At 41.5% G+C, this 72,089-nt stretch overlaps 1 protein-coding gene across 1 annotated transcript; it reads left to right on the top strand.

Annotated features, from left to right (window-relative positions):
- The first annotated feature begins 54,307 nt into the window (after window positions 1-54,307).
- LOC147613511 (oxygen-evolving enhancer protein 1, chloroplastic-like) lies at window positions 54,308-55,632 on the top strand. Its single transcript, XM_086781480.1, has 2 exons — window positions 54,308-54,618; window positions 54,723-55,632. Exons 1-2 carry the CDS (start codon window positions 54,379-54,381, stop codon window positions 55,476-55,478), a joined length of 996 nt encoding a protein of 331 aa, XP_086637606.1. The 5' UTR covers window positions 54,308-54,378; the 3' UTR covers window positions 55,479-55,632.
- The last annotated feature ends 16,457 nt before the right edge of the window (window positions 55,633-72,089 follow it).

Genomic DNA, 72,089 nt, shown 5'->3' on the forward strand with positions numbered 1-72,089 from the left:
AGTTCTGCAAAGCTTGCTTGTGGGCTGCGATTTGTGCCTGACGTTCCGTCGAAGAAGCTTCGACAGCTACTTTGAACTCTTGGAAATCTGATCTTGACACAAAATCGTCAAAAAGATCGGCATCGGTACCTTTCGTAGCCAGCAAGCCTTCGCGTTCCTCAAGGGGCTCCAACTTTGATTCTTGGGTTGACATCGTGAAGAGGGTACGTGGAGAGAAAATTCGATCTTTGCACAATGAAAGTGCGAGCGAACTTGAGAGCTTGAGAGCTTGAAAACTTGAGAGAGGTGTGGCAAGAAGCCCGCTTGAGGGGGTTTATAAAGGTTTCCCAAAAAAAACGAAAAGCCCCCAAAAGCTATGCTTGGCTTTTTCATTGCTTTTGTGTTTTTTTTCTTGAATAAATAAATAAATATATATGGATATATATATTCTAAGTTCTTAAAAAAAACACTTTTAAACCTTAGAGAAGTTTTTAAACCTTTAAAAAAATTTGAAACTGAAAAAAAACGAAAGCTTAAAAAAAACGTTAGCTTTCCTCGTTTTTTTTTCTCCTCCTGGATTAGCCTGTCGGTGAGCTGCCGGTTGTTGACGTCGACCATGCTGTCATCGCCTTCACAAGCAGGTTTACGCTTGCGCCAACCTGTATGCTACACGTGTACCCGCTTGCGTATCCTGTTGCGTTTCGGCCAGTGCTTGTGCGCACACGTAGGCTGCGCTTGCGCGCCTGGCCACAGGGCCACGTGGCCTGGGCGCCTGCCGTGCCTAGCCTGGGTGCCTACATGGCTTGGCTGCTTGGCCGCCTGGCTTGGCAGGCCTAAGTTGCCTTCAGCCGACTGTAGCCCAACGCGCTAGCAACACCCGTCGGCTCACTAACACGCTAGCCTTCAGCGCCTCTTCTCACAACCGCTCTCTCTCTCTTGCGTTCAACGAAAAGCAAACCTGCTTTTTTTTTTCTGTTTCTCTCCCTGCAGTTTGTGACTGCACAACAAAACATGCCTCTTCTTTGCAAAGTAATCAACCCTTCCTAACTACCATCTCCCATCAACATGGGTCTCTTTGATGAAGAAAAACACATACTATTCTGAAAACTGCAATATGCACAGAAAAGACAGCAAGCTTTTTAACACATACCTTTCTTCGACCTCTTGTTCTCTACCTACCGACTTGCTCGTTCACGAGGTATGCTCTGATACCACTGTCAAATCCCCACGGATCCCCTCGTGATCGATCTTGGTTCGAAACTCGAATCCTGCAAACAAACGAACAAACAAACAAGCAAGGGGGTGCAGGCTTGACTCACCTCCCAGCCATGACAGCCGTGGGTGAGCCCACAGTCTTGGTTGTCCCCACCGAGCCATGAGCTGAGCTAACTAGGTTGACGTACCGACCAATCTCCTCCTCGCGACGTCCCATACCGCCACGAAGCTGCCCTCGCGGGCCTCGAGATTGCTGTCGGCCTCGATTGCGTAAAGCAGGTGCACGTCTGCACTAGATCCAGGCTCCAAGACCATAGAGCTCTCACAAACTCGCGAGACTCTCTATAATACAATAACTAACCTTGGCCACCCTTTTATAGGCTCTTGGCCGATCATCGGGCGTCCACACTTGGGCACCCGTCTGTCCATACTTGGGTGCCCGCCCGTTAGTATTTCCCTAACTCAGCTCGTCAATCAGCTTCCCTAGTTCCAAGCTTCCCTAAGCCTCGAAACTAGTCTTGCATGCGTGTAGCACACGGTAGATACGCACTGTGCACATGACAATACTCCACTGTCTCCTGACCATATGTAAAGCTGGGTACTAACCTCCTAACCCACTGTGCTGTGGTGTTAAACACCATCACCTTGGTTTTACCAAGGTTAACAGACAATCCACTGTCCTGGGTAACGTGTGCAATGCATCCAAATGACGCTGCATCCCCTCTGGAGAATTTGAGATCAGCACAATATCATCAGCATACAATAACAGCGGAATCCATGTCCTTGCTAGTTGTGCTCCTCTGTCACCCTCCCGCTCTACATAGTCCGAAACCTCATCCACATACATCCCAAATAAGGTGGGAGAAAGGGGACAGCCCTATTTCACCCCAATAGTGGAGTGAACCATCTCAGATATACCCTGAGTAGTACGTACCTGCCCCACAACTGTCCTGTATAAAGCCATGATTCCCCAAATCAACTCTGTGGGCACTCCCATCTCCTGTAGTTTGCGAATTAGTCTGGCTCTCGATACTGAGTCAAAAGCTTTGCGGAAATCCACAAAGCAACAATAAATCCTCCTGTCATATAATCAGCCCTCCTCAATAATAGCTCTGAGTGTCAAGATATGGTGAAGAGTGGAGAAACCTCTCCTGAACCCTTCCGCCCTGATGCACGTATGCCCTCTCTCTCTGCCCATCTACTCAACTCTTGCTCAAGAATAGATGCATATAATCTAGCCAATGTGTGACCAATCATGATGGTACGATAATTCCCAGGAAGCATGGGATCCCCTGACTTGAAGATAGGCACAATCGTGGACATATTCCAAGTCTCAGGAAAACCCTCACACATGGCTCGGTTAAACATCATAGCAATACGCTCTGCAAGCATATCTCTCGCATGAATAAAGTGCTCTGCTACCAAGCCATCATGATCATATGCTCTGCCAGTCCTCATCTTGTCAATAGCTTTCCTTACCATCTCAGCACAGGAAAGAAAGCACATGTGGCTCCGATGGGTCTGGCAGGGGTGGCTGTCCTGGTGCCGTGTATAGGGATGCTGTATACTCACCCCAAATCTTTGTGGAGGTAATGGCTGGTGATGGTGAATGCTCATGGAATAGTCTCCATGCCTCGCCTGAGTCCCGACTCATAAATAACCAATACAAATCCCTCTCTAACTGAGCAAGATAAGCCCTCTTCTTCCGTGTCGCACTAGGCGCCGGAAGGTAATCCGTGACTGTCTGTGAGTGGTAACGCCCATGAGCACCTCTCTCTGTAATCTGATTCTCATCTCTCTGCACTCATCATACCAGTTGTTTTGGGGCATGTTCCCAGATCGTCTCCGTGTAGGCTGACTATGGGAATATGCCTCTGATGCTGCAGCATGAAGCGTGTCTAGCAATATCTGAGTGAGCTCATCTAATGGTGTCTCGGCTCCTCGGCACATAAGCGTCTCTATATCTCATCCGTGTACACGGTGTTAGTCTCCGTCGTAAAGGTATAACGAGTGTGTGTGGAGACCTGTCCCAATGGAGCGGTGCTGAACTAAAATGTGAGAGTGAAGGACAAGATAGCATGATCCACTGCTACTCCAACCGGCCTAGTGCCTACCATAAAATCCTGAAAAGAGGGAATGAGACTGGGTTGAGCCAACTATACTAGCACCATGCTGATGTGGAAAGCTAGTGAAATCGCCCGTTGTTGTCGGGAATCTCTGTAGGCCATTCAGGATGGCCAATCCATGTGCAGTCCCCATGTCTATTAGATACCGCCCATACACGGTATGTTCCTCATCCTGTGAGAGTCTAGATAGGCCCATATCCCTAACATCAAGCTCCCTCAACATCTCCTCTAAAATACTGTCTAGTTATGGGCGGTCCTGGCATTGAAGTCCCCCAAGAGAATGATGTCACCATCCTTGGATAACTCCCAAATGTCATCATTCAAAATAGAAAAGGGAGACTGCGCGCTAGGTGATTCATACACTGATGTACTAGGAGCAAAATAGCATATAGCAATGTAGAGATATGTGCCCGTCTATGCCCTCAGTCTAACCCACATGTACCTAGCCTGCTCATCTCTGCGGACTATATGTATCAGTGGCATGTTTCTCTTCTATGTATGTGTATTGGAGAGAGAGCAAAGGATTGCATTGGATTGTGGTGTGAGCGACTCCGTGGTGACAGCGTGGAGGTGGAGATTGGAGGAGTGTAGCTTCCAAAAGCGAGCTTAGAGCAGGGATGTGAGCTCGAAGCATTGGTAAGTATCCAACGATAGATGCAATCTATTGCTTCTCCTGATTGTGAATGGGTAGAGTTCTCTTGGAGGTGCGATGGCCAACAACATTTTTGGCGGCGTCGTCGGGGAAACACCATTGTTTCTTCCATTCTCTTAGAGCTTCAGCTCCCATTATGCAAGATTCACTATTGTCTGCATTTTGAAGGTGCATTGTGAAAAAACTGTGTAGATAAGGTTTGTGCAGAGGAGAGTAGTTGTAGAAAATCGTGTGTTTGGAAGTGTGGGTGAGTACTTGGTATTTCCTCGAGAAAAGCTACACTTGGCTTTTCTTTAAATTTTGCTGTTCTAGTCACCAATTTCACAAGCGTGAGCTAGTAGTTGGTGATACGTTTTGTTCTTCTTAAACAAAATTCGTCAAAATTATGAAAACAAAGTGCCATCCATTGTGTTGGTGACTTGCATTGCAGTCCAATTGCTTGGCACCACCTTTCTGGATCTTTGGATAGGGAAATCACACTCTAAACATCATTTTGTTGACGCGGTTATTAACACGTGAACTTGCAGGAAATAGTTCAGGACGTGAACTGTAGTTTGCTGATTCACGACGTGAAATGCTCTCCGTAATCAACGTCAAAATTTCGAGATTGCATTACTAAAGCTAGGGTGCATTATTCTGACACGTTTGACACAAAGAAAAGCCAAAAATCTTTTCTCGTGAAAGTGCAGCGAAACAGTTCACACGACGTGGAATATACTTTACTTCAGGACGTGAACTACACTAAGCTAGTTCACAGAGACCTACTACTTCACGGATTATCAATTTACGAAATAACATTTCACGGATTGGTAGTTCACGAAATCTTGCTAGTTCACGGATTAAGGATTGTCAGACCAACGATAAGATAAGTTCATAAGTACACCATAGGAGTCGCCTTGACTCGAATAACTGCAATTCTAAGCTGAATTTTCAAAGCATGAAACTCATGTGGTGCATGGCATGAAACACAGTTCACGGTGTGAACCAGAGTCTGCTACTTCACGACGTTAGTTGCACTATGTTGTTTCATGTAGAATTGCTGTAGTTTGTTGTTTGACGACAAGAAGAGTCAACCCGATACAAAACTAATCGTAGTGATTAGAGTAGTGGTTTAGCTTGTCACAATCTCATGCACTTGAGGTTAGGGAAACTCATTGGAAACGATCTTACTCTTGACGACAGTGCATCAAATCACCCAGGTTCTTTCTATTAAAGAAGTCTTACTTCAAGTCGCTCGGCGGGCACTCGGCGGGCACTCAATTGAGTGTTATAGCTTGGAGGAATTTGACCACCATAGAAACAAGTAGTAAAGAATCTATAGAAGGAAGAGCAAGATTCTATGGGTTTGGAGAGGAAGAAAAACCAGCTTCTCCTGCCAATGCAGAGCCAGGCAATGAGGAATTACCTAGACCCTACCCTAGACCCGAATTGAATAGGAGAACCAATGCGGGAAGATGACGAGATCTAGGTATGGGGGGTAGCTCGAAGGCCAATTGTGGATCCTCACACATATCTAAATGCGGTCACAAGGGCAAATCTGTTGAATATGGCTGTAGAAATAGGTAGAGGCATGGTTAGGGAACTAGGCACCCAGACCATCCCAAATGAAGCCACATATCATTTCGAAGCTGGTGCAAAAATTCTTAGGTGATGGGGACCTGATCCGAACACATAGAGGTCTTGAGTCAACTTGTGAAACATGTGGGCCATTGAGTGATGTAACCATGATACATACTTTTTCTCTAACCCTAGAAGGGAAAGCCCACCAATGGTATCGAACACTAAACCCCGAGGATAAAGTCAATTTCACTCGGCTTAAGAATGTGTTCTGCTCGAAGTGGTGATAAGTGGAGTCTTGAGTCCACGCGAGATTATCTTTCTCGGCTCGAACACTTGAACTCAAGTTGCAAATTAAGAGAAAGGCTAATTGATGATCAATTATTGCATTGTTTTCGGAGCGGCGTTCGAGATCATAAGATACATGATTATCTGGTGTTAGCTCGATCGACTGCTATAGATACGTGCTGTAAGTTGGCGATTGAATATGAGGATAACATACTTGAGTTGCCGTAACCAACAGACGTCAAGGTAGATTCGGAAGTGGCAGTATCATGAGTATCTAGTCACCAAGACACATGATCCAAGAACAAGCAAGTTGACAACATGACAGTCGAGGAACTTAGTAAATGCCATCTTGGAGAAGTGAAAGGTCAAGGATGGGAGAGAAGCATCAGGGAATGCCCATCTCTGCCCTCGGAGAGAGTTGATTTTGTGCTCTATTTGTAGATAAAATCACACGAGCACTGAATGCCCTCACCTGAGACCAAGACTAACTTTATTGTGCTCACTGTCAGAGATTAGGGAACCATGATACTGCCATGTGCAGATATCCTAGGATCCAACCTCTAGCACAATAACCAGCACCCAGGGGGATGTTTAGAATGCAGGACATGTGGCCATTGTCGCCACTTGATCTACCATCACAGCCTCCACAGGTCAAGATCAACCAGGTGTTGATTGAGGAGCCCTTGGAAGAGGGGGAATTCATGCGCAAGGTAGAAGTCAATAATGACTACTACGAGGAACCCATAGAAATCACAACCGAGTACTATGTCTTACAAAACAGCATGCCAGTATCTCTGTTTCAAACCACGGTACAGTGGGAAGGAAAAGACAAACTCAACTATGAGAAGGGGACCCATAGTGTTTCCATCGTAATGGACCTCATCGAGTAGCGGAGTGTACTCTAAAGAATGTGGCTAATGCTGGCCGAACCCAGCCAATCGCACTGCAGACCAATGTCATGCCAACACTTTCATGTGTCAGTGGCGCTACTTCGACTTCTAGTCTGTCCACCATCAGGACTATAAGTGTGCAGCTTGGAAACATCACCCCACTTAATGTCCTGACACGCGCACAAGCGAAACAAGTGGACAAAGGGAAAAACCTAAAAGGTGTTGCAATCTCGAATACTGGAAGAAAGAGGAGTGAAAAAGATAGGCAAGCGTGCTACCATGGTCATGATTCAAGATGAATCCGAGGAAGATACCATTGACACCGGGTCCACCCACTCAAGGGAAGGAGATGTCCAAGTACCAAAACTAGATGATCAGCCAGAAGAGAGCCCAGCAACTCCTAAGGGTGTTGGAGAATATCCGAATGCTGAAGAAGAAATAAGGAAGCTTGAGGACGTTAAGGCCCTTGTTGAGGAATGTCAATGCATGCATGAAGCCAAATTGAGGGCTAACAAGGCTAAGGATACAATGTATCCACGAAATGAGTTTAAAGAAAGAAAGTTGGATGTGCCTACTTCAATTGCAGAAGAGTCTGAGGAAGGTACCCATAGTGACCTCATGGCAAGAATGTTGGAGGAGGTAGATCAAGAATTTTTTTGTTCCACTCATTCCTTAGTGTTGAATATGCGTGAAAGGAGCCTCACTTGCCAGAGAACCTAGAGACATAGAGAGTCTCTCAACCATACTGTCCACAACTGTTAAAATGCTGCTGGGACGGATGAACCCAATGTTCAATACAGAGGAGAGCCAGTCACCTCTAGCTGAGAAAAACCTAGCACCTAGATACATCAAAATACTTGGCAACCAATCGAAATGGTATTATGAGAGTGATGATACCAATGCCACAATTCCAATCCACCATAATGGGTACCAAGCACTTGCTATTCTGGATGGAGGTGCGGGTGTGAGCATCATCACTAAGAGATGTTGGGAAAACTGTAGAAAACTAGCATTAGAAAGGGCAGATCTAATCGTCAAAATGGCGGATGGAACATCCTCAAGACCTATGGGGCTATTGAAAAACGTTCGGGTTAAGGTCTCTTCGTTCCGTTACCATCATACATTTGCTGTAATGGACACTAGCCAGATTCATATGACATTATCTTGGGCAAACCCTTCATGAGGGAAAAGCCACGGTGGTGCATGATGGGGCGTTAGACCAAGTGTATTCGAAAGGATTTGCAAATTTTAAAAAGTGATCTCCATACGTGGAAAACACACCCAATGGAAGGGAAATTGTTTGGAGATGATTCGATCACCACAGAACGAACCACATCTCTACAAGTCTGCTAACCAGTTAGAGAGAATTCATGAGAAATGGAAGAGGCCGAAATGTACGCGTTGCTTTCAACTCCGGACTTTAATGAAAACTGGATGCATGTACTTCTTACCATAGATGTGTTGCTTCCCAGAGGGACCAAATATGTTGAATCGAGAATCATTCCCACCACCTTAGTGCGCATGGCAAATATGGAACCAAGAGAAGAGGAAATTGAGGATGAAGCCTCCAGCACAAAAGGGTGAGGATTGCAAAGTCGCAACAACACCCAATGCCTCATGAAGTGGCGAAAACAAAAGTGGTATATCACTCGACGAAATGACGTGTTACGTAGTAAACCCACGGACGCCTAGTGGCTAAGTTATCTCGAAGTCACTAAGATGCACGAGGATTTCTCTAAGAAGTGGGGTGAGGAATTGAGTAAGATAACCTTGGCAGGAAAACAAGAGGAGAATGCCACGCCTCAAGAGCCTAATATGTCTAAACACTCACAAAGGCAGGAAGAAGAAAGCGAAACAAGGCTCTGGTTGAAGTTGAGTGAGAGGCAAAGAAGGCGATGGCTAGGACAAAAGATGATGAGGAGATAAGCCAGGCCTGCTCTTAGTGTCGGACCATTTCAAAACCTACACCATTGATGAACGAAAAGTGGTTCAATTGACGGCCAAAAGAGTGAAGGAAAATGTCCAATACACGTCTTACGACGGACCATTGGAAGTTAAGGAGGTAGACATTGCAGAGCCAGGGGAGGATACCAAACGTGTGTGCATTGCTAAAGACTTAACTGCTGCTGAAGAACTTATTGGTCTCCTCAAAGAGTTCAAGGTTTTTTTTTCTTGGAAATACATAGACGAAAATGAAGGGTGTACCACCTGAGGTAGTTCAACACACCATGTCGATGATGGAAGGATCGAGAGCATCCAGCCAATAACCATATCAGATGAATCTGAAATATGCGGCGACTGTAAAGGAGTAAATTGATAAACTCGTCGCGGCGGATTTCATCTATGAGATTGAGCACAGAGATTGGCTTTCATCAATCGTGATTGAGCCAAAGAAGAATGGAAAGCTAAGAGTCTGTGTTGATCTTAAAAAGATCAATGTAGCCACCAGAAAAGACTACTATCCATTGCCATATACGAAACATGTCTTAGAACAGGTAGCAGGTGAAGAAGCCTATAGCTTCTTAGATGGGTTTTCAGGATATAATTAGGTGTTCATAGCACCAGAAGACCAACACAAGATGGCCTTCAACACAATGTTGGGGACCTATGCTTACAAGGTTATGCCTTTTGGCCTCCCCAATGCCCCATCAACTTTACAACGATTGATGTGCATGGTCTTCAAGGAGTACTTGCAAAAGTGGTTAGAGGTATTCATTGACGATCTATGTGCACGCTCATGTTGGACTGACCATTGGGTTTGCTTAAGGAAGGTGTCTGAGAGATGTTGATTATATCATATATCCTTAAACCCTTTAAAGTATTAATTTTGGATCAAGCACGGAGTAATCTTAGGGCACATTGTGTCTAAGAATGGTATTTCTACTGACGAGAGCAAAGTGAATTTGATCTTGGAACTACTCCCACCAACAAATTACAATGGTGTACAACGGTTTATGGGACACGTTGGGTATTATCGACGATTCATCATATTCTATGTTGAAATTGTCAGGCCATCGTATAGACTACTCATCGTCTTTGAATGGACTGAGGAATATCAAAATGCATATGATAAGTTGAAGAAGGCACTGGCTAGTGCACCAATTTCGACCCCGCCCAACTTGGATCTTGTATTCCACGTATACATCGATGCATCGAATTTTGATATAGGATGCGTATTGGTGCAACCTGGGGAATTTAAATTGGATTACCCAGTTTGCTTTTTCAGTCGTCAACTGAATGATGCAGAGATAAACTACACCACCACTGCGCGTGAAGGGTTGGCCATGGTTTATGTTGTTACCAAATACCAACATTACTTATTGGCCAACAAGTTTGAATTCTTTGTTGATCACTAGGCCTTATTATATCTAGTGAATAAGTCTTGCACCACGAGGAGAATCACATGCTGGTTGCTTTTATTCATGGAATTCGACTTTACGATCATGGTGAGAAAAGAAACATAGCATGTTTTGACAGACGATATTTACAGAATTCCAAACAAAGAATATAAACTTGGGCAAAGACAATAGCCTCCAGAGATGTGTGTGAGAAGCTGAGTTCATCACGATTTTAGAAGTACACTCGGGAATAGCTAGATGACATTTTGCTAGAGAAGTTACAGCTCGCAAAGTGCTTCAAGTGGGACTATGATGGTCTATGTTGTTCGAAGACGTCATAGAATTTGTGAAGCGATGTGAGGAATGGCAATGATTTGCTATTCTACAACAAAAGGATAGGATGCCACGCACCCCTGTAATTGTGAGACAACCATTTGAGAAAATGGGGTATTGATTTTGTCAGACCCGTTAGTCCAACAACGCATCCATCACAAGCTCGTTATGTGATTGTGGCCACATATTATTTCACTAAGTGGGCGGAGGTGAGAGCCTCTAAAAGAGTTGATGCGAACTACAGCCAATATGAACAGATTATTTCTAGATTTGGCTACCCATTGGAATTAGTCAGTGACTAGGGCTCACATTTCATCAACGAGGTGATTAAATAGTTACAAGATTCCTTGTAGTCCATTGAAAATGATCACCGTATTACCCACAAGCAAACGGCTTAGCAGAGAGCACAAACAAAATTTTATGCGCTATCTTGACTAAGAGTTTAGAAGCCAGTTGCACGGATTGGGAACACAAGCTGATTGCAGCATTATGGGCCTATCGTACATCGTATAAGATAGCGACGAGATACACTCCCTTTTGTTTAGCTTATGGTATTCATGCGGTAATGCCTATTGAATTCTTAGTTCTCCAAGCCTGCGTATTGCAGTACAGGAAAGGCTTACAAAAAATGCGTTAGCCGTCGAGAGACTGATTGATTTAGAAAAACTCGATGAAAGCGGCTAATTGCTTTCGCACGGGCTTATGGTCAAAAAACTACGGATAAAATGCTTCTTTGACCATAACCTGAAACAAAGAATTGAAAACGGGGGATCTTGTCCTCATGTATGGTGAAAGCAATAGGACAAAGAAACTGAAATACATAGGGTTAGGGCCTTCTAGAGTGTCCGAAAGTGTCCGAAATCACCCCTCAAGGGTCAGTCCGAATTGAAACCATTGATGGGGTAGAAATGGCGGGATATATAAACATAAGTAAACTCAATAAATATTATGGACCCTTGATCGAGGAAATGCTCGCACAAGAGCATCTTCTAAAAGAAAAGAAAGAGCTACTCAAGGAAAAAATCAGACAAGCTCAAGACGAAGCCAAGGCAAGGGAAGCCAAAGCAAAAATGAGACTCCAAGAAAACATGTTACATGTGAACATGGCTTCACTCACCTTGCTTGACAAGGATGACTTGGATATTGAGCCTGAGCCTGAGCCTGAGCCTGAGCCTGAGCCTGAGCCTGAGCCTGAGCCTGAGCCTGAGCCTGAGCCTGCATGCCTCAGTGTGAAAGTCTCTACAAAGGATAGTCACACTAAGAGCATTGCATTAATTGATACGGGAGCAAGTCATAACTTGATTTCCTGTGAAACATGGGTCGATCTAAACAAACCCCACCTAGAGGCAACCAATGCATAGGTTCACAGTGTGCATTTATCTATGCAAACCATGGGTTTATGAATGTTAATATCTCTATCAGAAATAATCCCTTGGTTGGAAAGGTATTTGTTATGCCTGTAGGAACTAGGGACGAGGAGATGATTCTTGGACGATCTTGGATTTGCGCCAGCAAAACTGTCACATCTAATGGAAAAACGGGCAATATAACTTAACGATGACAAGGACACCATCACCGTCCCATTATGGAGTCCATTTAATAAGGAAAAATAGGCAGTGGCATGTGACATGGAACCGCCAATGCCAAGCAAGGTTGAGGACTTAACAAAACAAGCGTCCACATCAAAACATCATCCCCATTCAAGAGAATCATAGAAAAGGTAGCAAAGGTACCCAGTTAGACGACAGTGGGTTTGCAAATCCCTACTTCAAGGCCAAGGATACTATGATAAGGAAAAACCCTCGTGGATATCAATGAAGGAAAGCCAAGCTACAGGCAAGAGACAAGAAAATCAAACCAAGGAGAGGAAGTAACAACCTAAGCAAGCCCGCGCAGGTGGGTGAGAAAAGTCTTACTAGCAGCATAGGGCTACTATCAAGGAAATGCAATGGCATGGGTACCAAAAACCTATCCACGACCTAATGTTGCGTGTACCTCCAGAAGAACCGCAGAGAGCCATAGCTACAATCAGTATCTCGCTCGATCAAGTGTTAAAGCAGCTCAAAAATTGGTCTGGAAGAAGAAACTAGTTCAACCAAGTAAACAAGGGAGTGCGACACCACCAGTGTCATCCACCAAAGAGAAAAAGCTGAACCAAGTTGTGGACCAGGGTATTGAAGACATGCACCCACATGCACAGGAAACGAAACATGTTCACCAGGATTCGGTGAATGTACTTCTCCATTGAATGGAAGGAAAAGTCAAAAGTTCTCAATCCAAACTAAAGCGATTACAACAACACATACCCACGAGCTCCCAAGTACAACATTGGTTCTAGTGGCAATAAAAGGAAGGTGGATGACAAGGGGTACCCAGCTCTAAGCAAGTGGGTACAAGGTAAAGGTGTATGCTTTTCATGCCGTGAAACATGTTCATTCGTTTCATGTGTACACTTCTACTCCTCTGAATGCATAATGTGTGGCCTTGGAATGCTTGAGCACATAGGAATCCATAGGGTATCAATATTTGCATGCATAATGGAACATGCTAGTTCTCGTCGTGAACCGGTTCGGGCTAGTTGTGAACTACTCCGGGCTGTTTCATGTTGTGAAACACTTCAAGCTAGTTCACGTCGTGAACCGACTCATGTCACTTCACGTCATGAAATGATCAAAAAGTCCACGAATTGTAGACGGACACGTGGCATACCCGATAAAGATGGCCCCGTCGGGGCCACGCTATGGTTATAAATATGTTGTTTTTTCCTTTTTGTGCATTCTCTTTGTCATTCTCCAAGGTTCTTCTCAAGCTGCTCGATTGTGATCATCATTGGTGCTCTGTTCGTCAAGCATTGCACCGTCATCATCTACCTTGCTTGCGACCATCGTTTCTCAGGTACGAGCTCAAAGCACACTTTTGATTGCTTCAATCGTTGGTCATAATGCATTGCTTGGAGCTATTATGTCAGACAATAGCACACATCTTTGCGTTTTTACAAAACCCTAAACAATTGCATCTGTTCTATTTCTTTGTTGTTTTTATCTTCCCATTTCCATCATCACTCCCATCTGCACTCTTCAAAATGACAACTTCCATCAATCCCCTTACACTCACAAAAGCATAAGGGATTGGACACGTGAAATAGTAGTTTGCTATTTCATGGTGTCAAAACTAAAATCTTGGTTTTGTTGATAATGAACAGATATCCTACAATCCACCTTCTAAGTATTAGATTGCTCACACCAAAGTGTAAACCACTAACACACACAACACACTTTTAGTCGTGATCTAAAATCTGTTAGTTTACGAACCACCACATCACGGACTGTTAGTTCACGGACTAACAATTCACGAACTACCATATCACGGAGTGCTAGTTCACGTTTTAATCGTTCATGCCTTTCCAGTTCACGAACTAGCAGTTCACGCACTATTACATTTCACGATTGAACATTTCACGACTTAGCTAGTTCACACATTTTAACAGGTCATGGGTTAATATCTCACGCTTTAATCCCTCATGGCTTAGCCAGTTCACGGTTTAGCACTTCACGCCCCGCCAGTTCACGCTAAAATTCACACCCATCCTTTATTGAATCATTGCTTACCACACTAACACTCTTCCCATCGTACACCATTGCTTAGAAGATAACACACACACACACACACACACACACACACACACACACACACACACACACAAGAAAAAAGAAAAAAAAGAAAAAAGAAAAAAAAGAAAAGAAAAAAACACATTAAGGCCGCGAGCTCCTACCAATCAACAATGACTGCCTTAATGCTAATGTTATAGATGACATCCTCAGGAACCTTTGACCTGGAGTTTGAGGGGAACCTGGCCGTGAGTCAGTTTGTGGTACATGATCACCAGCAGCCGAGAAGAAGAAGGGAGCGCCATGTGGCACCAAGCTAACTTATCTTGGTCTGTATGCACAGGAGTTGCAGGGCACAATGATCCAATTCGACATAAAGATGAATCAGGGGAAAATCATTTTCCAGTATTACAGCCCTGAGTACCTGAAGATTTTAAAAGACACGGATGTAAAGTACAAGCTGGAGAAGGTGGGACTTGGCAAGATGGCCGAGGTCCTTCTCCGCACCGCACCATAATCCCATCATTATGTGGGGAGTTCCTCAAGTCCTACGACAGAAATACCGAGGGGTACTAACACGAAACCTAATGGAACAACGGAGCAAGTTCTCATCACAAAGGACATCATCCGTGAGCCTCTATAGTTGCTCCGCCTTGCATTTAGTCACATGTCCATCCCCACTTGATCAAATGCCCATGGACTACATGTTGAAGGTCTCCTACAACTCGAATGGGACAGAGTACGAAAATATATGGGAGGAAGCAGATGAGAGAGCTTGCAGAGTAATATCAATGTTCATGCAAGTGAAACCAGTAGATAGATACAACATGATACCTGTCCATCGAATTGCAAAGGTACATGAGGAGAAACATGAAGATTGGGCATGGTATATACACAGAGAGATGGAGAATTACATGAAGTTGCACCAGTGAAAGGTGTGCAATCCTTACCTTTCTGACGAAAGTTCTAAGCCATACAGGTAACATCCCCATACCCGAAGACACTGAGGAAGGAGAAATATCACTAGCCAAAGGAGACAAAAGGAGCTTATACAAGAAATGGCCAAGAAGGTCAAAGAAGGTAAGAAGACAAGGAAAGCTTAAAAAGATGAGAGGCAGCCTACAGCAAGTGGAAGAGGAGTCCAAGTGCTTGCAGGAAGAGGTTGCTAAAGACATTGCCTCGTATTAGCAGATTCTTGAGGAACACCAACCACGCCAGGGGTAACAACCACAACTTTGGGAATGGAGGGCATGAGCTTAACAGGGAAGTTACCCTCTGAAACCATAGTTCCTGAGTCCATACTACAAACACCACCTACCAACCCTGTCACCAATGTGTTCAAAAACCTCTCACCACTAAAGGATCTTCCCTTTTCAGATGATATAGATGCCACACAAGCTCCGGAGGTATAACTAGTGCCAGAACCAGATGTGGGTAAAAAGAATGAAGAAGCCACTTCAGCACACCCAGAGGCAGCTCAAGATGATCAAGAAGTTGAGAAGCGAAAGAGAGCTGACGAAACTCCAAGCCCCAACGAGCGAAGGAGAATGGACGTTGAAGACACTATAAAGGAAGGGTCCTTCTTATACAATTTATAGGATGATCGTTTCCTAGAAGAGACCATGGAAGGACTCGACAGGCTGCTACAACACCAAATTCATGAATCAGAAGGCTTAACCTCCACAAGTGCAGGAATATGGTCCCAAGAACAATGGGTATGGCATTGTCACTTGCTCACTACTCATATGCTGCATGAAAAAAATATCGAGCTTTGGCAACATGTCCAGGATACGAGTGAAGAGGTGTAGGCTCTTGAGGAAAACATATCAGCAAACCGATGGCACACACAAAGGGGTAATCATGAAGGGTCTAAAGGCAGCTAAAGAATAGGAGGCAAGGCTCCAAACCTTGGATGGGCACAATCGACTTCTTAGCAAAACCATAGTTTGAACCACCAAGGAAAATGCAAAGCTCAAGGCACAGGTAGATCAAGCAAAGGAACAACTACAAAAGGAAGTGGTACAAACCAAGGATAGAGAGGCGCAACATACACAGCAGCTAAAGGAAGCACATGCTACGTTCCAAGCTAAAGAGGAAGGATATACTGAGCATATCAAAGCACTCAAAGAAGCCATTGTTGTTATAGAACATAAAGTGGTGAGCCTTCAAATCGAAAGAGAGCAACTGAACAAGGCACACACTTAAAAGCTGAAAGTCCTCAATGAGGTGATCAATGCAAACACAATGGAGATAGATCAGATCTTGGTCAGCCATCAAACAGGTACTTGAACATGTACACCAATAATTAACTAGCAGCCAAAGCTTGGTAGAGGAGTGACTAAGGTAGGTTGAAGAGGCTAATGCCCAAGCCACCATGTCGAGGATGGCACAAGAGGCAGCTGCACCAAGATATGAAGAGCTGGTTGCTGCTCGAGATGTGCGTGAGGCAGCCATCTTTCGACTCCTTATACAAACAAATATTCTAGGATTCATGAACTGGAACGACAGCTCGCTTTCTAGCAATGATCTCAAAGGATTGATTAAACTAAAGAATTACAACTCATCGAACGCACTTCGAAGATAGGTTCGTTGCCAGTAACTCCTCGGTCCCCTCGTCTCCCCTCGTAGACTGTAACATTGTTTTTATCTACACTACTAACCCTCTCTCATTCAATATGAAATTAATCTCACCGAAGACCTTAGTTTAGGAGACCTCACACTAATTCATCAGAACACGGAAAGGGATGTAGACCGAACCTTAGTAATGGAAATCCTTCGATATGGGATATAGTCGTTACACTGACCCAGTTGATATTTTCTTCTTCCGCTTACATCCCATAGTGCTAAACCTCCATAGTTGCTGTTGGGTGCTACAGCAATCAGACATCTTGGATGACATACCATTTAACACCGGCCAACTACGAAGTTGCTGTTGGGTGCTGTAGCAATCAGACATCCTGGATGACATACCATTTAACACCGGCCAACTACGAAGTTGTTGCCTGTAGCTACCAATGGGTAATTAGCCATGGCTGGATCGAAATTTATAATACCCATCAACATCTAAATATCTATGAATCCACATTATATCATCCGTTCAGTATTTGATATAATGTGGATTCATAGATATTTAGATGTTGATGGGTATTATAAATTTCGATCCAGCCATGGCTAATTACCCATTGGTAGCTACAGGCAGCAACAACTTCGTAGTTGGCCGGTGTTAAATGGTATGTCATCCAGGATGTCTGATTGCTGCACATCCAGGATGTCTGATTGCTGCAGCAATCAGACATCCTGGATGACATACCATTTAACACCGGCCAACTACGAAGTTGTTGCCTGTAGCTACCAATGGGTAATTAGCCATGGCTGGATCGAAATTTATAATACCCATCAACATCTAAATATCTATGAATCCACATTATATCATCCGTTCAGTATTATAAAACTCTATAAAACCATCCATAAGCATTTGGAGGCTATGCTCACTAACGTGGTTTATAATTTTGATAAGGAGCATATTGAATATTCTAATATAACCACAATAGATATACTTGACCTCCAAGAGTTTTTGAAAACTAACGAGCCCAGCTTATCGCCCCCAAGTTCCAGAGAGGGTCAAGAACAAACACCAGGAACCTGCACTTCTTTTACTTATCCAATGTTTACTTCTATTGCTAGTAAATTACGAAATCCCTTTCCTAGTGCATCTCCTACAAACAAAACTGAGGCCGATTGTATCTTGTCTTGCTTCTCTTCTATCCCCATTGATTTTTCCACTAACCCTCTTGCCCCCGAGGAGATGTCGGCACCAACTCTAACTCCACCAAGGCCGCTTGATGAGGTACGTGATCTTCACCCTCAGAATGACATATAAGCTTTTATTGATGTAAATGTCATTGAGTCTTTGTTAGCTGCAAAGTACGTGGGCTTCATCAAAGCAGGCAATCTTCTCTTGAAGTCTAAACTCATGTTCAAAGTGCTAATGCAAATCACACCATTTAAGCCTACCAGAAGAATCATGCCAGATGCCTACTCCAACATGGAGTCACGGAAGCAACCGTATGTACCATACCCTCTCCGAGCCCCAACGGGTGAATTAGAAGAGCTGCTACCAATGGGAGGACCTTGTGGGAAAATGTGCCTCGTCACACCAAATTGGCCAACTTGCACTTGGTCGATCTGCTTGAAATCCGAATTGTAACATTCATGATCAGCTATTGTTTTCGGAGATGGCGCAAAGAACACCCAATACATAGAAGGGAGGCTATAACACCCAATACATAGAAGGGAGGCTATACAACAATCAAAATAGATGAAACCAATTTTCGGCTCGAGGATTTTGGCCTACACCCTGATTGGCGTAAGGAGTTCTTAATAGTGCCAGAGTACAATTTTCAGTACCAGTGCTCCTCGCCAACACAACGAGTGAATCCACTTTACATGCCAATCAAAAGATGGCTCACTCCACTCCATTTCCACAAGGAAAAGCAAAGAGACTCTCACGTCTGTTACAACTTCCCTCAATTCTCACCATAAACATTCCAGGATATCACAAGTTAATGATAGCAAATGCTCACATGGATACGAGTATGGCACAGAATTCGAGATCTAGACATAGTTGTCGTCGTCAGATTCATGAAGTTGATTGTAGTTCATATCGACCAACCAAAAGAAAGGTTCGATGGATTTGAGGCAGAGCAGCTTTGCTTCGACATGAACAAAGGCCCCGACTGAACGAGGCATGATGCTTTATTATCATCGCCTCAGGTGTCTACCAAGTTACATGCATGTCACATTCGAGGATATGGTAGACACCAGGTTATGGACATCACACTATGCATTTAGAATAACCCTTAAAAAGCTTCAATTGTCGATCCCATTTTGGATAAACCAAGATGCTCCTCCAATTGAGGACATTAATAAGTGTTATGTAAAGGTACTATAAAAGTCGTACATTTTGAAATATTGGCCACCTAAGGTCTTAGTTAATAAGCTTTGGGCGCCGAAGTGTGAATAAGGGCCACATGTATAAAAGGTAATTTCTCATAATGAAAGAATGCAATGTCCCTTTGTGCTATGAGAGCTGTTGCTTGTCTTGTGTGAGAGAGAGTGTACTCTAGTGCATGTTCCTCTTCTATGCATGTGTATTGGAGAGTGAGGTAGATTGCCTTGCATTGTGGTGTGAATGACTCCGTGGTGACAACGTGGAGGTGGAGATTGGAGGAGTGGAGCTTCCCAAAGCGAGCTTGGAGAGCCTCAAGGGACGTGAGCTCGAAGCATTGGTAAGTACCCAAGGATAGTTATGGTCTATTGCTTCTTTCGATTGTGAATGGGTAGAGTTCTCTTTGAGGAGGAGTGGAGCTTCCCAAAGCGAGCTTGGAGAGCCTCAAGGGACGTGAGCTCGAAGCATTGGTAAGTACCCAAGGATAGTTATGGTCTATTGCTTCTTTCGATTGTGAATGGGTAGAGTTCTCTTTGAGGAGGTGCGGTAGCCCATAACATTTTTGGCGCTAATGTCGGGGAAATCCCATTGTTTCTTCCACCTTCTTAGAGCTCCAGCTCCCATTATGCAAGATTCACTATTGCCTCTATATTTGAAAGTGCATTGTGAAAAAATTGTGTAGATAAGGTTTGTGTGGAAGAGAAGAAATTAGGTAGTAGTGGAAAATTGTGTGTTCTAAGTGAGGGTGAGTACTTGGTAGTACTTTGAGGAAAGCCACACTTGGTTTTACCTTCAATTCTGCTATTTTCGTCATCAATTTCTAAAGTGTGAGCTAGCAGTTGGTGACACGCCTTGTACTGTTTTTTCTAAAAATCATGACAAAGAGCCATTGGTTGTGTTGGTGACTTGAATTGTTGGGCACAATCTTTCTTAAACTTTTGAATAGGAAAATTGTACTTTAAACATCATTTCTGTCGACGTACTTGTTAGCACGTGAACAAGTAGGAAAGAGTTCACAATGTGAAACGTCACCTGCTACTTCACGATGTGAAACACATCGTGCAGTCAGCGTGTCAAAAATTTTGAGATTGTAGTACTAAAATTAGGACGCCTTATCTTGGCACGTCTGACACAAAGAAATGCCAAAAACCTTATCTCGTGAAAGTGTAGCAGTTCACGATGTGAAACATACTCTACTTCATGACATGAAGCACAAACCAATTCATGACGTGAACTGAACTCTGCTAGTTCACGAGACTTGCTACTTCACGAATTAGCAGTTCATGAAATAACATCTCACGAATTAGTAGTTCACGGAATATCATTTTACGGACTACTAGTTCATGAAATCCTGCTAGTTCACGGATTAAGGATTGTAAGACCAATGGAAAGATAAGTTCATGAGTACACCATAGGAGTTGCCTCGACTCAAATTATTGCAATTCTAAGTTGAAAATTCAAAGCGTGAGACACGTGTGGTGCATGGCATAAAACAGTTTACGACGTGAACCGCAGTCTGCTACTTCATGACATGAACGGTAGTGTGCTGTTTCACGAAAATTTACTGTTTCAAGGCAAGAAAACTTAACTCAATAGTAAACCAATCGAGCGGTTAGGGTATTGATTTCGCCTATTGAAACACGTTCTCTTAGACTTGAGGTTAGGGAAATTCATTGGAGACGACCTTACTCCTAACGATAGTGCATCAAATTACCTAGATTCTTTCTACCAAAGAAGTGTTGGTTCAGGTTGCTTGGAGAGCACTCAATTGAGTGTTGCAGCTTGGAGAAATATGACCACCATAGAAACAAGTAGTGAAGAATCCATGGAAGAAGGGCTAAGATTCTCAAGCTTTGGAGAGGAGGAAAAACCAACTTCTCTTGCGAAATCCAGCAGAATCTTTGATATGGCCAGGGGATTTTTTAGTCTCCAACATGGCCCAGAAGATGAAGCGCAATCTAAGGGCACGGGTCTGTCAACAAGTGGAGGACACAGTCTACGATCAGATTTACCAACCCAACCTTTTGGCCCCAGGAATGCCTAACATAGCAAGGGCTAGTGGAATGACTCCTAGGTTTAGGAGAGACAAGGAAAGTGTTGCCAAGATATGTCAAATCTTCTTCTCCACATTTGAGGAAGTGGAAATGGACTTTAAGATGATTGAAGTAGAGCAACAATTGCGGTTACTGAGCTTAAGAAAACAAGAGCTCGATACGCAAAGAACAAGGGCGGAACAGAGGGAAATGGAGAAATTGAATCTGTTTCGACCACGTACAAGGATATAGAAACATCTAGAGATGCCACTGATAACATGTGGATGGGGATGACAGAAGGAGGGATACCAGCCCTAGAACTCATCAATGAGGAACCAAAGGCTATATGAAACCTTGAAACACAAGAAGAGGTGAACAATCTACCTAGGGCATCTGCGGGAGGAGAAGATTAGCTCTACACAAGAGAGGATGTACAAGAAATGATCAACGATCCCACATTCTTACAAGGCATGGAACTTTTAATCCAACAAAGGCGGGCTGAGGCAGCCAATGCCGAGCTAGGCAACGAGGAATTACCTGGACCCAACCATAGACCCGAATTGAATAGAAGAATCAATGCGAGAAAAAGGACGTGGTCTAGGTAGGGGGTAGCTTCCCAAAGGCCAATTGTGGATCCTAACACCGATCTAAATGCGGTCACAAGGGTGGATCTGTTGAATATGGTTGCTAAAATGGGTAGAGGAATGGTTAGGGAATTGGCCATTGCCTTGGAATCCAGACCATCCCAGATGAAGCCACATATCATTTCAAAGCTTGTGCAAAAGTTCCCAGGAGATGGGGACCCAATCCAACACGTAGAGGTCTTTGAGTCTACCTGTGAAACACGTGGGCCAATGAGCGATGTAACCATGATACATTCTTTTTCTGTGATCGTAGAAGGGAAATCCCACCAATGGTATCAAACACTAAAGCCCGAGGATAAAGTCAATTTCACTCGACTTAAAAATGTGTTCATACCGAGCTTTGCTCGAAGTGGTGACAGATGGAGTCCTGTGGCACAACTCCACAACATCAAGCAAAAAGACAATGAGTCCATGTGAGATTATGTTTCTTGGCTCAAAAACTTGAACTTAAGATGCAACTTAAGGGCAAGGCTAACTTATGATTAGTTATTGCCCTGTTTTCGGAGAGGAGTCTGAGATCATAAGATACATGACTATCTAGTGTTAACCCGACCAACCACTCTAGATGCATGTTGTAAGCTGGCGATTGAATATGAGGATAACGTGCTTGAGTTGTCACAACCAGAAGATGCCAAGGTAGCATCACGAGTATCTAGTCATCAGGATGCATGATCCAAGAACAAGCAAGTTGGCAACATGACAGTCGAGGAACTTAGTAATTCTAATTCCATCTTGGAGAAGTTAAAGGTCAAGGATGAGAGAGAAGCATCATGGAATGCCCATCTCTATCCTCGGAGAGAGTTGATTTGGTGCTCTATCGTGTAGATAAAATCACACGAGCACTGAATGCCCTCACTTAAGACCAAGGCAATTAGTCTATTGTTGCTCACTATCAGAGATTACGGAGCCATGACACTGCCATGTGCAGATATCCTAGGATCCAACCTCTAGCACAATTTCCAGTACTACCCAGAGTGCCTCTAGCCTTACCAGCACCACCCATGTGAACCAATGTGGCTGCAAGATAGCCAAATACCTCCTATTTACCAAGAGGGATGTTTAGAATTCAGGATAAGTCGCCATTACCGCTACCTGTCCTACCACCACAGCCTTACAGGCCAAGATCAACCAGGTGTTGATTGAGGAGCCCTTGGAAGAAGGAGAAGTCACGTGTGCGAGGTAGAAGTCAATAACGACTACTACGAGGAACCCACAGAGATCACACCGGAGTACTATGTCTTACAAAACAACACGTCCATACCTATGTTTCAAACCAGGGTAGAGTGGAAAGGAAAAGACAAACTCAACTATGAGAAGGGGACCCATACAATGTTTCCATTGTAATGGACCTCATCGAGCAGCGAAGTGCCCTCTAAAGAGTGTGGCTACTGCTGGCCAAACGCTGCCAATCGCAGTGCTGCAGACCAACGCCATGCTAGCACTTTCATGTGTTAAGTGTGGTGTTGATCATTTCATCAAGGACTTCCCATATCGTTTCAATGGCTTTACTTCGACTTCTAACCACGCCACCATTAGGACTATAAGTGTGCAGCTTGGAAACATCATGCTACTTAATGTCCTGACACGTGCACAAGCGAAACAAGTGGACAAAGGGAAACACCCAAGAGGTACCTCTAAGATTGGAAGGAGGTAAGGAAGGGTGATACCATGGTCATAATTCAGGATGGATCAAAGGAAGATACTATGAACACCGGATCCACGCAATCAAAGGAAGGAGATGACCAAGTGCCAAAACCAGATGAGCAGCCAAAAGAGAGACCAACAACCCCCAAAGGTGTTGGGAGAATATCCTATGTTGAAGAAAAAGTAAGGAACTTGAGGAAGCTAAGGCCCTTGTTGAATAATATCAACGCAACCATGAAGCCAAATTGAGGGCTAAGAAGGCTAAGGATACAATGTATCCACAGAATGAGATGTTTAAAGAAAGGAAGTTGGATGTGCCTACTCCAATTCCAGAAGAGTCCGAGGAAGGGACTCATAGTGATCACCCTCATGGCAAGAATGTTCGAGGAAGTAGATCAAGATTTGTTGATCCATTCATTCCGTAGGATTGAATATGCGACAAACACGCGGAAGGAGCCCTCACTTGCCAAACAACCTAGAGACATAGGCAGTCTTGCAGCAATACTGTCCACAACTGTCAAAATGCCGCTTGGACCATTGCTATGCAACACATTGGCATTGTGGGCAGATGTCAAGGACTAGGTAGAAGAAAGAATGAGTCCAATGTCTAATACAGATGAGAGCCAGTCACCTCTAGCATAGAAAAACCTAGTGCATGAGGAAGAAGGAACACCCAGATTCGTCAAAATACCTATCAACCAATTGGGCTAGTATTATGAGAGTGATGATACGAATGTCACAATTTCAATCCACCATAACAGTTACCAAGCATTGGCTATCCTAAATGGAGGTGCGGGTGTGACCATTATTACCAAACAATGTCGGGAAAACTGGGAAAAACCAAATTTGGAAAGGGCAGATCTAATCGTCGAAATGGCAGATGGAACATCCTCAAGACCAATGGGGTTGTTGAAAAACGTTAGGCTTAAGGTCTTTTTGTTCCGCTACCATCATACATTTGTCGTAAAGGACTTTCTGCGTGCCAACTAGATTCATATGACATTATCTTGGGCAGACCATTCATGAGGGAAGCCAAATTGGTGCATGACTGAGCGTTAGATCAAGTGTATGCTCGAAAGGATTCACAAATTCTAAAAATCAAAGAAGGTTTGGAGATGATTCGATCACCACAGAACGAACCACATCCTTAGGGAGAATTCAGGGGAAGAGGAAGAGGCCAAAATGTATGCGTCACTTGACGCTTCCACCTCTGGACTTTAGTGAAAACTACATGCATGTACTTGCCACCATAGATGTGTTGCCTCCTAGAGGAACTAATACCATAGATGTGTTTCCCCTAGAGGAACTAATACGTTAAATCAGGAATTATTCCCACCACCTTACTGTACATGGCAGATGTGTAATCAAGAGAAAAGGAAATAGAGGATGACGTCTCCAGCATAGAAGGGTCAGGATCGCAAGGGTGCAACAGCACCCAATGCCTCAAGAAGTGGCAAAAACGAGAGGTATATCGCTCGATGAAATTCCCTATTACATAGTAAACCCATGGGCGCCCAGTGGTGGCTAGTATATATTGAAGTCACTAAGGTGCACGAGGAGTTTTCTAAGAATTGGGGTGAGGAATTGAGTAAGATAACCTTTCCAGGTACACAAGAGGAGAAAGTCACCTTGCCAGGTACACAAGAGGAGAAAGTCACATCTCAAGAGCCGAGTATACCAAAACTCTGTAAGGCACGAAGAAGAAAATGAAATAAGGTTCTGCCGAGTGAGAGGGAAAGAAGGCGATGACTAGGACAGAAGATGATGAGGACAACAAGCCAATGTGCTGAACCATTTCAAGACCTACGCCATTGTTGATGAACGAAAAACGGTCCAATTGACGGCCAAAAGAGTGAAGGAAAATGGCCAATCCACATCCTATGATGACGGTCCAGCGGAAGTTAGAAAGGTAGACATTGTAGAGCCAGGGGAGAATACCAAACTTGTTTACATTGCTAAAAGACTTAACTGTTGTTAAAGAAGAACTCATTGCTCTCCTCAAAGAGTTCAAGGATTGTTTTTCTTGGAAATACAGGGAAATGAAGGGTGTACCACTCGAGGTGGTTCAACACACCATCTCAATCATGGAAGGATTGAGACCATCCAAGCAAAAACCGTATCAAATGAATCCGAAATATGTAGCGATTGTAAAGGAGAAAATTGATAAACTCATCGCGCTACGGATTTCATCTATGAAATTGAGCACACAGATTGACTTTCACCAATCGTGATTGTGCCAAAGAAGAATGGAAAGCTAAGAGTCTGTGTTGATCTTAAAAAGGTCAATGCGGCCACTAGAAAAGACCACTACCCATTGCCATATACGGATAATGTCTTAGAATGGGTAGCAGGTGGTGAAGAAGCCTACAGCTTCTTAGATGGGTTTTTCGGCTATAATCAGGTGTCCATAGCATCTAAAGACCAACATAAGATGACTTTCAATACAATGTGGAAGACCTATGCTTACAAGATTATGCCTTTTGGCCTCACCAATGTCCCAACAACTTTCCAATGATTGATGGACACAGCCTTCAAGGATTACTTGCAAAAGTGGTTGGAGGTATTCATTGATGATCTATGTTCACACTCATGCTGGATTGACCACTGGGCTTACTTATAAGGAAGGTGCTTGAGAGATGTCGATTATATCATCTATCCTTAAACCCTTTAAAGTGTCAATTCTAGGTTAAGCACGGTGTAATATTAGGGCACATTGTGTCTAAGAATGGTATTTCCACACACGAGAGCAAAGTGAAGTTGATCTTGGAATTACCTCCACCAACAAACTATAAGGGTGTACAACAGTTTATGAGACACATTGGGTATTATTGACGATTCATCATATTCTATGCTGAAATTGCTAGGTCATTGTATAAACTACTCATTATCTTTGAATGGATTCAGGAATGTCAAAATGCACATGATAGGCTAAAGGAAGCATTGGCTAGTGTACCAATTTTGAGACCACCCAATTGGGATCTTGTATTCCATGTGCACATCGATGCATCAAATTTTGCTATAGGATGCGTATTGGTGCAACCTGGGGGATTCAAATTGGATTACCCAGTTTGGTTTGTGAGTCGTCAACCGAATGATGTGATGTAGAGATAAATTACACCACAATTGAGCGTGAAGGGTTAGCCATGGTTTATTGCTAAGTGGGCAGAGGTGGGAACCTCTAAAAGAGTTGACGCTCGAATTACGGCCAAGTTTTTATATAAACATATCATTTTCAGATTTGGTCACCCACTGGAATTAGTCAATGATCGAGGCTCACATTTCATCAATGAGATGATTGAATAGTTACTCACAGGATTCCTGGTAGTCCATCGCAAATTATCACCTTATTATCCACAAGCAAATGGCCAAGCAGAGAGCACGAACAAGATCTTATGTGCTATCTTGACTAAAACCTTAGAAGCCAATCGCACAGATTGAGAACACAAGCTCACTGCAGCACTATGGGCATATCGTACATCGTATAAGGTAGTGACGGGATACACTCTCTTTTGTCTAGCTCATGGCATTGATGTGGTAATGCCTATGGAATTGTTAGTTTCTAGTCTGCTTATTGTAGTACAGAAAAGGCTTACTGAAAATGCGTTAGTGGAGAGGTTGGTTGACTTAGAAAAACTTGATGAAACCGGGCTAATTGCATCACATGGGCTTATGGTCGAAAAACTAAGGGGAAAACATTGGTTTGACCATAACCTGAAACACAAAGAACTGGAAACGTGGGACCTTGTCATCATGTATGGTGTTGGAAGCACCAAGAAAAAGAAACTAAAATATAGAGGGTTAGGACCTTTTAGAGTGTTCGAAATTACCCCTCAAGGGTCAGTTCGAATTGAAACCATCGATGGGCCAGAAATGAAAGATTATATCAACAGAAGTAAACTCAAAAAGTATTATGGACTCGTGACCCAGGAAATGCTCGTACAAGATCATCTTCTAAAATAAAAGAAAGAGCTTGTCAAGGAAAAAATCAAACAAGCTCAAGAGGAAGCCAAAGCAAAACACTCCTAGGGAGAATGCTACATGTGAACATGGCTTCACTCACCTTGACGAGGATGACTTGGACATTGAGCCTGCACGCCTCAATGTAAAAGTCTCTACAAATGATAGTCACACGAAGAGCATTGTATTGATTGATATGCGATCAAGTCATAACTTGATCTCCTATGAAACATGGGTAGCTCTAAACAAACCCCACCTAGAGGCAACCAATGCACAGGTTCGTAGTATGCATTTATCAACTACGCAAACTGTGGGATTTTTGAATGTTAATATCTCTATCACAAATAATCCCTTGGTTGGAAAGGTATTTGTTATGCCTACAGGAGGAACCATGGAAGAGGAGATGATTCTTGTACGATCCTGGATTTGTGCTAGCAATTGTCACATCCAATGGGAAGAACGTGCCATACAATGATGGCGATGACACCATCACCGTCCCATTATGGAGTCTAGTGAATAAGGGAAAAAAGGTAGAGACATGCAACATAGAGCCGCCAATGCTAAGAAAAACAGAGGACTTAATCGAACAAGCCTCCACGTCAAAACCTCATCCTCATTCTAGAGAACCACAGAAAAGGAAGCAAAAGTATCCAATTGTAAAATAGTGGGCTACCAAAGCCCACCTTCAAGCCCAAGGATACTATGATATGGACAAAAACCTTGTGGGGATCAAGGCAGGCAAGCCATGCTACAGGCACGAGACAAGGGAATCAAACCAAGGAGAGGAAGCAACATTCCAAGCAAGCCTGCACACAACTTAGCATTCAAAAGCAATGGGTCAGAAAAGACTAACTAGCCGCACAGGGATACTATCAAGGAAATTCAAAGGTATGGGTACCGAAAACCAATCTAAGACTCAATGCCACAAGTACCTCCAGAAGGACCGCAGAGAGCCATAGACACAAACATGTCCCAGCTTAGTAGCACCAAAATTGGTTTGGAGGAAGAAACCAGTTCAACCAAGTAAACAAGGGAGTGCGACACCGCCAATGTCATCCACCAAGGAGATAAAGCTGAGCCAAGTTGTGGACCAGGTGCACTCACATGTACAGGAAACAAAACAGGTTCACCAAGATTCGGTGGATGTACTCCTCCACTACTCGATGGAAGGAAAAATCAGTTCTCAGTTCAAACTTAGGCGGTTGCAACAACACATATCCCCAGGCTCCAAAGTACAACATTGGTTGCCGTGGTAATAAAAGAAAGGAGGATGACAAGGGGTACCTAGCTCCAAGCTTTTGGGTACAAGGTAAAGGGGTATGCTTTCCATACCGTGAAACATGTTCATTCATTTCATGTGTACACTTCTACTCCTCTGAATGCATAATGTGCGGCTTTGGAAGTTTTGAGCACATAGGAAACCATAGGGTATCAATATTTGCATGCATAAGGGAACATGCTATTTCATATCGTGAACCGGTTCGGGCTAGTTCACGTCGTGAAATGCTTAGGGCTGTTGTCGTGAAATACTTCAACCTAGTTCACATGTCGTGAACTGACTCTTGCAGGTTCACGTTGTGAAATGGTTTAAAAAATCTCCACGAATCATAGGTGGACACGTGGCATACCCCAATTAAGATGGCCATCGATGCCGACGGAATCGTTGGGAATAAAAGCATTGTTTGAAGCTCTTTTGTGAAACATTATAACACATCTATGCATTTTTGCAAACCGTAATCGATTGCATCTGTTCCTTTTCTTTCTTGTTTTTATCTTTCCATTTCCATCATCACTCTACTTGCATTCTTCAAAGTGACATCTCCAACCAGATTCCCTCACAAAGGCATACGGGAATGGACCCGTGAAATAGCAGTCTACTATTTCACAGAGTCAAAGCTAAAAACTCAGTTTGGGGATAATGCATGGATTGCTATCCCGTGCCTCTTCATGCTCACCTTCTATGTAGTCCCAGTAACCCTTTCTTCCCACCATCAGAAAATTTATCAACCTGAACCTCCAAGCATGGAAGTTGTTCTTATCAAGCTTCTTAGCAACAATCTGGTTTATGCCATCATTTGACATCTTGCCAGACACACAAATTTGCAAGAAACAGCACTCTTGTTTGTCCTGCTGACAAACTGCTGTATTTTCTGTAGCGGTATTGTACTACACTCAAATGTCACAACCAGTGACCTCAATGTGCATACATACACCCAATGGAAACTGTTGACCTCCTTGCAGCACACAATGTCTGCACAACCAATCTGTCTTCTTGCAGTTCTTAAAACAGAGTTCTGCAGAGAATTGATGACTTACTCGCAGTGCTCGAAATCGCCTGCTTTCTGAAAAATGGAGGTCTTAACACGTCCGAAGAAACGCGTTTTCGGCTTGAAAAATTTTGTCCAATATAGGATGTCCAATAGGACAGTATAGTTGTCCTATAGCTTTACTTCCGCGAAGAAATCTCCTCAATCAAAGATCGTTTGCCGGTGCCTCCCGTAGAGCTCCCGACAAGGGTGTAGTCGCCAACACAAATAGGGAAGAGTAGATGAAGCTCTTACCCTTGTACCGCTTCCTATGCTTCTCTTGCTTATAGCTTAGCCCTTAGCATAAATCAGGCTCTGATACCATGAAAAGATGTAGGAGAGAAGAGAGCTTGAGCTCTTGCAACAAGCACACACACACTCACAAAACCCTAAAAGAGAACACACAAGGTGAGAGGCTGAAAATCTTCTTCTTCACACAACACTCAACATACCATATACAAAGATAAGAGGGTAAACCAAATATATACTAGGGTTCTCTATGGTGTGAACCCAACTAAATGAGCTGGCGCTATAACTATGCCAGTCTCTAGAATGGCTGTCACATAGCCTGTCATTCCAGTGGCCGCATATCACCCATGATCTCACCAACCGTGCCAGTGGTATAAGTGGGGCTTATCCCCCAGGCGGGTCATCAGTGTGTCCACCGCTATAGATGAGCTCGATATCTCAACAATCGCCACATGCTAAAATCAACCAAGTTTTGATTGAAGAGCCATCAAAAGATATGGATATGGTGCATGAAGTAGAACTCAGTGGAGAATACTATGAGGAAGCTACGGAGATTGCACCAGAATTCTATGTCCTATAGAATAACACGCCAGTACCTGTGTTTCAAACCACGATACAGTGGAAGGGTAAGGACATAAACTCAAACATGAGGAGAGGACCGCTACAATGTTTTGGTTTGCGATGCGACGCATCGAATCGCTGAGTGTCCAAACAAGAATGTGGGTCATACGCACTAATCCAAATAATTAACTGCTCCACCCAATGACATGCTAGTACTTACTTATACTAAATGTGGGATTGATCATTTGATCAAGGTTTTTCTATACCGCGCAAGTGGTTCGACTTCCACTCCTAACCAGGTCACCGTCTGGACCATTAGTGTGCAACCTGGAAATATCATGCCACTCAATGTCCTGACACGAGTCCAGGCCCAATTGGGGGACAGGGAAGAACCAAGCAGATGTAACCACTTCCAGAACTGGCCGGAGAAGGAGAGTGAAAAAAGTGGGTAAGGGTGACACCAGGGTCACAATCCAAGATGGATCTGAAGAAGACAAGTGACATTGGGATCCACCCAATCAAGAGAAGAAGGGGATCAAGCGGTCAAACAAAAAGAGCCTGCCGACCTAGAGATGCAAGGGAAAAGACCATCAACCCCTAAAGGATTCGGGGAGGAATACCCAAACGCCGAAGAGGAGATAAGGAAGCTCAAAGACGCCATGGCCTTAGTAGAAGAGTACACGACTTTATGAAGCCAAGATAAGGGCTAACCGGGTCAGGGATACAATGTATCCAAGAAACGAACCAAGAAGGGAAAGAGAATTGGACATACCTACTCCAATTCTAGAAGAGACAAAAGAGGGATCTCAAGGAAACACAATGTCAAGAATGTTTGAGGAAGATGCGCAGGATGAGTCCATCCATTCATTCCCTAAGGATGGATATGAGACACACACATGGAAGGAACCCTCAATTGTTGCCAGAGAACCCAGTTACATAGGCAGCCTCGTAGCCGTACCAGCCGTACTGTCCACTTCTGTGCAAATGCCATTGGGACAACTGCTACACGCAGTTCACCAACATTATGGGTAGACATAAAGGAATGGGTAGAAGGCGAACTAGCCGACACTATAGAGGATGTTCTGTTACCTCTGGCAGAAAGAACTTTAAAACACACAAGGGAAAGAACAACCAGAGTCGTTAAGATACTAGTTAATCAATTGGGGCGTTATTACGAAAGTGACGACACTAATGCTACAATCCCAATTCATCATTAACGGGTTCCAGGCACTGGCTGTCCCTGGATGGTGGGGTGGGGGTTAGCATCATCACAAAACGGTGTTGGAAAAACTAGGGAAAACCCGATCTAAAAAGAGCAGATCTTATTGTTAAAATGGTAGATGGAACATCTTCAAGGCCCATTAGGTTGTTAGAGAATGTGAGATTCAAACTCTTTACGTTTCATTACCATCATACATTTGTAGTAATGGAGTTTTTGCACCAACCAGACTCATATGACATAATATTGGGGAGACCCTTCATGAGGGAATCCAAATTGGTGCAGGATTGGGCATTAGATCATGTGTATGTGTGTAGCGATTCGCTAATTTTAAAGATAGACCTGAGAACGTGGAGAGCACACTCCATGGAAGGGCAACTGTTCAGTAATGATTCAGTCACACAGAGCTGAGTGGACCACATTCGTACAAATATGCCAGCCCACGGTGGAAAATTTTAAAGAGGAAGAGGAAATAGAAATGTATGCATCACTTCCTCCTCCGAATTTCAGTGAAAACTGGATGTATGTGCTAGCTACCATAGATGTGATGCAACCGATTATAAAGGAGAAAATTGATAAACTCATTGTTGCAGATTTCATCTATGAGATAGAACATACGGATTGGTTGTCACCAATCGTAATAGTGCCAAAAAAGAATATGCGACAATTATAAAGGAGGAAATCGATAAACTCATTGTTGCACATTTCATCTATGAGATAGAACATATGATTGGTTGTCACCAATCGTAATAGTGCCAAAAAAGAATGGGAACCTTGGGGTATGTATCGATCTTAAAAAGGTCAACACAGCTACTAGGAAAGACCATTACCCATTGTCCTATATGGAACACGTTTTGGAGAGAGTGGCTGGTGAAGACGTTTATAGCTCCTTGGACAGATTTTCACGCTACAATTAGGTGTCTATAGCACTAGAAGACCAACATAAGATAGCCTTCAATACAATGTGGGGGACGATTGCTTACAAAGTCATGCCTTCTGGTCTCACCAATGCCACAACAACATTCCAACGATTAATGTGCATAGCCTTCAAAGACTACTTGCAAAAGTGGTTGGAGGTATTCATTGATGATCTGTGTGTACACTCTCAATGGGCAGACCATCTGGCTTGCTTAAGAAAGGTGTTTGAGCGATGTCGATTATATTGTATATCCCTAAACCCTTTAAAGTGCCAATTTTGGGTCAAACATGGTGTGATATTGGGACATATTGCCTCGAAGAACGGTATATCCATAGATGACAGCAAGGTTAAGTTGATCTTGGAACTGCCATCACCCATTAATTACAAAGGTTTGCAAAGATTTATGGGTCATGTTGGGTATTACCGCCACTTCATAATCTTCTATGCTAAAATCGTCAGGCCATTATACAAGCTACTTATTGTTTTGAATGGACTGAGGAATGCCAGAAAGCATATGATCGATTGAAGCAGGCATTGGCTAGCGCGCCAATTCTAAGATTGGGACCTTATATTTCATGTGCATATCGATGCATCGAACTTTGCTATTGGGATGCGTACTAGTGCAGCCTAGTGAGTTCAAATTGGACTACCTAGTCTGTTTCGCTACCACAAAGCGAGAAGGGTTAGCCATGGTTTATGCAGTCAAGAAGTATTGACATTACCTATGCCAATAAATTCGAGTTCTTTGTGGACCATCATGCCTTATTATATTTGGTGAACAAGCCTTTCACCATGGGGAGAATCACACGCTGGTTGCTATTACTATTGGGATTCGACTTTACAGTTTGGCGATGAGAAAGAGGACACAGCACGTGTTGGCCGATGATATGTCGAGAATTTCAAATGGGGAACTGGCAACTGGTGTTGATGATGGCCTCCCTGATGCTTGTTTGTTCAAATTGGACATGGTGCCGGAATGGAGTGAGGAAATGTCAAACTATCTAGCTTATGGTTTTCCACAAGAACGACCTTTGAACAAAGATAAAATGTAGTGGCTTATCAAGCTTGCTGCATCTTATCAATTAATTGCAGGAGAACTATATAAGCTAGGTAAGGACAATGTCCTAAGAAGATCCGTGAGAGAAGATGAGTTCGTCTCGCAATATTGGATGATGCACATTAAAGGATAAGTTCGTCTCATGATATTGGATGATGCACATTAAAGGATAGCTGGAGGATATTTTGCTGGAGAGATTATGGCTCGCAAGGTGCTTCAAGCAGGACTATGGTGTCCTATGTTCCACGGACAATTTCACAAAATGAGCAGAAGCCAGAGCCTCTAAGCGAGCTGATGTACAAACAACGACAAAATTCTTATATGAGCAAACTATCTTGAGATTTAGCTGCCCATTAGAGTTAGTTGGTGATCGCGGTTCACATTTCATTAATGAGGTGATTGATCACTTACTTGCTGGAGTCCTAGTAGTCCACCGGAAGTCATCACCTTATTATCCACAGGCTAATGGTCGAGCAGAGAATACAAACAAGATTTTGTATACTATCTTGACGAAAACATTGGCGAATGGACTGAGAGCATAAGCTAACAACAACCTTATAGGCATACTGAATATCAGATAAGGTAGCGACGGCATAGACTACCCACCATCTAGCTTGACGAAAACATTGAAAGCAAGTTGAATGGACTGAGAGCATAAGCTAACAACAACCTTATAGGCATACTGAATATCAGATAAGGTAGCGATGGGATAGACTCCCCACCATCTAGCTTATGGTGTTGAGGCAGTAATGCCTATGGAATACCTAGTTTCAAGCTTAAGGATTGCAGTGCAAGAACGTTTATCAAAAAATGCATTAGCTACTAAAAGGCTAATCGATTTAGAGAAGCTTGACGAGACTAATTGCATCGCATGGACTTATGGTCGAAAAACTACGAAGAAAACATTAGTTCAACAATAACTTAAAACAAAAAGAGCTGAAAACGGGGTACCTTGTCCTCATGTATGGTGTAGGGAGCACCAGAAAAAAGAAACTCAAGTAGAGAGGCCTAAGACCCTATCGAGTGTCCGAGATCACACCTCAGGGGTCGGTTAGGATTGAGACAATGGAGGGCGTACAGATGGAGGGTTATGTCAATGGGAGCAAACTTAAAAAATATTTTGGACCACTAACCCAAGAGATGCTTTTGCAAGAACATCTTTCAAAACAACGGAAGGAGCTCACAAAAGAAAAAATCCAGCAAGCTCAAGAAGAGGCTAAGGCAAGGGAGGCCAAAGCCAAATAGATACTTCATAAGAGAATGTTGCATGTGAACATGGCTTCACTAACTCTCTTAGACGAAGAGGAACTAAACATTGAGCCAACGCGACTCAGGATGGGACTCTCTATGGTGGCTAAAAGTCATGCACAACAAGCATTGCATTGATAGATACGGGATCAAGTCATAACCTGATCTCATATGAGACATGGGTAGCCTTAGATAAATCGCACCTTAAAACCACCAACGCACAAGTACGCAATGTGTACTTGACAACTATGAAAGCTGAGGGATTTTTAAGTGTTAATGTTTCCATCAGAAATAATTTCTTGGTTGGGAAGGTATTTGTCATACCTGCAGGTTCCATGGAGGAGAAAAGATCCTAGGACGATCCTGGTTGCGCTAGCAACAACTGTAATATTCAATGGGAGAAGAAGACAGCATTGCTGAATGAGGGCAACAATGTCATTTTCGTACCATTATGGAGCTCGATAAACATAGGGAAGTAGATCATGATTGAGGATATAGAAACATCAAGCACGGTGACATCAGCTCATAAAGCACGGTGACATCAGCTCATAAAGCAAAAAAGGCATCAATTTCGTAATCCCTACACAAAAAGCAACCCAAGTCACAGGGTACATAGCATTGGGTGCCTAAGGGTCAACTTGGGAACCAGCTCTACAAGGATGAGAAGAGCGTCAATAAGGAATCAACAAGAAGGGTTCAAAAGGGAGACAAGGGACATAAATGGTCTTCATGGATAAGTTGGTGGTACTCCAAAAACAAAACAACACTCAACAAAGCATTTGTAAGCAATGGGTCCGAAAGGACTTGCTAATGGCACAAGGTTACTACCAATGTAATACAACAGTATGGGTGCCCAAACTCCTCCCAATGGCCACCGTTGTTGCAAACACTTCCGAATACAAAGGAAAGGGTAGTAAAGGCATTCACCAACTCCCAACTAAAACCAATGCTACGAGTGCACAAACACTGGTGTGGAGGAAGAAGCCAATCCAACAAGATGGGCTAAATATAACCAAACCAATACCTGTAACCACCTCGATCCAAGAGCTGGACAAGGACCTTGAAAGGAGGAGAAAGAAGATACAACAAATGGACACTGATACAAGTCCCAATCCATAGGACTCAGTAGAAACATTGTTCAGTTGGGTGGAGGGAAGAATCAAGCACTCTCACACGAACTTAAAACGCCTGTAACAACACCTACCTTGAAGCGCCAAAGTACCACCTTGGTTTCCATGGCAATAAAAAGATGAAGGTATCCATTAGTCACAAAAAGATGAAGGTATCCATTAGTCACAATAAAAAGATGAAGGTATCCATTAGTCACAAAATGGATACAAGGTAAAACTTTAAATGCATGTTTGAGTGTCTGAGTATGAAGAGAAATATAGGGTATCAATCTTGCTTACACATGATCCAAAATGGTTCACGCCGTGAATTGGTACAAAAAGGTTCACACCGTGAATTGGTACAAAAAGGTTCACGCCGTGAACTAATCTTAAAAGGTTCATGCCGTGAACTCATACGAGACGGTTCAACCTCGTGAACTAGTCCAAAATGCTTCATGTCGTGAAATGATTACTTTTCCTAAACTAATCGTAGGAAAACACGTGGCATTCTTCATTAAGGCAGCCACCCAGTTTAACGACTGTGTGTAATAAAATTGAGATTCTTTCCTTTTTTTCCTCATTTTGCAATCACTAGTCATCGTGTGCAAATGCAGCAATCGAGCCTTCCTTGCATTGCCTTCCTCCTCACTTCTTAGAGTTCAATCAACATCTACGTGTTGAGGTGGGAGCTTGGGCCTTTCTTTGTGTTTTCTTTTCTTTCATGTATTCAAACATTGATCGTAATCAATTAAATGCCTTGAACAAACAATGTCTTTGCAATTTGAACAATGTTTTGCATTTCGAAACAAATGTCCTTGATTGTCAAAACAATGTCATCATCATTAATTGCCTCGTGATCATCCTTGCATAAAACCCCGCTCTGTAGTCTGATCAAATAATGCATTCATCAAATTTCTAAAAAACGAAACCTAAATACTTCATGGCCAAAACCTGCAAACTCGCAGAAATCCAACTCACGGAACTAACTCTCACGGATTTCCACCTCACAGAAATCCATCTCACAGTTTTCCATCCAACTCACGGATATCCAACTCACAGTTATCCAACTCACGAAAATCCATTTCATGGATTTCCAACTCACGGCAATCCATCTCACAGTTTTCCAACTCACTAAAATCCATCTCACAGATTTCTAACTCACGGATTTTCACCTCACAGAAATCCAATTCACGAAACTAACTCTCACGGGTTTACCTCGTTTCACGGGATTACCCCTCACGGCTTTAACACCTATACTTTCACGACGGTACTTAATTTGACCTTGTCATATCACAACCCTGTTAATTGCTCACACCACTAACACACTTCCCATCACAATTAACCTTCTTACCATTTTTTTAAAACAAAAAAAAAAAGAAGAAGAAGAAGAAGAAAAAAGACAACAACAAGGCGTGGCACATGCCCCACCTGTCTATGGATTGATCCTTCTTCCATGTACAGAGGTCGACCTCGGACCTAGAAGCCCCAAAGACCCCCGCAGTGATACATGCCAGTGCGAGGGATCCCCGATGAGCCAAAAGAAAAGACTAACATGAGGCTCGAAGATGAACTACTTGGGTCCATACGCCCAGGCTCTCCATGGTGCCATTATCAGCAAAGAGATCCACACGGCACATGGAAAGGTGGCCTTGTAGTATCACAGCCCGGAGTGCCTCCAGATTTTGGAAGGGGTAGAAATTAAAGATAAGCTGGAGAAGGTGGGCCTCGGGAGGATGGCACACATTCTCCCTCGGAACATAGACACAGAACTATGTGCAGAATATATAAAGACGTACGACAAAGCCACCAAAAGGGAGACAGTGTGACAAAAGTAGATGGCACCACGGAGCAAGTCTTAATCACATAAGAATTAATATGTGAGGCTCTGTAGCTCCCACCATCAATAAAGATACATACACATGCCTTTGACAAGATGCCCTTAGATGCAATGTTGAAGAAGAGCTCCTACAACTCTAATGGAGCTAAATACGAGAATATCAGAGTTGAAGTCACAGAAAAGGCATGCAGGGCTATGTCACTCATCATGCAAGTGAAGCTAGTGGACAGGTACAACAGGGTGCCACTGAACCGAATAGCAAAGTGCATGAAGAAAAGCAGGAGGATTGGGCCTATTATATCCACAGGGAGATGGAGAATTACCTCAAGGCCCATCAGTCAAAGATTTGCAACCCATACCTGATGCACATGTACTGAACCATGTGGCTCGGAGGCCTATCCCAAAACCAGAACCCGAAGAGAGAATGCAATTGGCACTAACTAGCGCTGATGGCTGCGAAAATGCAAGAAGGGCAAGCTGTACTCATGGAGACTAAAGAAATAATGAAGGAGATCAAGAGAGGAAGGAAAAAGAAGACTAGAAGAAAGATGAGAGGCTTCATACCAGATGTGGATGAAGAAACACAGAGAATTGAGGTTGAACTCGCACAGGAAATCAAGTCATACTAGAAAGTACTAGGGCAGTAAAAAGCCAGTGTCAGCGAGGCCACATAAGAAGAGAGGATGGAAGCACAACAAATGACTCCTCCTCAAAGCCCAGCTTAGTTAATCTTCAAAAACCTGTCTCCCCTGAAGAATTCTACTGTCAGACACACTTGCGGGGTTGCAGCCAGAGCCTGAAGCAGAAGCAGTGCCAGCGGAAGAACCCCAAGAACTTGAAGAAGCTACATTGCTCCAGTGTAAGTCACATAAGCGCCATTAGATACAGGCAAAAGGCCAAGGGCTGAGAAGATACACCTAGTCCAAGCAAAAGGAGGCATCTCGAGGACGAGGAAGTAATACCAGAGACTTCATTCCTGCACAATTTGGATTATGAAAAATTCTTTCAAGAAACTGTGGAAGGACTGGATGAGCTTCTGAATCTGGCACATGCAAGATTGGAAGGGGCCGCGGCCACAAGTGCTTCATTGTGGGAGCAGGAACAATGGGTATGGTGGTGCCATCTACTCACAACCCACATGCTTCATGATCGCAACACTTTGGAAGTAGGTTTAAGAGGCCAACAACCAAGTCCAGACATTACAAGAACACCTAACAACGGTAGAGGCCACCATAGAGATGTGATCCTAAAGAGTTTAAAGGCAACCGAGGAACAGGAAGCCAGGTACCAAGCATTGGAAAATAATAATTTGGTTCTCAGCCAAACTATTGTGCAAAGAATTAAAGAGAATACAGATTTGAAAGCGCAGTTGGAGCAGGCTAAAGAACAACTGCAGAGAAGGAAGTCACCCATAACCAAGAGCTAGCAGCTATCCATGCCCAGGTATAGGAGCTTAGGCACAATTCCCTAGCCAAGAAAGAAGAGCTACAAGGTCGGATCCAAACACTATCCTTAACTCTGAAGGAAGCAAAAAATAGAGTGACCCACTTACAACAAGAAAGAGAACAAAACAATAAAGCCAATGTGGAGAAGATTAGAGCGCCTAATGACACCATCAACACCAATCAGTCAAGATGTAGAGAATGATGATTGCACACCAAGAAGCAATGGCGCAAGTCACCCAACACTGCCAAAAGACTTCAAAGAATCATTGAGGCTCAAGGAAGGGAGGCTACCGCCAGACGAGTGCAAGAAGAAGAAACAAGGTGCTTCGAGGAGCTGGATGCTACAAGGATGGTCAGAGAAATAGCTATATCAAGCCTCCTTGGCACCAAGGACTCCTGTATCCAAGAATTGGAATGTCAACAACTGGCCATACAAGAACGAAGTCAATGACAAGAACCTACAAATGAAATGCGCCTTCTCCTTGAGCGAGTCTTGAAGATAGGTCAGTTTTGCCAGTAACTCACTAACCCTCTCATTGCTTCAATATGATATAAACCTGTCTCAGGACCTAAGCTTAGGAGAACTCTCATTAAGAAAAATACCGAACGTGATGCTGATCCCACTATCATTATGGGAAATTTTCGAGGGGATGTAGTATTAACTAATTCTCAGGATATTTACTTTTATCCCTTGCACACCCAATTGTGCTAAACCTTCGTAGTTGGTGTTGGGTACTCCAGAACTCTGAAAGCCTAGACAACAGCGTTGAAAAATTAGACTTGTTTGTTCTAGATGATATTCCCAACACACCGGCCAACTACGAGGTTGTAGCCCAGAGTTATTAATGGATCATAAGCCATGGGTGGCTAGAGGTATACAATACTCATCAGCATTTAAACCTATGTGAATCCTCCTTATATCATCCTTTTGGTATTCTAAAATTATATCATAATATCTACAAACATTTAGAATCCATGTTAACCAATGTCTTTTGATAAAACACATATTGAATATCCTAACATAAGTCCTGAGGATATAACTGAGCTTCAAGACTTTATGAAGCTACACAAACCTAGCCACCCACCCCCAAGCTCAGGCCATGGTCACAGGAAGGGACATCAAGTTCATCATCTAACCCTACTTACCCCATGTATTCTAATGTAGCCAATAAATTACTTAATCCGTATCCTAAAGCTCTGCCTCTACTGATAAGTCTCAAGTAGACTACATTTTTTCTACTCTCCCTTCTCAACCTTTAAAATTTTCCACTAACACTCTCGCCCTCGAGGAGGTATCGGCACCTGACCCGCACCTGACCCGTCTCCCCCATGGCAAACTCATCAGGAGGTACGTCATACTCTCCCACAAGACACCATTGAATCTTTTATTGATGATACTATTTTGGAGTCCTTGTTTGGTGCAGAGTATCATCTGAATAAGTGTTTTTCCAACCTACAAATGCTCTAAAACATTAACGCCAACCTAAACTGCAAAAGAAGAAATGGTCATCTCGTCCGCGAGGTATTATGATGATGGTTGCTACTTGGAAATAATTTCAAATTTGACTTTAAAAAAAATTCTCAACCTTTATCTCTCACACTAAACCTACTCCTATTAGAACCCCCCACATCCCTTCATAAAAACCCACTAATCTCCCCTCTTTATTTCCCACTAATCCCTTCTTGAAAACCCACTAATCCCCCATCTTTATTACCCCCACTAGTGTAAGGCTTTACTTTGTAAGCAGGTAGTTAGAGGATTTCTTCTCAGCACACTGAGCCTTGGAAGGACTTTTGTAGTAGATTATGTGGTGCAATCCGATTAGGGGAGGTGATTAGATTTATAGCCCATGTTTTATCTTCTCGGATACAGAGCACTAACCACCTTCTTTGCCCATAGTGAGATCTCGTCTATGAGCTTGGGAATTACAGAGGAGCTTCTTAGTTCATATTCCTCCGTGATTAATTGAGGGGGATTATAGGCAACCCATTGTGTGGAATGACTTGATCTTAGATGAATTCGGTAGACCTCTTGGAGCAGCCATGCATATTATGTGGGCTACCTAGGTGACTCTTCTCCACTCAATGTTGGATTGGAAGAGGCTCATGAGTCTCACTGTATTATTCACAACAGCTATGCACTTTATAAGTAAGTCTTACATAGGCACTCATAATAGCTAGAACTTGCGCCAAGCCTCATCATTTGACATTCATCCACATGCATCTTTGGATGGGGATGGGGGGGAGGGGGGCATGGTGGCAAAAAAGCTTAGTCCATGGTAGCTTCACACCCACCCAATACTTGAGAGGCACTAGTCAAAGGATTATGTAGATGAATGCAACCATACCTAGCCACTAGATCATAGGGAACTTCATGGAAGGGCCTCATTGAAGAGAAGTCTTGGCAGGATATCATTAAGGGTCTGGAGGTCCGGCCAGTGAGAGTGGTGGGTAGGGCATGAAAGCACATCTCTATTGATCCCCCTTAAGGGATGATTACGAACTCTTGGAGCCTCTAGTTAAATGATGGGTTTCCTATACTTGCACTAGGATCTTGGTGAGTGGGAGTTGAGGGATGCTTTTAGCCTTATGAAAAGCATGCCCTTCTTTGTGTAGAATGGTTATGGAAAAAATCCAGAGAGTCCCTACTTCTAGGCTGCATTGGGAGGCTTATGGGATCACCCTTAACATTTAGGGAGCTTTTTGGTGGAGGTTGTGGCACTCGTATAGGGAAACGAATATTTCCTCTTTTATTTAGCTTTCTCTCTACATGGTGGCCTTGCCACCAACCCCAGTGGAGATCGGTCACACCATTGGCGCTAGCCCAACTTGTTCAAAATGTGTAGGAGCTTCAGAGACATTCTACCATTTCTTATGGGACTGCAGGAGGGAGACACTTAGGATTTGGATTGCAATAGCAAACCTTTTGGAAGGATGAGGAGGGATGCCTACATGTGTTTTGGTACTATTTTTTGGTTGACATAGTTAGACCCATAAATCAAGTTTGAAGGGAATGACAGAGGTATTATCATGCAGGTTATCTAGGGACTGGGTTGTGGTGTCATCTTCAAGACATGCGGCTACGTACCTCAAACATAGAGATTGGACACTTCATGGGAGATCATTGCTAGCATCACAACTTGGTACATTTGGAAGGCTAGATCCCAAGTACATAGGGCATGGTTTAGGCAATTTCCTACATCCTTTTTTTGGAACCAATTAAAATTAACTTTGAGGTTGCTTTCTCTAGCTAGTTTTTTTGGAACCAATTAAAATTAACTTTGAGGTTGCTTTCTCTAGCTAGTTTTTTAGGCAATCCAGCTCAAAGTTAACCTCTTCCTCATCATTCAAGATGGTGGCATATGGGGCCTTGGAACTATAAAAGGCACATGCCCTATGTACTTTGGACCTTTTTGACATATAGACATGTGTATTGGGGCATATGGGGCCTTGGGAATATAAAAGGCACATGCCCTATGTACTTGGTTTTTTTTTACATATATACATTTACCTTTCTTGGAGTTTTTGCAAGCGTTCATGGGATGTGTCATGGCAAACTTCCCATGTCTAGGTACTACTTTCTATGATGATGGGATCTTCTATGGTGGTACTCCCATCATGAGATGTGTCATGGCAAACTTCCCATGTCTAGGTACTACTTCCTATGATGATGGGATCTTCTATGGTGGTACTCCCATCATGAGTGCAATCTCCATCTCTCTGTAGATCCCTCTCTTGCATTGGTATCAGAGCTTTGCTCAGATTCTTTCTTAGGGAGTGATTAGGACTTAATCATTTTCATATTAAGTTTTATGCATTTTTTAAATTTGTTTTGATCTTTGTTGATTGTGGATTAGAAATGAGATTAATATTAATCATTTTTAGTACATGCCAATCATAATTTTTAAAAACCCTAATCTATATGGTTTCTTAATCATCTTCTTGATTAGACTCTTATATTATAATTTTGTTGATTACTTAATCTCATTGCTTCTTAAGCCCTAATTTCTGCATAGTATTACAACAAACCTTAGAATCATCAATTTCTTGCAATAATTTTAGGGATTTTCTGTTTTAGTGAGAGATCTATCAACATTTCCTATTCTACTACTTATCTTGGTGGCTACTCAAAGATCAAGAAAATGGTTGCTATGCAAGTCTTTGGAAGATTTTGGAGTATTGATTGTAAAATCTTACTAAAGGAAGGTGCAAAGTGAAGTTCTTGTAGTGCAAGAATTGAAGTGAGTGTTCAATCTTTCATCCTTTTTGGCAGTTCTTGCTAATTTTCTTGAAGCATGGAAAGATTATACAGAGGGCAAAATAGTTAGACATCAAAGTAGATTATGTAGAGATTAAGTAATCTTGAGACTTAATTAAGATGATTAGTGATAACAAATATGCAATAGTACTAATCTTGAGACTTAATTAAGATGATTAGTGATAACAAATATGCAATAGTACTAATCTTGAGACTTAATCAAGATGATTAGTTATAAATATGCAACAGCTTGATGATTAAGTGTCATCTAGGTAGTTTTTGATCAAGAAAGTGGTAACAAAGGTTACTACTAATCAATGTGATTAGTGCTAACCTTGGTGATATCTTGACTTATGATCTTCATTGTAAAGGCTACAATAGTGGACTAACATAGTTTAATGGAGGATTAAGACTTAACAATAACCTAACAAGAGTAGTGAACCTAACCTGTCTCTCTGTGCAAGCATCACTCCAAAACTGATGCTATGGTTCCATACTTGCATACAAGCATCAGTAACAATTTGGAAAAAAATCAAAGCATGGAAAGTAAACTTATTTACACATTGATCTACTTACATTATAACACATACTTCCACTTAATCATGGTATGGACAGTGTGAAAGCATGGAAAGTAAACTTATTTACACACTGATCTACTTACATTATAACACATACTTCCACTTAATCATGGTATGGACAGTGTGAAAGCAAAGTGCAAGGACACATGAAGGCCAAATTGCACAGGTATATGCATGCAATATACTTGATTCTAAGAGAAAATTAGGGTTCAACCTTTGTAATACAAGCCTCTTCACTACAGAAAAGGAGAAGCCAAATTGCACAGGTATATGCATGCAATATACTTGATTCTAAGAGAAAATTAGGGTTCAACCTTTGTAATACAAGCCTCTTCACTACAGAAAAGGAGAAGCCATAGAAAGAGACATAGATGGTGCTGGTACTTTTGATAAGCACTCACAGTTTTAACATAGCATAGAGCATATTTAGCATCATCATTGTGAAGGTAGAGAGAGTTGTGTGGCACTATGTGTCCATTTTCCTTTACCATGTACTACTATTCCTCCACGATGGCAACCATCACATAGAGGTAGATTTTGCCTACATGCTTTTGTTGCTTCCTTGTGCTTTCTCTCTGCTTTAAAAGTTCCGTGCTTAAAAAAATCGACCTCAGCCATGGAATGCTAAGGCGAAACATTTAATGTTGCTCCATAATTTACAAAGTCGATTGTGGGGTAAGCCCCATATGAAGGGAGGTGTTGCCAAAAATTGTTTGCAAGGATTAGGCCAAGGCTAGAAGTTCTTTTTTGTAATTTTTGCCATGCTAAGAGGCCTTTTGCCTTGAAATGTGTCCTTGCCTATAGAAAAAGGGGTAAGATGACAGCCACGTAAGGTGTAGCAAGGACATGCAAACCCACTACGAAGTAATCGACACCACACCAAAAGAAGGCATTCCCCTACAGATCATTTGCAGACAAACTGGGCTATTTCAAGGCTAAAAAATTAGAATTGGTGAACGGGTACATGTTGAAGTTTTATGTCAAAGATGGCTGTAGAGACAAGGATTAGCTTATTATGCAATGGTACTATCCCCCAATTGCTCCTTAAGGCTGCTCCTTAAGGATGTAAATGGTACCGTCCCCCTAATTGTTGCCAAACGCTACTCCTTGAGGATGAAAATGATGGTACCGTCCCCCCAATTGTTGCCAAAGGTTGCTCCTTGAAGATGCAATGGTACCATCCCCCCGATTGTTTGCCAAAGGTTTGTAATGTTACTGTCCCCCAATTGCCAAAGGCTTTCTCCTTGAGGATGCAATGGTACCATCCCCCCTGATTGTTTGCCAAAGGATTTCTCCTTTTGAGGATGCAATGGTACCATCCCCCTTGATTGCCAAAGGATTTCTCCTTTTGAGGATGCAATGGTACCATCCCCCTTGATTGCCAAAGGCTAGTCCTTGAGGGTGCAAATCAGCATGCTCCTACAGAAAGTAGGTTTATTAAATTTCTTTCAATTTTTCACCATGGGGAATAGATTTCCTTCGATGCTTTCAGGCCATGGGGCAACCTATGACCAGACCAACAAGGCATTCCACTTGGACCCACAATTCAAGGTCTAGGTGGGCAAGGGTTATATTGAGGCTGATAATGGAGGTCGTACACAGAATGTGCTTAAACTGCCTAAGGTTGGACATGCATGGTTCAAATATAATGCCATCGAAGCAAAAAGAGTTGTCGTATTTGGCCCCGTTAAGCTAGCAAAGTCCCATGAATGGATGTGAAGCCCCCTTACTTGATCAACCCTACCAAAGCCATTTGCACTTCTCATTTTATAAACCAAACCGTTTCATAGAAGTAGACATTTGCATCTTACTCAAACTCTATTGGGCTAATATGGAGGAGGAAGTCCCATGATGGATGTGAAGCCCCCTTACTTGATCACCCCCATGCCGAAGCCATTTGCACTTACTTCTCATTCTATAAACGAAACCATTTCACAAAAGTAAGCATTGGCATACTACTCAAACTCTATAGGACTTACAAGGAAAAAGATGCAAAAGCGGTAGTCCTAAATTTTGTTGAGCTGGTACATAGAGTTTTAGAGAAATTGGTAGCTCTAGGAGGGTAGTAGTATTTAGGGGTAGGCCTAGTTTTAACAAGGATTATCTATTCAAGGCTAGAGGTATTACAACAATTACCCTCGCCAATGGGAAAGCCCTCTAAAGGATAGACCTCCACATAGGTAACACCGAGAAGCAAATAAAAGGAACTGAGATCCCCACCAGTAAAGAAGGCCCGAAGGAGAAGAGCAAAGCTCTAAGGTCCAGGGGTAGGAAGAAGAAGCTCTCGCTACATGGCATAGACATAATTATGACCTATAAGTCGAAGGCATCAGGATAGAGAGAGAACCATATCCCAATGACCATAGCCAGGGGTAGGAAGGAGAAGCACTCGCTACATGGCATAGACATAATTATGACCTCTAAATCAAAGGCAGTAGGATAGAGAGTGAACCCTATCCCCATGACCATAGCCACAAGATAAGGGCGAGGGAAAGGAGACATAAGACCCCACTCAGAGTACCACACATGTAGAAACTCCCATATAAGAGCAGTCAGTGTGAGCAAAAAACATAAACAACATCACAAAGAATGTAGGAAATGCCACAAGACATGGGACTGCTCTGTCGCCAAATGCCAAAGTACTTGCAGGTTCTCTTATCAGAGATGTAAATGCGAACAAGGTAACTTTGAGCCAAGATTTAATTGCCACTATACAATCACACATCCAAACCAATGGTTGGGGAGCTCGGTCCCTTTTCTTTGCTTCTTGGTGTTGTGGCCTAGCTATCCAAGCTTCATCACCAGGGACAAAAGGTGCATATGAAGAAGGGTAAATCTCACTTTTGTAAGCGCAAGTTAAACTACAAAAAAAGCACAAATAGAAGAAGCAGTGAACTCAAAAGAATCTCTCAAGGCCACTATCACAGATATGGAAAGAATGCACTCAGAGGAAATCATACAACTGAGCTAGATAGAGTGATGACACAGCTTATATCCTATCAAGACACATTAATCAAAAAGGACAAGACACTTGGGACAATCTAAGTATAGAAAGGGACAGAGTCTTATGAAATGTCCAAGAATAGTAGGCTGAAGGTAATTGCCTATGCCTATAGGCTAACCGATGAGCTACCAACACCTTGTACCTGTATGCAGTTGAGCTCATAAAAAGGGATGATGTCATTAAAAGCTTACAACAAGAGCTGGCCAAAGAGACTTGACAAATACTCTCAAGCTCGGACTCCACAAAGTCAGCAGGGGCAGAGATTGAGAAGGATTAGCTAATCCGAGAGGTGGTTATTCAATTACCTAATATGGTGTTACAGCACCACAGCCCTACACAATACCTCCACACTTGACTTTATGGGATGTGTCCTTCATGTCTATCTATCATGGATTTTCCCTCGAGACTAGCCTTTAAATTTGATGATGTTCATAGAACTTTGCATGAAAGTGCCTGTTGTGACTACATGCAATTTATAAATATGATGATATTTCAAGGGAGATCTCTACCTGAAAAACCCTACCGACATCTATAATCAATGCATCCTTTCCATGGTATCAAACTATCATGCATGGTGTGTAATACTAATAAGGAACCCATGTGCAGAGGAGGAAGCAAAGCAACTCATTTTTAAATGCAATTCAATTTACTGAGCCCGCTACAATGAATGATGCTATGTTGGACCATGTAGAGACACGGATCCATGAGGATGGATTAGCCACAACATGACGGCTACCTATAAAGCCTTGAGAGCTAGCACATTGCCACCCGCCAACTATGACCCAATCGACATGGTGATTATCTACCCTACCGTATTATAGCCTAGATAGAAAGGCAACCAACGTAATGTTTTTCACAACTCTACAGGTGGCCTATCCCACATTTGATTGAATGGAGGGTGATGAGGCCTATGAATACATTAAAGAACTAGAAAAATAGATGGCATGCCAAATAGCTCCTCAGGTCCTACAAGACCAATGGAAAGGGCAGACAAGGAGGCTCAGATAAGGAGAGTGGAAACACTTCAGTCTCTTTGGGTTGATCATCATCAGTGGTGGTCTCCCTAAGGGTGGCTTTGTGTCATTTCCATTCGCGGTGCTAAGCTTTCCAGCAGGGGAACAACCTCAGAGAGAAAGAGTGCCAGCCTAAGGAGATAGAGTTTCCTAACCTCCATGCCCATACTTTTGAGGGCACACCACCACCAAACACTAGGCAATAAATTACATGAAGATAGGGAGGTACCACTTAGTGTAGATCAACAAACCACTCCACCAAGTGATTTATTCTTTGAGGTAAAGAATACTTTGAGAGATACTAAGGGACTTTTCCCACCTACCCTATATCTAGGATTACATTGATGTAACCTATGGAATGGCCAAGAAGATTCCCCAAAGAGAACCAATCCTCCATGGTGTTCACAAATTGGAGGTCCCACTTATGCGGCTATACCTCGAACATCCTTCCAAACAATGGATAAAGAATATGCCAATCAAAGAGCATGGGGGTTATAGAAGCCAACTGAGATGATAGAGCTTTCAACAACATAGAGATAAAGAACCAGCCAAAGTGGTAGCTTAGATATGTCTATAATCATGATTGCTAGGCCACATACTATGCCATGTCAAAGAATCAACCCCTTGATGTACATGCCAATGCACAGGCACATGCATTAGAAGGATTATGAAGCAAGAAAGAAGACTAATCCTCTACTCATTAACTTTCCAAAATTTTAGTCACTGCCTTTTAGAATGCTTCTACAACGGAATGAATGTGCGGGATGATCGTCCAATTCATGGCTTCTTATCAAGACACCCCGAACATGGCCATCCAAGCTTCAATAAAGCTCTTTGACACAATCAAGCTTTTCCTTGCAAGATTTTAAGAAAGACAAGGGATCCATGTAGTGGCATACGTGTCTCATGTCTAGGACCTACATTGTGCCCTCTATAGGCTTTTTGCCAAGATCCAATTTTTAGAGGTAATTTTTGGTGGAGGCTTTCTAAATGAGAGCTTTCGAGGAAATGTTTTCTTCCAAATGCATCCTGTCACACTACACCTTTGTGTTCACCTTAAACAATGGTGAAGCTCTCTAATGACTAGAAGCAATGTAACACTTCCACCAGATGTGGTCATCTACACAAAGATTCTCACATCAATCATCCCATCTTTCTTAGCTTCCAAAGATGGAAGCAGATCTAGGTAGGAGGGTTGTTAAATCTTTTTCGAACTCCTAAAATCCATGCCTCTAGCCTCATTTATATTCACAGTATGTTTAGGTCATGGGCCACTGTTGTATTTAATCCTACCATCATAGCCATAAACGTTGTATATATTAGGAATTGGAAAGCCACTTAAGTTGGGCGGTCGAGAAAAGCTCTCTTGTATATATACAACTTTTGATAATGTGAATGAGGAATTTCTGTCATTTCTCAAGTGCAAAGCTTCCTTCTTCTCTTAAGCTCTTACCTTCTTGCTTGCTTGATTATAGTGTGCATGCTTTTGTGTATTGATGGTATGTATGAAGTAGTGTGCATGCTTGCTTACTTGAGTGAGAGAATGATTGAGTATGATTATAGAAGAGAGTGGTTGAGTATTTATGGTATGTGTGAAGTAGTGTGCATGATTGCTTACTTAAGTGAGAGTGATTAGGTATGATTGTTGTTACCATATTATAGTAGTGATGTGTGTGAACACACTTAGGACCGCCGGGGCACTTTTTCCCTCACTAGGAGGTTTTTTCCCCCGTGCATTGTATATACGCCCATTATCTTCTAGGGCTTGTTATCTTTCATTTTTGGCACTCATAATACACTACTGTGTTGTGCTCAAGCTTCCTCATCTTCTTGAAGTTGTGTGTGCATTCCTGCAACCCTAATTCCAACAATTGTCAAAGAGAGTGGTTCAAGCTTTCTAGCTTAACTTTTGCCTTTAGGAAGGATTTCTTAGTTGATTAGAGTAGAGCAAGGGCTTAAACAAGATGGATTAACGCACCTCTTGGCTTCTTTAGCCTCTCTAAAGGGACTTCCATAATCCAAGAAAAGTGGTCTAAACACTATTACAATTGTGGATTGAGAGGGAAAGGGAGAGGCTGGGGCAAGGCAGGGAGAGGGAGCCTATGGGTAAAGGAGGGGGAGAGAGAGAGAGAGAGAGGGGGGGGAGAGGGTGTGACACGAAGAGAGTGGGGGAGACAGAGAGAGAGAGGGGGGGAGGAGAGAGGGTGTGACACGAAGAGAGGGAGGGAGGGTTTGAAAAGAGAGAGAGGGAGTGTTTACGAAGAGAGAGACTCCTAGGGTTTAAATGTGGTAAGGTCTAACCTTACCCCATTAATTAATTAATGTAGGGGGTAGAATGAGTGAATATTCCTTAAAAGGATTTTGTAGGAATGCCTTAAGTACAATTTTCAAGATCCCTTTTCCCCTTCAGCCAAACCAGTAAAATTTATTAGCAAAAGTTAGGGCTTATGAGCATGCGTTAAAAGGGCACTATAGGAGGGCTTTAAATTCCAACTTTCATGATCTTTCTCCTTGTAAAAAAATCCTACTAAATAATATGACAATACTCCAGGTTGCTATGCCTTGGGCACACTACAAAGCAAAATGATTTGAAATTCTATTGGTGAAGCATGTATCATGATTAACCAAAACTTAGAATTTAGGATTGTAAATAATGGCCAGTGATGGGAAAATCGATTCCATAAAGCATTGCAATATCAAGTAAAGTGTCTTTTGATGATCGCAAACATTCATGAATAATATTAAGTGCTTGATTGAAATTATGTTTTAGAGATGTATAATAATTTTTAAATGTGAGAAAATGTTAACGCTACAATTGAAATTTTGTTCTAGAGATGTATAACAATTTTTAAATGTGAGAAAATGTTAACGCTCGATAGTATTTTCTATTAACTTAAACATTATTTAAAATATAAAATGTCAAGGATCTATTATATCGACTTCGCCCCAATGTTAAATATTAATATTGATTAATGTGGGAATAGACAAGAGCTAGGCGGCTGTGTAAATTAGCATTGTATTTAGGCTTTAAATAAAGTGGTTCTAATGTGTGTGAACACTTGCTAGTGGGTGTAAGTTCTTTATGTAGGAACAACCTCTTAAAAGGGTCTTATGTAAGCAATGATGATGTGTGGTACAATGACACCTATTAGGGACACTTGGGATCATGTTTGACATGTGGCATATGTGGTGGGAAGCCTATGCTACACCTTTCTAAAGAGGGGGGTTCACCTATAGAAGAACCATTATTATAATGATCAGTTTATGCTCCAAATCCATGAGTTTTTAATCTCTTATTTAACTCCTTAATCTCTTATTTAACTCCTTAATCTCTTATTTAACTCCTTAATCTCTTATTTAACTCCTTAATCTCTTTATTAATCCTTGATCCTTTGTTATTCTCCCAATTAAGTGTCATGGCTATTGCTCACAACATTCAGTCCGTCTACACGCATCTTTTTTTGGCCTACTCCATACAATAGTGTTACGATTACATACAGTTAGTAGGCCACATCAGCATATATAGTTAGTAAGCAATAGCTTTTTGTCAGAAGCCTTAAGCACCAGGCACCTAAGTTATATAACAAGTCATATCACGTATTCTTGAACAAGAAAAATATAACTTTTCGTGATTAGGGATTTTTGTTAAATTTGGGGGTTTATGCTACACTAAAAAAAAGAGGTCTTGTGAATTTTGGAAGCATCCATAGGCACTCATGTTATGAGGATTTTTGCGATTTAGTTATTTTTATCAAATTTGGGGGTTTATGTTACACTTTGGGTTTTTTAAAAGAAAAGCTCGTATGAGATTTGGAAGCATCCATAGGCACTCATGTTTTCATAGTGCATCTTGGAACTATATCGTTGATCCTGGTGTTGCAAAACAGATTTCTTGGAGTCTTGTGTTAGCTCACTCAAGTATACACATTGTTTTTGGTATAATTTAGCAATCACACTTTTTTAATCTCGTCATATCCTCCCGGTGCCTTGTTTGCACACTCCCGTACCTCTCACCTTCTCTTACTTTCCCAAGAGCTCACATTGAGGGGGGATTTCCTATTCCTAGAACCCTCTCCAGCTTTGGGAAATCCTATACTATGAGGATGTTGCAAAGAGAAAATACCACTAACCTTTATGGGTTTGGTGGGTTCATGACAAACAACTGAAGGTCAACTTGATGGTCCCAACAACTACTCATTATGGAGTTTCATGATGAAAAGTCTACTAATAGTAGCTGGGGGGGTTATGGGGGGTTGTCATAGGGCAAGAGTCTCGTCTTGCACCGCAGCACCAACTCCTGGCACCTCCTCGCGATAGCATCAAGGGCGACTCAAACCGTGGCTTAAGTGATGTCAAGCATTTTAGCACCGCTACGCCTGAACCCACTGAAGATCAAAGATGGTGGAATGCCTATGATGCTAAAGCAATGACCATGATTTCTCTCTCAGTCAAGCGATCCATTGTTCCTCACATCCGATTCTACAAGGTTATGCTTGGGTGGTCCTTGAGACCATGTTCTAGCCTTGTAAAATGAGCACAAGTCATGTACCTGATGTAGGAGCTAGACAACTTGACCATAAACAAGGGTGATTCCACCGCAGATCACCTCACCAGGGTAACAGACCTAAAAGAATAGCCTGTTGAATATAGATGAGGTAGATGTTGATAACAAAAAACTGGTTATCACCATTCTTAACTCCTTACCTGAGTCATATCATAGTTTCCATACTTCTCTAAATCTCTCTACAAGAGGAGGAGGCAATCCTATATCCTTTAAGGAGCTAATTGGATTACTTCACCATGAGGAGCACAGGCAAGGGAGAACAAATCTAGCGGTGATGTAAACAGAGAAGACCAAGCCCACGTCTCTAAGGAGAAAGGCAAGGTGGACTCATCATACCAAGAAAAATAAAGGGAAGTGTCACTATGGCCACAAACCAAGGCACTACATCAAAGAGTGCCAAAAGAGGCTTGCAAAGCTAAAAGCTGATGAAGACTCTGCACTACCTTCGTGCGACGACAAGAAGTAGCAACAAAAGAAAAAGAAAATCTAGTCAATGATAATTAGGCTCTTTAGCCACATTTTCACTTTGGAGGGGAATGCTAAATATTAATAGTGATTAATATGGGAATAAACAAGTGCTAGGTGGTTGTGTAAACTAGCACTATATTTAGGCTTTAAATAAAGCGGTTCCCGTGTGTGTGAACAATGGCTAGTGTGTGTAAGTTCTTTGTGTGGAAACACTCTTAAAAGGGTCTTATATAAGCAATGATGTGTGGCACAGTCACACTTATTAGGGACACTTGGCATCATGTTGACATTTGGCATATGTGGTGGGAGCCTACGGCTACCTACACCTTTGTAAAAGGGGGGTTAACCTATAAAAGAACCATTATTATAATGATCAGTTTATGCTTCAAATCCATGAGTTTTTAATCTCTTGTTTAACCCCTTAATCTCTTTATTAATCCTTAATACTTTGTTAATCTTTGGGTTAAGTGTCATTAGTATGCTTAGACCTTGCTGGTCAACATTTCCCTCTCTACATAGCAGGGTCCTTCAGCCAATATAATCCTTAGAAGAATCAAATGATAATAAAAATTAGGTGTATCATCTCTCAAACTTGGTGCCTTTCTTATGTTGCTATACCTTCGTGGGTAAGGTGTGATGTTACACCTTCATGGTGGGTAAGGTGTAGAAGTAGGAATGCTAGTGAGAGTTCCACCATTAACAAGTAGGGAATAAGACTTCGCCAATAGGATCCTTAGAAGAATCCAATGATAAAAAAAAATTAGGTGTATCATCTCTCTAACTTGGTGCTTGTCTTCTGATGCTGCACCTTCATGGGTAAGGTGTGAGAAGTAGCAATGCTAGTGAGAGTTCCACCATTAACCAACAGGGTTTATGATTTTTTTGGGGGGATTTAGTTAACATGCCAAATGATATGGATCATGTAAGTGGGCTCAATTGAGGCATTGGTTTATTAAGACTGTTCATCATGGGTGATTTTGTCAATTGGAGAGGGCATTGATGTTCTTATAGTGAAATGGCACCATGTGAGTCCCTATGGGTATCTAGGTAGCATCATGCATAATGTGGTGGAGTTACACGAATGATTTTTCACCTAGGGAGGGTAGGCCCATATGGGATGGTGGAGAATGTGGATGGGAGGAAAAATTGGGCCAATGGGAGAAGGCTAAGGGGGGGAAAAAGACTTTCCTTATCCCCTTATCTCTTTGGGGCCACCAAGCAAAGCGTGGACAAGAGCGCGAGCAAATCAGCCAAGCAATATATTATTTCTAATCACACACACCCTTCTTTGGATCCTCAAAGCTCTCTTCTAAGCCCAGACGGTAGCAATCATGGCTGCTTCTCTGACATCGCGATTGGCCCCTTCCTTCGTCCAGCCTGCGCTCGAGAAGGGTTCTCTGCCTGCTGCTCTCAAGCCCGCCTCTGTGGCTGCCTCCTTCGGCCTCAAGCCCTGCTCTGCAGCCAAGGTCTCCTGCTCTATTCAGGATGATCTGAGGGACCTGGCCTCCAAATGCAGCGAGGCGGGCAAGCTTGCCGCCGTGAGCTTGATGACCTCGGCCCTCATTGTCTCTGTAAGTGGTCTACAATCGTGCGAGATGCGTTTCAATTATCGAAGGTTAGATTAGGGCTAATTACCTGACTGGCTGGCTGTTCTGCCCTCTTCTTGATGGATCAGGGTGCCAATGCGGAGGGTCCTCCAAAGAGGCTGTCCTACGATGAGCTACAGGAGCTTACCTACTTGGAGGTGAAAGGTACCGGCATCGCTAACCAGTGCCCGGTGATAAAGGGTGGGGCTGACTCTTTTGCCTTCAAGCCTGGCAAGTATCAGCTTAAGAAGCTGTGCTTGGAGCCCACATCCTTCAAGGTGAAAGCCGAGTCTCCGTTCAAAGGCGGGCCAACTGATTTTCAATCCACCAAGCTCATGACAAGGCTCACTTATACCCTTGACGAAATCGAGGGTCCTCTAGAAGTGGGCTCTGATGGGTCTCTCAAGTTTGAGGAGAAGGATGGGATTGACTATGCCGCTGTGACTGTACAGCTCCCAGGCGGCGAGAGAGTTCCCTTCTTGTTCACAGTCAAGGAGCTTGTTGCCACAGGCAAGCCTGATGCATTCTCTGGTCAGTTCCTTGTGCCCTCATACAGGGGCTCCTCCTTCTTGGACCCCAAGGGCAGAGGTGGATCTCAGGGTTATGACAATGCTGTCGCCATCCCTGCCGGAGGCGCCGGAGATGAGGAAGAGCTGGCCAAGGAGAACATCAAGGATACCTCTGCCCTCACAGGGAAGATCACTTTTAGTGTGGCCAGGAGCAATACTGAGACCGGTGAAGTTGGTGGTGTCTTCGAGAGTGTGCAACCCTCTGATACTGATCTTGGATCCAAGGCCCCCAAGGATGTGAAGATTGAGGGTATCTGGTATGCTCAGGTTGAGTAGGCTGCCTTAGCTTCTTGAGAGAAGAACATGGCTTCTTTTCATCAATGTAAAGCAAGTTTTCCATGTGTATCTCAGATTATCTAGCAGTTTGGGCTATATATACTGTAACATGTGACTCTTCTTTTTTACTTTTTTAAATCATGTGATTGCCTTCTTTAGGAGTGAAACTTTTTATTTGTGAACTATGAATGTTTTTTATTATGTAAATAATATATCTTAATTCAGGAAGTGAAAAATCAAATGAGAAAATTATTTCTTGCTTGTAAATCTTAAATTTTGGTTCTTAAAATATTCATTATTTGAGTAATTCAAACTAAGATTTGATCAAATATTTAAAAAATAGTTACTACTTTTTTTTAAATGCAATATATTCTATTATTACATTCAATAAAGGTAAATAATTATTTAAAAATATTTTTTAAATACTCTATTCTTATAATTAACATAAATAAAAAATAATACTTATATAATAAATATAAAATATTTTATTTATACTTTTGTAAGTTTTTAAAATATTAAAAACGAATGTATATTGTATGTTGTCTTGTAAGTTCAGAAAAGAAAAGCCACAAATGAGGAGAGGACCAGAGTGAAAATATGTGGAGAAGATACATAAATTTGTAACAACTTCAAAAATGCCATGTTGATCTTGTGACCATACATTTACCGGAGGAGCAACCCAAATTAAAGAGCATCTTACTAGCTTAGGTAGCAATGTAAATAAATCTCCTAATCCACCTCATGAAGTATAGACAATATTTTTAATATATACACAACAAAAATATCCTTTCAAAAATAGTTATAAAAACTTTGTAGGACCTCTAGTATAAATATGAAAAGAATGGTTGTTGAAGAAACTGCAAGTGATCAGAGTATCTCATGCATCAGAGGAAAATATGCAATCGTCGTCGCAATGTGATGTGGAGATGAGTGTAACAAAACCTGGCAATTCAAGTAAATTGAAAGAAGCTTTTGAGCAACAAAGGAAACTTGAAATTGCATTTGAAATGGACTCAAGCCTTTGAAGCTTGTGGTATTCCATTCAATGTCATTTATAGTCCTTTTCTTCAAAATGCATTGATGTCAATAACAAAAAATAGTTTGACTTTGCCAGATTATAAGAAGATACACACTTAATATTTACATAAAATAAAAAATATACTGGAGCAAACTTTGAAAAGAACACTATTTGATTATGTGCCCACATATAGATGTACCATTGCAATAGATGGATGGACAAATAATCAAGCAAAGCCTTCGATAAATGTCATGTGCGTTTGTTCTAGAGATATTGTTTTTTAAGAAACAATTAAGAGAAAAAAAGTCCTAATTCTATTGAGAAGGTTTATGAACGCTCAATCGTCACTCGTGGGAGTGGTAGTAAAAATATAATTGCAATAGTTTCAAATGATGCATCAAATTATAAATTAGCAAGACAGAATTTAATAACAAAGTATCTGGAGATAACATGGGTTCTATATGCACTCATACGCTTAATTTGCTCCTTAAGGATATTGGGAAGTTCACCTTTATATAATCTACTTTGGTGGATGCAAATTTTGTAGTAAAATTTATCAGAGATCATCAATTTACACGTGTTATTCCATACACACTCAACAATTATGCCTTCAAATTTATCAGAGAGCATCAATTTACACATACGTTATTTCATGCATACTCTCAATTATGCCTTCAAAATTTTTGTACCACAAGGTTGCCCTTGGATTTTTATGTTTTGGAGCATTTGGGAAAAGTAAAGGCAAGTTTAGTAGAACCAGTGGGGAAAATCAAAGGTCGGAATAATGGATGGAAAAGAATCCAAAACATGTCGAATGTGTAAGAAAGTGTGCTACTCTTATTCATAGTATAAACTTTTGGAAAAATGTGAATAAAATTGTTGATGTGGTGAAGCCATTTGTAATGTTCTTATGCTTGATTGATAAAGAGAATTTTGATATCGGTAAATTATATTGGATATTTTTTAATACTATTTAAAAAGTAAAGGATACTCAAGCTTTTTCTTAGAAATAGAGAGATCAATGATAGCACGACAAGAAAACTTTTGGTGGAAAAAAATGCAATACACCATTGCATGGCGCAGCATTTGTTTTGGATCCAAAATATCATCTTTATCAATAAGCAAATAATATAGAAGTCGTGAAAGGCTTTAAAACGGTTTTTGTAGTCAGTTATTACCTGGATTAAGGTGAAGATACATTCATGCAATGTGTGAGATATGCAAACAAAGAGGGTATATTTGGAGACTTGTGGCACATTGATAACTCTCTGTATACCATCTCAACAAAATCTTGGACTGTCTCCTCTGTATTGTGTTTCTTCTGTTGTCATCGTAATAGGTACATTTCGTTCTGTTGGCACATTTTCTCTTGGTGCTTGTGTGCAAACACTTGGTCGGCCTCTTCTTGTGCGTGCATTGCTTGGCTTATTATTCCAATCAACTCTACATCCAAGGATTTCATGTGCATATATTTGTTTAAACAAGATAAATAGAAGGTTGTTTGTGATTTAGAACAGCTTTCTCTTTCTTGAGAAACTTCTTTAAAAGAACTCTGGTTAAAACGACATGTTGACAATCCATGAACTTTAGTAGAGTCGTGTCTCTAGCACTGCCAGTCTTTTGAAAAAGGGTTCCACGAACAAACTGCTTAGGATAAGTTGACGAACCTCCTTCAAAGAAAGAGGAGACTCGTCTATGCACATCGAGTCGTCTAGACCATCTAACAACTTGAAGTTTGTTTGATGGCTCAGTTCTTGGAAAGCTTCTTCCATTATTTATTTAACTTCGACTTGATTCACATTAGGATCAACTCCTTGTAAAGCCCTATATAGTTATGTAAAAAAATTGATATTTAGTATCTATTACTTTTATAAAAAATCATATTTATATTACATAACTTCTAAAACACTATCGATTAAATCTATAATCATTTACATATTAAAAAATATCACTCAAAAAAATTAATATCAAGACATGAGACATACAAAACAAGACAAAGATTTGATTAAATAAAATATTAAACATCAAGATATAAGAGATGATTTTGAACAAGATCAAAATTTGAGTAAACAATATTTTATATATCAAGACATAAGAGACACTTAGAAAGAAGATCAAAATGACTTGTACACATGATTCATTCATCAATAGGATGCAAGCCTGAGTCAATACATATTTCAATATCATGCTTTGAAGCATGCTTAAAAATGTTCAAAAAATCTCTAGTACTAGAACGTTTATATGGTTCTTGATTCGTGGCTCTATTGGCATATTTTTGAAGCATGTTGAGAAAATATATGTGTGTTTCATACTCTCTAATTGTACAAACAACCTTAATATACACTTTATTTGGTAGCCAAATAGAGTACCACTCTTGAGAAATATACCAAGAAATATTGAAGAAATCGGGAGCACAGGTGCCTTGCACTTTGCACGTAAATTTTCAAGCCCTTCTAACTTATATTTGTTGGAGGCAGACAACCTTTTGTTGTTGTTTTGTTTGTGCTTATGCCCCAATCGATAACACCAATGTAAACATCTCCAGACTTTTCTGAGAAGTGAAACATGATGTTTCTTGAACAGAGATCGTTGTGCATCACACCATCTTTCATGCACACGATACATGGTGCAACAAAAGCTATAAACCAACTGGAATAACTTTTTTTGCACTCTTGGTAGAAGATAAGCATCATTGTAGTGTGACAAAATCCACTAGCGTCCTTCAAGAACTATCCCATGTTGCGAGAAAGAACCAATGCTCTAAGTGAGAGCCATTCCAATACTTAAAAATTAAAGTAAGCAACATTTTGAGCTAGACTATGAGCGTAGTGGAGCTTTATGGAAGATAGGATCAGAGATCACTTTGCCCCCATCCCAGTGCCCCAGCTAAACTATCAACCAGATTGTGATTATTCCCTCTTCAAACTGATCTAGATTTATGGAAGATAGGATGAGAGATCACTTTGCCCCCATCCAGTGCCCCAGCTAAACTATCAACCAGATTGTGATTATTCCCTCTTCAAACTGATCCTCAGAAGACCTTCCATGTGCAGAGGGTGTCTTGAGAACATGTCCCACTCCCCCCCATCCTTAGTTATGTAGATCATCCATGTTCACGAGCTGCAAACACTTGTGTATGTTTGCACATCTGTGGCATGCATATGAATATAGATTATGAGCGTAGTGGAGCTCTATGGAAGATAGGATCAGAGATCACTTTGCCCCCATCCAATGCCCCAGCTAAACTATCAACCAGATTGTGATTATTCCCTCTTCAAACTGATCCTCAGAAGACCTTCCATGTGCAGAGGGTGTCTTGAGAACATGTCCCACTCCCCCCCATCCTTAGTTATGTAGATCATCCATGTTCACGAGCTGCAAACACCTGTGTATGTTTGCTCATCTGTGGCATGCATATGAATATAGATTACAAATTACAACTTTCCAAATAATGCACCATGTGGTTAGATAAAAGCAAATAATCATTATATGCATACATACAACTTATATGAGTTTTTCATGCTAAAACCAAAGAGAATACAAATTCATGTGAGAATCAAGTATAGAAAAATTGTACATGCTTGCCCAAACATGTGTGTACATGCATGTTCTTTGATGGCATGAGTGACTTCATGTAATTTTTCATTTCAAATTTTATAAAAGTGTCAACAATTTTTTATTTTATACAAGTTTTTCTACTAGTTTATTATCCTCAGTCGTCTAAGTATATTCTTATCCTAAGCTAAAAGTTATTTTTGAGATTTTTTGGGTTGATTTGGTTTAACTAAGTGTCCCCCCAAACTATGGATCTAGAAAAGTTAGGATATATTCCCCCCTCCTTCCCCCCTCTCCTTTTCCCCTTTTCTATAAATAACTTAGCTTTTCTCTACAATTTAGACCCCAAAGAAGTTTGAAAGTATGAAAAACATGCTTTACAAGCTAGGCAACACCTAACACTCTAACTAGTTTTTTAACTTACACTTTCATCTTCGAGCTCTTAACTATTTTAATTGTGAAAGCAATGAGGAGGTTTTGAAGGCTACATCATGTGTGATGCAAGGATAAAAAAGAAGATATTCCATGCATTCATCTATATTGTGGGTTAACAAAAATGTGGTACATTTTACCATATAGGATGGCAATTATCTAAGCATCAATGATAATAATACATGAGAAAGCATAATATTAGAATCATACACTTCACATCTTTCTTTCCTTTGGTCGATGAACCATGATTAACTCTGCATGAATCGGCATGCTATGGAAACTGTTGGATTTAATATTCTCTGGCAAGCTCTAATCTATACCAATAGCTATTACCTTCGCTTCTGCAATGTGTCAAAGAAGGTTGGTTGGAAGAATGGAAACCAAACATGTTCTCTAATTTTCTACTTTCTCTTTGCTCTGTGTGTGTGTGTGTGAGAGAGAGAGAGAGAGAGAGAGAGAGAGAGAGAGAGAGAGAGAGAGAGAGAGAGAGAGAGAGTTGAGAGCAAAGATTAGATAATTGCTTAACTCATTTTCCTATTCATTCTTTGTGTGTGAGAGAGTAGATAGTGAGAGGTGTGTGAGTCCTTCCACTGTGAAAGAGATGAATAAAGGAATTGAAGGAGAGAAGCTGGAAAAAACCACCAATTAGGCTTGGATGGATTGTCCACCTACTCTCAATGACATGCTCAAGGTGGTGGAATCTGGTGAACACCAACGCCCAACTTGGGTGTAATAGCCTTTAGGTCCTCACATGTAGTGTGAGGAGAGATTGGGATGCGTATAATAGGATCAGGATCTCTTATGTGTGCCAAGGTAGAGGTCATCCATTTCCAAGAACTTGTGTGTGGCTATATATATAAAACATATCTACAAATTGGGAAACTCGCACTACATCCTAGTCCGCAGCAGCAGCGACATGTCGCATCAGACGGATGCATGACAAGTGGAATAAGTGGTGCCCACATTAGAGTGATGTATGAAAAGTGGAATAAGTGGTGCTCACATGGTAGAACATATCAACTTGTCACATTGAGGGAAACTATATAAATGAACACATGTCCTCACATAAAATCTCTCGAGTGTGAGGCGCAAACAATTATCGCACTTTGATGTTAGTCACTAGATAAGGAAATAAGGCTACCACAAACAAATAGGGGCCTACAACAATGAGTAAAAAAATAAAATCAATTAGCCACATTTGCTACACACAAAAAAGTGCTCGGATTTATGCTTCATAATCTACCGCCTTAATCGCTCTCTGATCTCCCCACATTGCTATAAGATATCCAGTAAAAACACAAAGATGATTAGGTCACATGACTCCATTGATGCTGAGAGGATGGATGTGCCTAAAAGGGCAAGCACCGAAAGGGGGATCGGACAAAGAGCTAATAATAATTTCCTAAACAAGATAGTTTGGAGAGCTAATACAACCACTAACAAATAAGAGAGATCTAGGAGTGAAAAGATGAAAACAAAAAGTGACATAAATTTATACTATCTTGATTGAGGTTTAGGTTGTTTAGGGTTAAGGTTGGGGTTTTTCCTCTCCAATAAGATAAATTGAATATGGAGGATGCCATATTTGATCTTGGTTGACCTTGATTGAGGTTTAGCATTAGGGTTAGGGTTTCTCCTCTCCAATAAGATAGCTTGAATATGGACGATGCCATATTTGATATTGGCTAACCTTGATCGAGGTATCTACGATGGCGATGAGATCTCCATACCTCAATGAAGGTACAAACATTGTAGATGTGATCTAAATACCTAAATCAAGGTATAGACGATGTGATTTGAATATCTCAATCGAGGTATAGACAATGTAGATGCCATAGTTGTACCTTGATTGAGGTATGGATGGCGTGCATCTTTCAGGTATTCGAGAATGTTCCGCTTTAAGGGAAATTCTAAAATGCCTTTATATGTGCTTTAGAGAGAGAATGTAGTTAAGATTTAAGTGAATTATTTATAAAAGAATGTGAAGTGTTGAGAGACTCAATATAAAATGCTTTCCGAATCAAAATGCGCTTTTTTGAAATAAATTATTTGCAAGTTTTTGTTTCGTATTTTTTTTTTTGGGGTGTGCGAGGAGTACTTATTTATACATTATTGAAAGAAAAGGATTGCAGTCACACAGATTTAAGCACTTGTGTGTTTAAAACGAATTACAAATTTAAAATCTCGATTGAGTTTATAGGGAGTCTTTATTTAACTAGGTTTAAGAAAGGTCTTTCTTAACTAGGTTTAAGAAAGACCTTTGGGAGCCTCTATTTATACGGACCTTCTATTTTACTAGGTTTAAATCAAGCCTCTGCCTCAAAAAAGAGGCTTATATGTGTATTTAAGAATCCTAGGCATTTTGCCCCACAACAGAGGCATTTACTTCCCAAACATTGAGATTCCACAAGTAGACAAAATTAGTCTCCTTGTAAAACCATAAGTCTAATAAATAATCCTTTTTTGAGGTCGATAATATCTCAATTGAGGGTATTCGAGAATGTTTGCCACTTGCATACCTCGATTGAGGTCCATTTATGCATACACTTATGCATGTCATAAGGGCACGACACATAGACCTCCATCGAGGTCCATTATGGATGCATGGATGTCGATCGAGGTCCACACAAGTGCCAAGATAGACCTCAATCAAGGTACATGGAGGTGTTAGGACCTCGACCCAGGTGCCAAGATAGACCTCAATCAAGGTACATGGAGGTGTCAGGACCTCGACCAAGGTCCATCATGGTGCTTGCATGGACATCAATTGAGGTATATCATCGTGCTTCTATGAACCTCAATCAAGGTCCATTGTGGCACCCATGTGGACCTCGATTGAGGTCTGTGAAGCGAGGTTCTATGGACACTAGACCTTGATCAAGCCTGACGTTTAGTGGACACACATGAGATTCACATTCATCCACATACCTCAATCGAAATACCCGAGTTGTAGTTTCTGATGCTTGTCCCATTTTTTCAGAGAGTCTCCAAAGTTGAGTACCTTGACCTTGCAACTACCCAAATATTCCTCTCTTGAGCTTGTGCCATTTTTTTAGGAGTCTCCAAAGTTGAGCACCTTGATCCTGAAACTACCTGAATACTCCTCTCTTTAAGATTTTGGTTTTTAGCTCCCTGACCTTGAATCTAACCAAATATTCCTCTCTTTAAGATTCTAGTTTTTAGCTCTTCACATACAAAGTATGACAAAAACAATTTAGCTCTCTGACCTTGAAACTACTCAAAGATTCCTCTTTTTAAGATTTTGATTTTCAGCTCCTTGATCTTGAAACTATTTGAATATTCCTCTCTTTAAGATTCTGGTTTTTAGCTCTTCACATATAAAGTAGACAAAAACATTTATATTACTTGCATATATGGGTGCATAAAACATCATCGTCGTGGAAGATTTTTTCTCATACTAGTGCTATACTCAAATCTTTGAAGTTGTGCTACACAATCATTTTGTCTGATTTTTAAGCTATTTCACATAGCTACCAAAAAGTTTGATTAATCTTAGGTTTGATAAAAATAGTGTAAACTTACTTCCTTCTTATACCTTCCTAAACCCATGAAGGCTATGACATTTAAGTCCTTCAATTTGCTTAACTCAATAGGGCTCTATATGGTATAGTATTCCCACATATATTTACATGGACTTATGCCATTTACTAAGATATATTAAAGGATTAAAGATGATAATCAATAGACATGTTTGCTTTTTCTTACACATTTTTTATGGACTCAAGACAATGTCCTTCTTAAATTTTTATAACAATTATCTTTAGAAGTAAGTTTCTTATTTGATAGATGCATCATATACTAGCTTGTTCATAATACTGATTATTAATTTTTTAAATCATATTAGGAATTAAGTCCCTTATTTGACTTTCTCAAGGTCCTTCTATCTGATATTCTTCAATAATAGCTTGCCTAAATGGTCTAGTAATGCACAACTTCTTTTGGAAGAAAAGAAAACCATCATCATATGAATAATCCAAATGAACCAATCATTATATCTCATCTTATTGTATGCATCAAAAAGTCAAAATCATTTTTGTATGTTCCTTTTTATGTTATCAAAGGAAATGCCTTCAATACCAGATATATTATTAATGGTAGGTCTCCTCCTCAAAGCATCAAACAAAATTTTCACATCCAGGTGTATATTGAATAGCTTGCTATAAACTTTGAATAAAAGATGCCCACTTAATATGTCTATTTGATATTAAAGGTTGCAAAAGTACATGTTTAATGCTTTGCTAATCAGTTTTAATGATAAACTCAAAACTCATAAGATAATGTTTTTAAAATTTTAATGCATCAATTCTTTATCATAAGTACTATACTTAAGCTTATATGGTTTAAATTTTCTACTTTCAAAAGGAATCAAATGGTTATCTTGCATAAGCATAGTACCATACCATGTCCACTAGCATCAGCTACCACAAAGAATGATCTAAGAAAATTAGGTAATGTTAATACAAGTGCATACTTAAGTGCATTAAAAGATTTTTCATGCATGTCAGTTCAAAGAAAAACTTTAGCCTTTTTCAATAATTCATTCAAATAATGTGCTTTTTGTAAGCAATTTTTTTTCACAAATCTTCTACAATAAGAACATAAACCAAAAAAAGATCTTAACTCATGAATGTCCTTTGGTATTGGCCATGATCTAATGGTCTCTATCTTTTTAGATCGACACAAATTCCTTCTACAGACACAATATATCCAAGGTATTCAATTTCTTTTTGGAAGAAATCACTCTTGCTTGGGTTGGCATAGAGTTGATTTTCTTTTAAAAGATTGAATGCTATCTTTAGATGTTTCTCGTGCTCATCTTCATCTTTGCTAAGACCAAGATGTCATCAAAGAAAATAACTATGAAACTCTAGTTCTTTAAGAATATATGGTTCATCATGTGACTAAATGTAGCCGGAGCATTAGTAAGCCCAAAAAGTGCATTACTAAAAACTCGTTAATAACCTGTTTACGTGTGAAAAGCGGTCATATCGACATCTTCTTGAGCCATTCTAACCTAATGATAGCCTAACTTAAGGTTAATTTCGGAAAATACTTTGGCTCCTCTTAACTTATCTAAGAGATTATCCACACGTGGGATAGGATATCTATTCTTGGCAGTATTCTTATTTAAAGCTTGGTAGTCTATGCATATGCAAAATGTTCCATTCTTCTTTTTGACGAGAAGAACAGGTGCTCCATATGCTGAACTACTATACCTTTTAAGTTTCCTATCAACAAGTAGGTTCTCAATCTAATACTGGATATATTTTTATTCTAGAAAATTTACTCTATAAGGAGCTCTACAAGGTGGGATACTACCAAGGATAATGTCTATCCTATGGTCCTCCGATCTAGAATTAGGTAATCTAGGAGATAACTCATTCATAAAACAATATGAAAATTGTGAAATGAATGGCTCATGTGAGGTGTCCTTGGAAATTCATTTAGAGGAAGCAAGCTCATTAACCATGACTAGATAAGTCTTTTTCTTTTTCCTCATAGCTCGCTTAACTTGGATATAGCTAAGGAAGTGCACATCCACTAGCTTCCCGTAATCCTTTCAAACATATATTCTCACCATTTAATTCAAAAGATATGTCATGAGAATCATAGTCAATGTGAGGATTATGCTCATGTCTCCATGGCATACCAATAATAACATCATATGAATGCCAAGGTGCAACTAGAAAAGTGCTTGATTGACTATATGATGCAATAGATAAAACTCCATCTTTCACTTAGTACAAATTATACTTTGTTCCTTGAAAAACAGTTTTGATTTTATACATTAAAGGAATAGCATTCAATTTAAGAGCATACACAAGCTTTTCATAAATAAAATCATGTCATTTAGGAAAATTTGGACTCAAAAAGAGCCCTCTAAGAAATGCCATGTCAGCTTTTTCTAAAAAAATTGGGTTGATGGTTAAATTTTTACAAATCAAATCAAAATTTAACAGAGATTGTATATTAAGAATCTACTCTTCAAGATCTTTCCAATGATATATAGCATGATGGGAAATTTGCATATTCAAGAAGTTTCTAAATTGGTCTTTCATATACATCTGTCTCACCGTCACTGTGAGATCAGAGTCATCGGGGCAAGGAAGGCAATAAGCAAAAGAAAAAGGGTAAATGCAACTACTGTAGCAAACTTGGTCACTACATTAATGAGTGTAGGAAACGGTGGCTGTATGCTAATGCATCAGCATCTAATGCAAAAAACAAAGAATCTGTAAACTATGCACATGATGATTGGGCTTTCATTGTGCAATGCAGTTATGAACCTTCACATAAAGATGTATGAATGGCTATTACAGATGTACATGTCTGATATTTTGACAGTGGTGCTAGTAAGCACATTACTTCTCACATCACAGTTTGTTCTCATCACTTGAATCTACTACTCCGCAGGGAAACACTGTAACATGTGCAAACAACTCCTCATATCATGTAAAAGGAGTTGGTAAAATTGTTCTCAATGCTACAAATGGTGGAACAATCATGCTTTTAGATGTATTATATGTACCAGCGATTAAGAACTTTGTTCAATATAGGACACATTGATGTAGAGCATTTGGGTACTCGAAGGAATGCTGAAAATCAGCCCCCACAGGTTACAAATGAGCATGTTTTTCAGCCCATAGATGAGCCTATTGATGAGGCAAATGTGGATGATGCAGTTGATGAGGAGGAAAGAATGGAAATTGAGGAGTCTAAAAGTATGCTAAAAAGGCTAGTGCAAACACTACGTGATGGCAAATTGGCCACTTCTTTGCCTAGGAGAAAATGCACAGGTTCTCATCACGCATCTCATGTTGATGCAGGCCATGCTCTTATTGTCAGTTTATGTAATGAAGAGGAACCTGTCTCCTTTGATGAAGCAAAGGAATAAAAAAATTGGATGAATGCTATGTAATCTAAGTATGATTTGATACTCAAAAAATGATACATGGGATTTGGTATACTTACCTCATGGTAAGAAGGCATTGGCACGAAATGGGTTAACGTAAATGTAAAGCTGACGGTAGTGTTAAGCGATACAAAGCAAGCTTGTTGAAAAGGACTATGCATAAGAAAAGGCATTGACTATGGTGAAACCTTTGTACCCACATGTCGTATGACTGCCATACAGAGTATCTGTTACCATATTATAGTAGTGATGTGTGTGAACACACTTAGGACCGCCGGGGCACTTTTTCCCTCACTAGGAGGTTTTTTCCCCCGTGCATTGTATATACGCCCATTATCTTCTAGGGCTTGTTATCTTTCATTTTTGGCACTCATAATACACTACTGTGTTGTGCTCAAGCTTTCTCATCTTCTTGACTTTGTGTGTGCATTCCTGCAACCCTAATTCCAACAATTGGTATCAGAGCAGGCTTCCTCCTCCCGGGCAGCATCACCGGCACCTGCCGCTTCATCTCCTCCGATTGCGACGAGGTTTCACGAGCGTCTGCAGGTTAGTATATGCCGTGGGCGAGCCTGTAGGGCTCGGTCGTTTCAGAATTTTGATCTGAAGTCATTTCGCCCTCCGTTTTTGCATTCCAAGTACTGCGCAGGCAAAATCGTCCTACTGTGCAGATTTTTTGTCAAGATTAAAATCTGCAGGACAGGTGCCCATTCGTCTGTTTTGGGCTGTGCTACATAGCACAGGTCGATTTTATACAGGTTTACCTCTTACAGACAGCATTTACATCTAGTAGTACAGTCATTGGCCATGGCTGACAACAATGATGTATTCCGCATGTTGGCTGCTGAGGATAAGTTGGATGGCACCAACTATCCATTGTGGGCATATATGATGCGACATGTATTGGTAGCAAAGGGGTTATGGAACATTGTGCAGGGTATTGATGCACGTCCTATTGTGGCTGGGAATGCTGCAAACACATCAGAAACAGGTACTGTTGATGATGGTGCAGGCACAAGTGCTGTAGCAGCTGTTCGAGAACCACCACTTTCAGCAGAGAAGATTCGTTGGGATGGTAGAGATGCGCAGGCTCATGCCTTGATTGCGCTGTCTGTCAAACGTACCATTATCCCACATATTCGCTCCTGCAGGACTTCTAAGGATGCTTGGGATGTACTTGCCACATTGTATCAGGCAAGAAATGAGGCTCGTGTTGCTTACCTCCGAAAACAGTTGGAGAGTGAGCATATGAACGAAGGTGATTCTATGGATAGCTTTTTGACAAAGATCAAGGATTTCAAAGAGCAGCTCATTTCTGCAGATGAAATCCTGTCAGACAGTTCACTTGTGCAGACTGTTTTGAATGGTCTACCAGATTCTTATCAGGGTTTTGCTTCCACTCTTCGCTTGATGATGAAAGGCAATCCCAATGCCTTATCATTTGAGGAGTTAGTTTCTGTTTTGCTGCAAGAAGACCAGTCAAGGCAAAACAGGAATATTATGCGTGTCGCAGATCAAGCTTTCGTTGCTAGTCAGAGAAGCGGGAAAGGTAAAGCTGGCTTTTCTTCTAGTAAGCAGAAATCTGCAAATGCTGCGCAACCAAAGAAGGAAGACAAAGATGAGAAGAAGGGTGACAAACAGAAGACATTTTGCAAGTACTGTAAGGGAAATGATCATGTCATCAAAGCTTGTCCTAAGCTGGCTGCGAAAGAGGCTAAGAAGAAAGAGGCTGGTATGGCTGTTGCAGATGCCTCTCCTTCTAACAATGAATCTGCTAATGTTGTGCTAGATACAGAATGGGCATTCAATGCGCAGTGCAGTTATGACCCATCTTTGCATGACACATGTATGTCTGCAGTAGATTCAGATGTATGGTACTTTGACAGTGGTGCCACTAAGCATATCACCTCGCAGCGCAGTTTATTCACTTTCCTTGAGTCTGCTCCCACAGGGAATACTGTCACTTGTGCCAATAACTCCTCTTATCCCGTTGAAGGAGTTGGACAGATTGTGCTGAATGTTGCAAATGGCAACACCTTTACACTTTTTGATGCATTGTATGTGCCAGGGATCAAAAAGAATCTGCTGTCAGTCTCCGCATTTGCCAAAACAGGTTTGGTTGTAAAATTTGTGGATGACAGATGTACTGTTCATGATCTCTCTTGTGGTGACATCATTGTAGCATCTGGTTCACTATGTCGAGGGCTGTATAAGCTCAATATGGATGGCAAATGTGTAGAGGATTCAGCATGTGCTATTATGGATACGCAGGCTATTTCAGATGCAAAACTGTGGCATGCACGTTTTGGTCATCTGAATTTTGCAAGTTTGCTGCGCCTGCAGAAATCTGAAATGGTGTCTTCTTTGCCTAAGCTTGAGGCACCTGTCAAGCATGTTTGTGAGGGCTGCATATTGGGTAAAATGCAGCGTGCTTCCTTTCCCAAAGATGGATCAGTGAGAGCTGAACGCAGATTGCAGCTTGTTCACAGTGATGTTTGTGGTCCCATGCAAACTCCATCATTTGGAAACTACCTTTACTTCGTGACTTTCATTGATGATTTTACCAGGCATGCATGGGTATATCCTTTGAAGGCAAAGTCCGAAGTGTTTTTGTGCTTCAAACAGTTTTTGGTTATGGCTGAAAATGTGTCAGAAAGTAAGATGGGCACCCTCCGTTCAGATCGAGGGGGGGAGTATATGTCTTCAGAATTTAATGCATTTCTGGCTGAGCGTGGGATAAAACACCAATGTACAGTGCCGTATACACCACAGCAAAATGGTGTGGCTGAGAGAAAAAACAGGTCTCTCATGGAAATGGCAAGATGTATGGTTAAGAGTCAAAGTCTACCACATGGTTTTTGGCTTGAGGCTGTCATGTGTGCCACTTATGTACTAAACAGGTGTCCCACCAAAGCATTACAGGTTGTCACTCCATATGAGGCTTGGCATAGCCGCAAGCCATCTGTTGGCCATTTACGTGTTTTTGGTTGCCTGGCATATGCATTAGTGCCTGTGCAACATCGCAGAAAATTGGATGACAAAGCTGTCAAATGTATTTTTGTTGGATATAGTGCTGAGAGCAAAGGCTATCGTTTGTATCATCCACAGACAAAGCGCATTTTGGTTAGCCGTGATGTTGTATTTGTGGAAGATGCAGTTCAGCCCTTGGTTTCATGTACTAAGGAGACAGATATCAGCTCACGTGATGTCTATGATACATTGTTGCCTCTTTTCAGTGGTGCACAGTCAAGTGCAATACCTCATGAGGCAGTTTTTCAGCCTATGCAGGTTTTAAATGATGGCACAGATCAGCCTATATCTGATGCAGATGTGCATGATGCACTTGAGGATGAGAGACAAGAGATTGAGGGCTCTAGGAATATGCCTAGATGGCTGGTGCAGACTTTGCGTGACAGCAAGTTGGATGCCCCTTTGTCTAGTCGCACTCGTTCTGGCTCTCATGGTGCCTCTTATGCGTCAGATTGTTATGCATTGGCTGTTTCTAGTATGTGCGATGAAAGTGAGCCTGTTTCATTTGATGAGGCACAAAGTTCAGAAAATTGGATGGCTGCTATGCAAGCAGAATACGATGCTATTATGAAGAATGGTACATGGTCTTTATGTGACTTGCCCCCTGGCAAGAAGGCCATTGGCACTAAGTGGGTATACAAATTGAAGCGTAAGCCTGATGGCACAGTGGATCGCCATAAGGCTAGGCTTGTTGCAAAAGGTTATGCTCAAGAGAAGGGCATTGATTTTGATGAGACTTTTGCTCCCACATGTCGTATGACCACTGTTCGTAGCATCTGTGCATTAGCAGCTCATAATGGTTGGAATGTACATCAGCTGGACATAAAGACTGCGTTCTTAAATGGAGATTTGCATGAGGAGGTGTATGTATCGCAGCCTCGTGGTTTTGTTCAAAGAGGGCAGGAAAACAAAGTGTGCAGGTTAAAAAAGGCTTTATATGGTTTAAAGCAAGCTCCACGAGCTTGGTATGAAAAAATACATGCATATTTGACTGCACATGGGTTTCAGAATAGTCCAACAGAAAGCACTTTGTATGTTAAACGTGTGGATGGTGTACATCTAATCATTGCTCTCTATGTCGATGACATGCTGCTCACAGGACCAAATGAGAGTCATATTGCTGATTTTAAGGCTGATTTGAATGCCTCTTTTGAGATGTCAGATTTGGGGCATTTGCATCATTATTTGGGGATACAATTTAAGCAGTGTGATGGAGGTATTGCTTTGTGTCAGACAAAGTATATTGAAACATTGTTGCGGAGATTTGGCCTTGAAGACTGCAAGCCTATTGCTACTCCAATGGAGACAGGTTTGAAGTTGAGTCTTCATGATGCTGGAGATCACTTTGATGTCACACTCTATCAGACAGCTGTTGGTTGCCTCATTTATGTATGCATTACGAGGCCAGACATTCAGTTTGCAGTCTCACAGGTGAGCAAATTTATGCATAGCCCAGGCATTAAGCATTGGCAGGCAGTGAAGCGTATCTTTCGCTATTTGAGTGGTACTCGACATCTTGGGTTGTTTTATCCCAAGGGGGGATCATTGCCGCCAGATTTACATGCTTTTTCAGATTCTGACTGGGCTGGTTGTTATGACACACGCGTGTCCACGAGTGGTTTTTGCTTCATGCTTGGAAGCT

The sequence above is a fragment of the Cibotium barometz genome, chromosome 43 (genome assembly GCF_041138505.1).
Source record: "Cibotium barometz isolate CiBa-2024 chromosome 43, ASM4113850v1, whole genome shotgun sequence".
In the NCBI taxonomy this organism is placed as follows: Eukaryota; Viridiplantae; Streptophyta; class Polypodiopsida; order Cyatheales; family Cibotiaceae; genus Cibotium; species Cibotium barometz.

What these genes read in the sequence shown, in the direction of transcription:
- LOC147613511 (XM_086781480.1), top strand. Translation starts at nt 54,379, where the DNA reads ATGGCTGCTTCTCTGACATCGCGATTGGCCCCTTCCTTCGTCCAGCCT. An exon ending in CCTCGGCCCTCATTGTCTCT is followed by an intron (nt 54,619 to 54,722) that starts GTAAGTGGTCTA and finishes TTGATGGATCAG; the next exon opens with GGTGCCAATGCGGAGGGTCC.